The sequence below is a fragment of the Lactuca serriola genome, chromosome 5 (assembly GCF_051521515.1).
Source record: "Lactuca serriola cultivar US96UC23 chromosome 5, Lser_US96UC23_V15, whole genome shotgun sequence".
NCBI lineage: Eukaryota > Viridiplantae > Streptophyta > Magnoliopsida > Asterales > Asteraceae > Lactuca > Lactuca serriola.
In genome coordinates, this window is record NC_136412.1 from 266,986,213 (window position 1) to 267,058,301 (window position 72,089).

Here is a 72,089-nt window from a genome sequence, read left to right on the forward strand (position 1 = left end):
AAACATATAAACTATAATAGGTATAGTTTATGGAACATACATACTATTTTTACTAACTTCATGTTACACTACAGATACAAACATATAACCTATAATAGGTATAGTTTATGAAACATACATACAATTGATCATTACAAAGTGATTTTCATTTATTCTACACGTAACCGTCAGTATAGCTATGTGAGGCACACTTCAAGTACTTACCCTAAGTACCAACCAATCCCTGAAATTATAAGCAGAGTCTCCTGGAGGGAGAGCATGACACTTGTGTATAGATCTATATGGGACTGACAATCCCGCACCTAAACTATTAGCTACAGTTAGGTTGGCAGGCCTAGGGTAACAAATGTCATACCATTTCTGACGCCTGAAGAACATCGTATTTAGGGCATCCTAGGTCATCAAGCATGGTTATAATAACTCAAAATTTGGTATTGAATAATACAATTAGTGTAAGAATACATAAATAACTTCAAGTAGTTTTATTAAATAATATAACTACAATATAGTATTTTACATTACAGTTGGTGAAATCCAGGCACATACATTTACCGAGTTTTCATACCAGTACACTATAGAATACTATTTTCCAGTACATAGAAACTTACATTTTAAAGAAACATTCATTTTTCACATAGTTTTATTTAATAATAAAATTATGATACTCTATTAATGAGTACAACAACACTTGCACATTTTGGTCTTATGGTATTAAGACTACAATTCATTTACAACTGAAAATGTAGGATTTTCTGGAAGAACATACTTACATTTTCAAAGAACAACAGACTGATTTCAAATACAAATATGCTTATGAACTCACCTACTTAAATGTTGATACACTTTCAAAATCACTTGTATTCTCAGGGAACCAGGTACACTTACAGGTTTTGAGAAGATGGAACATTATGCAGTCACGTCTTATAGTTTTCCTATACACTTTTGTTGTCATACAAACAATGTTATGAACAGATGTAAAAACTATACTTTATCAATGTAATGGTTGTTTCTTTGATTACTATTATTCAATTGTTAGGATACTATACATGATGTCATCCGCCTCCGAATATTTCTGCCGTTCCGGTTTGGGGGTGTGATAGATTGGTATCAGAACATTGTTTATAGTGAACTAAGTATATCCAACCACACAAGATATACAACTATAAACACAGTGGGGCTGAAAGGCTCTGATTAAAAGTATACTTCTAAAATACAAGTATTTTTGTAAAAGTATACGAACATGCATACATAACAGAAACAGTATCACAGTAAGAACTAATAAAAGTATTTAGATAAGTTGGACACTACGGTTAAACATAGATAGTTATGTAATCATATCTGGGATAAATAGATCCTGATCAACTATATTTATTTGAGATATGACCAACATGTGTTTGGGAGTGACCATGGTGTTGCAACATGTCTAAAACTTACCAACTCCATATACAAGAGAAACTCTTGAACCAAACATAAATATAAAATATTATAGGAGTATTTTATGGCACTATAACACTAGAACAATAACGTTTAAGTCTCGATAGTTATATAAACTAATAGTCGAGAAGGGCCTTTTTACCATAAACCAACCAAGTGAAAACAAAGGACCCTTACTGGTAGATCTATAATTACTAAGTTTATACGTAAGAGTTATATATAATTAAGACTTTATAGACTTAGAATTTGTGATTTAGCTTTATTTCCTGTTCCTTGTTTGGTTGTGGACTTAGAGTAGGATCACTTATTCGAAAGTTTATTTGGTCTTGGTTATATATAATATGTATACACTATGTGATTATAGGAGGACTCAATATGAGTCAAAGTATACCACTTCGTTACGAGTGTTGCTATAAAATTTCAAAAACTAAAATTTGCGATTGTTTACTTATATTAGTAGACTTCCATTGCAAATCGCTAAACAAAACACTATAAAACTCAGGGTATGATGTGTTTAGGACTAAGATATATCTTGTTCAATATCGCCAGACTCATGACCACTATAAAGGACTTATCATTATTTCCTCTTTAAACTTAATAGAAAAAGATATCGTCATGTAGAACAAATAGGCGTTTCAACAACACTCCACCAACTCCACCACTGCCACCACCTTCACGGTATGACCCTGCTGTTTTCCAAGCAGCAGTATCAGCCGTTGTGGCATCCACCATGATGCAAATCAACACAAGTGGTGCTAGTGGGGTGGGTAGTGGTGCTAACCCTTCTAATCATGGAGAAAGCCATGGGAACCCAAGAGAGTGTTCATACAAAGACTTCACGAATGCCAAACCCAAATCCTTTGATAGCACCAGAGGTCATTTCTTTAATACGCTGGTTCGAGAAGACCAAATCGGTGTTTGAAATCTATGCGTGCCCAGAAGTTAGCAAAGTGAAATTTGCAACATGCACTTTCATGGACAAAGCCCTCTCTTGGTGGAATGGCTATGTCAAGTCATTGTCTCTCCCAGTAGCCAATGCCATGAGCTGGGAAGACTTAAAGGATCTAATGCTAGTAGAATACTACCCAACGGGTGAGGTGCAAAAAATAGAGCAAGACCTCTGGGGTCTAATGATGAAGGACTCTGATATTGCTGCTTACATTTCCAGATTCAGTGACCTGGCTATTCTGTGTCCCGGGATAGTTACCCCGGAAAGTAAGAAAGTGGAAAGGTACATCTGGGGACTATCTCCTCAGATCCAAGGAAACGTAATAGCTACAAATCCAGTTACTTTCGACAGTGCCAAGCATCGGGCACACACACTCATGGATCATGGAGTTCGCCAAGGCTTCACGACAGCCATCCCCGAGAATCCCAAAGAAAGTGGAAACAACAAGAAATTTTGGAACAAAAGAAAGGGGCAATCGTCAAAAGAGTCCTCAAAGAAGCAGCAAACTATGACAGTCCACGCTACTACTATTCCTACCATTATTCCTGTTGCTCTAGCACCTCCCAGTCGATATGCTGGAAACCTCCCAATGTATAACAAGTGCAACTTCCATCACACGAGAGTTTGCATGGAAATGAATTGAAAAAAATTTCAATATAAAGGGGCACACCGTTCATTTCTGTAGGGCACCAGCTCAACCGATTACCCAAGTCCCCGGCGGAGGAGGAAGTCAGGCTTGTTATGGGTGTGGTGAAACAGGACACTTCAAGGGAGATTGTCCTAAGACAAAGAATGTTGGCGGTGTGCAAAGAGTATTGGCAATAGGTCCTGAGGAGGCAGTAGTAGATCCCATTGTGGTCATGGTTATGTTCCTTCTCGATAACTCTTATGCATGCATACTCTTTGATAGTGGTGCGGAGAGGAGTTTCGTAAGCCACAAATTTAAACATCTACTCAAACAAAAACCACAATTACTAAACGAAACATTCATTGTTGAGATGGCAAACGAGAAAACAAAAAGCACTAACGACATATTCATAGGTTGTACCCTCACTCTAAACGACCATTCCTTTCGAATCGACCTCAAGCTGATCTCCATAAAAAGCTTTGACATCATCATCGGCATGGATTGGTTAAGTCCTCATCGTGATGATATTCTATGCTATGAAAAGGCCATTCGCCTTAATCTGCCAAGTGGCGAAAACCTCGTCATTTATGCAGACAAACCTTCGCATCATCTCTTGCGTCAAAGACCAAAAATACCTACGGAAGGAGTACCACGCATTCTTAGCTCATGTAGTGAATGAGAAGCAAGAAGTAAAAGACATCGAGAGCATTCCCGAAGTCTGAAATTTTTCCTGAAGATCTTCTAGGAGTTCCTCCTGAACGCCAAGTTGAATTTCAAATCAACTTGATTCCCAGAGCTACCACCGTAGCCAAATCCCCATATCGTCTAGCACCAGCAGAGATACAATAATTATCCATCCAACTAAACGAACTGCTCAACAAAGGGTTTATCAGACCGAGCTTCTCACCCAGGCGAGCACCGGTCCTGTTCGTGAAGAAGAAGGATGGATCTTTCCAAATGTGCATAGATTACCGCGAACTAAAGAAGCTCACCATTAAGAACCGGTACCCTCTACCATGAAGAGACGATCTGTTTGAACAACTCCACGAAGTACGCTACTTTTCAAAGATTGGCCTAAGATCGGGGTATCACTAATTACGATTCCATGAGAATGATGTTCCCAAAACAGCATTCTGAACTTGTTATGGTCACTACGAGTTTGTAGTGATGCCCTTTGGACTAACAAATGCACCCGCAATGTTCATGGACTTAATGAATCGGGTATGCCGTCCTTTCCTAAACAAATTCGTGATAGTATTCATAGATGATACACTTATCTACTCACGAAGTAAGGAAGAACATAGCCAACACCTAAGACGAGTTCTAGAAACATTAAGGGAGAAGAAGCTATATATGAAATTCTCAAAGTGCGAGTTTTGGATTCGAAATGTGGACTTCCTAGGTCACGTAGTCAATGAAGAAGGGATACACGTGGATCCCTCCAAAATCAAAGCTATCGAAAACTGGGCGACTCCAAGAACACCAACATAGATTTGTCAATTTCTAGGTATTGCTGACTACTATAGGAGGTTCATTCAAACCTTCTTTAGGATCGCTTTACCACTCACCACACTAACTCAGAAGGGTGTAACCTTCAACTGGGAGGAGAAACAAGAAACTGCTTTCCAGACACTAAAGCGAGCCCTCTGCAACGCCCCGGTTTTGTCCCTCCTAGAAGGGATGGAATATTTTCTAGTTTACTGCGATGCGTCCATGCAAGGGCTAGGATGTGTTCTTATGCAAAGAGGAAAGGTTATATCCTATGCCTTGAGATAGCTTAAGAAACACGAGGTCAATTATACCACACACGACCTCGAACTGGGAGCAATGATTTTTGCTCTAAAAATATGGAGGCATTACCTCTATGGTACGAAATGCACAGTCTTTACGGACCACAAAAGCCTCCAGCACATATTCGATTAGAAAGAACTCAACATGAGACATTGACGATGGGTGGAACTACTTAATGATTACGAATATGAGATTCACTATCATCCCGACAAAGCCAATGTAGTAGCAGATGCCTTTAGTCAAAAAGAATACTCGGGTCGCCAAGTAAAGTCTCTAACTATGACCATCCATTCACACCTGTCCACACAGATCAAAGAGGCTTAGCTAGAACCCTTGAAACCTGAGAATGTTGCAGGTGAAGCCTTAAGAGGAATGGATAAAAACCTAGAAGTCAAGGGTGACGGAGTTCGTTATTTCATGAATCGGATTTGTACATCGAAGTTTAGTGGCTACAGAGATGTTGTCATGAACGAAGCCCATAAAACTCGATACTCCGTTCATCCAAGTTTAGACAAGATGTATCTAGACCTCAAGAAACTCTATTGGTGGCCAAACATGAAAGCTGAAATTGCTACCTATGTGGGAAAGTGCATGACTTGCGCCAAAGTCAATGTAGAATACCAGAAGCCTTCGGTTTTACTACAACAACCAGAAATACCCGAATGGAAGTGGGAGCGGATAACTATGGATTTCATAACCAAGTTGTCCAAGACAACGGGTGGTCATGACACCATTTGGGTAATCGTCGACATATTAACCAAGTCCGCGCACTTCCTGCCAATAAAGGAAACTGACAAAATGGAGAGGTTAACAAGGACGTACATTAAAGAGATAGTACGATTGCATGGTGTGGCAATTTCCATTATCTCTGACCGAGATATTAGATTTACCTCGTGGTTTTGGCAATCACTACAAAAGTCCTTGGGAACTAAACTCGACATGAGTAAAACGAACCATCCCCAAACTGATGGGAAAAGCGAGAGAACCATACAAACGTTGGAACACATGTTGAGAGCTTGTGTGATAGATTTTGGTAAATCTTGGGACACCCATTTACCACTCGCCGAATTCTCATACAACAATAGCTATCAAACTAGCATCAAAGTTGCTCCATTTGAAGCCCTCTATGGTCGTAAGTGCAGATCCCCTCTGTGCTGGGCTGAAGTGGGTGATACACAATTGGCAAAGAAACAAGTACCTGACAACACTCTAAACGGTCCCGAGATCATTCGAGAAACAACAAAGAGGATCGTCCAAATCCAGGAATGACTGAAAGCTTCTAGAGACAGACAAAAGAGTTATGCTGACAAACGACGAAAATCCTTGGAGTTCTAGGTTGGTGATCGCGTCCTGTTAAAGTTCTCACCCTGGAAAGGAATAATATGTTTCAGAAAACATGGAAAACTAAATCCAAGGTACATCGGACCATTCGATATTCTTGCTAGAATCGGCCCGGTGGCTTACAAATTCAAATTACTGCATGAACTCAGTAACATACATCCCACTTTTCACGTATCTAATCTAAAGAAGTGTCTGTCTGATGAGACTCTTGTAATCGAACTCGACGAAATCGAGTTAAATAAGAGTCTACACTTCGTAGAAGAACCAGTGGAGATGATAGGCAGGGAAATCAAGAGAAAAAAAAAGTCGTATACTAATAGTGAAGGTTCGCTGGAATGCCAAGCGGGGACCTGAATTCACTTGGGAGCGGGAAGATCAAATGAAACAAAAGTACCCGAATCTTTTCCCTAGTCCATGAGTATTCACTGTAGAAATAATCTCGGCATGAAATCCCCTCTAACGGGGGGATAATGTAACAACCCGTTCTTTCAAGTCAATAAAAGTCAATAAAGGTCACACTAGTTCAAATAAGGGTTACACTTATTCATATCAAGACTTAATAGTTAGCTTAAAATCAAAATATATCTTTTATATATATATATATATATATATATATATATATATATATATATATATATATATATATATATATATATATATATGGTTTTCGGTCTGGGGAATCTAATTCCATTTCAAAACCGGAATCATTTCCTTTATGGAAGTGATGGCAGAAAACACTTTCTTTTGAATAGCCATGACCGAAATCTCCATGGGGAAAGAACTTAGGACCGAAATCAAGGAGATTTCGGCCTTGAAGGACTGAAATCACAACGCCAAGGCCCATTAAGGCCGAGAGCCCCTCTTTTATATATATATATATATATATATATATATATATATATATATATATATATATATATATATATATATATATATATATATATATATATATATATATATATATTTGTGTGTGTGTGTGACCACAAACACTTCTCATTTCTCACTTTTCAAATAGAAATCGCTCCAATTTTGCTCTTAAAACTCATCGGTAAACAACATATCTTTCATAATATTTTACCCAGATTCCTTCAAATAATCATAATTCCCTCAAGAACATTCATACCCATCTTCAAATCTTCAAGTTTTCATCCAAGAACATCAAAAACACCTTCAAATAATTCCAAACACTTTTTGTAAGTATTTCTTAAATAATTCAATGTTGTCTAACACTTTAAATTATTATTTAAATTAATATTTCATTGATTTAAATATGATATCGTGTATAATTATTATTAAGATATGACTACTCACACGGGTTCTAACCCGAGGATCATCGCTACCACTTCATATCTGAACAAGAATGCACATTCGAGGTGAGTTCATACCCCTACGTTTTCACTATTTTTCAATGTTTGGGGTGGGGGGGGGGGGGGATACAAGTAAAACACAAGGAATTTTGTGTTAACATTAAAACGATTTCAAACGTTTCAAACTATTTTAAATTGTTTCAAGCTATTCTAAATTATTTCAACTGTTTTCAACTATTGTTTTCGCCATATATATATATATATATATATATATATATATATATATATGAGATTCAACATACTTAGAGCTAGTGTTTTCGCCTTAACTCATGTTCCTTGTTTGGTTGTGGGCTTAAGGTAAATTCACTTGTTCGATTGTCTTTTTAATTTCAATTATATATATATATATATATATATATATATATATATATATATATATATATATATATATATATATATAAGAGCATAAAGATGAAGATGATACTTGAATACTCTCTTTGAAGATAAATTAGTTTCTTTGTATTAAGAGCTTAAGAGATTCTTTTATTACAAGAAGAAGACTAGCATCTTATCAAGTTGATTTATTGTTGGCGTATATCTCTAGAGAACTTCTACCTTGAAGTTTCAGGCCATACTTCATCAATTTCCAATCTCCCATTAGAATCAAAGTCTTTAAAGGTTGTAACACTTTTATTTGTATGGTTGTTTTTTTATCTTTCTAAGTCTTGCAAAAGATCATTGGTGGGTAAAATAGTTATAGTTTTATTCAACAATTTTAAAGTTTCCATTGCCATTTTTACCGTTTGTGAAACTAGATTTCTGAAGAAAAAAAAAACCCAACACTATTCATATTAATACACACACAAAAGAAATTCTTGGTGTAATATTGGCATTGCTTGATGACTCGGATGAATCAGTTCAATTGATATGTGAAACAAGAAGGTGTCCCTTAATAGCAATGTAGTATCATGTTATATTGTGTATTTTTTTGACCAAAAAGTATGTTTATACAGTATACACATAGTTGATTAACCAACTTATATAAAAGGGAACTTTTTATAACTAAAAATCTTTTATATATATATATATATATATATATATATATATATATATATATATATATATATATTAATACTTTATACATTATATAAAATATTACTTTTTTAACCCAAAAAATATAAAATACAAAGATATAGAGGTGTTTTATACTTATATAAAACATTACTTTTTCTAACCCAAAAAGTATAAAATATAATGCATAAGTACCTACATGACTTATAATTAGTTTTACCGTACTAGTGTATGTGATGGGTATGATTTTTTACTTATAATATAAGTTGTATATAGCGATATAAGTTTATGCACTTCGGGCATAAGTGTTTATGATACTTATATTTAACATGAATACTTGAATATGACATAAGTATGCATGTCTTGGAGTTTAATTGGCGCCACATGAAACTATAGCCATTGTATATGACCGGTACCTTCCTCTGCTACATGTTATAAAGGGGCGCACCAGAAAAATACTCTGCACGCTTCATCAACGTCGGAAACAAGAAAACAACAAAAGAAAAGAAAAGGAAAGTTAATCACCTGGTATAACTCTTCAGACATGGGGCTGTAGATAGCAGCCTCAGATGGGGGTGTCAACCCGTACAGATCTATACACAACTTCCTTGTTCACACAAAATTAACAGTTATAGGTCATAGGACTTTACGAAGCTTTTATTCTTAGTTGATGAATTTCATATATCATATGGACTTTCTGAGTATTAATAGTTTTTAATTTTGAGTGAATGTGTGTTTCTAAAACCTCAAGTTACTAAACCGTACATATAGTTCTAAAGAAAATCAAACAACATAACGGCTATATATAAAGCAAAACCACGATTCAACCAATAGAAAACCAACAATCCTAAATATATGAATAAGCCTAATTAGATGTATAATCATTGTTTTAACAATACGAGAATTATTTAGCATGTAATAAACTATATAATTGCAAATTTATGCATTCATAATCATAGTCAATATAACACTTATTTTACTACTAAATATAAAAAACAGTATGTGATTTGAAAAAAAACTAATGTGTTATATTTTTATTAACTAGTTTTTATCAAGAATATCAATCCACTTTTATAAAAACATTTAGATAATAATTCAAATGTTTATATAAAATCATAACGAGTATTTTGCATGTATTCTCTCTCGAAATCATAAAGAGTTTAAAATGGGGACGTGAACTCACTTTCGTAGCATGCGTTGAATCGTTGGTGTTTTTGTTTCAGAAATCGGATTCGGATTGGACTTGAGATTTCACAAATGAAACTTCTTTTTCACAAAACGACACCCGGAGGTTGTAGATCGGGCAAAAGCAAGTCGGGAAAACTGATTTTCGTGGCTGTAGGCTTGTTGGAAAGTCGTCGGAGCTTCACCAGAAAACTTTTAGTTGAACAAAAAGATGACCAAAAAAGTGGTTTCCCGGTGTTGGATTGAGGTGGGGCGTGCTGTCGTTTGTCAAGGAGGAGGAGGGGGTTTTGTGGGTCTATTTTGGTTGCTTTTGGTGGTGGTCGATGGCGGCCACCGGCTATGACGAGTAGCGGTTTATGGTGCTTGTCAGGGTTTTGAGGTTCTTTCGAGGCTACCAAATCGGAGGGAGGATGTTGGAGGGTGGTCGATAGTAGCTAAGGTAGATGGAGGGTGCTCCGATGGTGTTCTATTGGTGGCTCAAGGTGGCGAAGGGTGGCCAGTAGTGGTTCTAGCGGAGAGAATGAAAGAGATCTAGAGAGAGAAGGGAGAGGTGTGATCTCAAGAGTTGATCCCTCATGCTATATATAGACATATGAAGATGATGTGGACCACCAAGTGAGTAACATGTGTCACCATTCTAATGGTGACATTTGGCGCTTCCTCGATTCGCGTGCAAATGTCTGACAAAAACCGACAAAAACCTACATTTCTCAAATTTTCTGAAAACACTAGTTTGATGTCCCAAAAATGGTGAGTCCAAATATGTAATAAAAAATTTTCTAATGAAAGACAAAACTAGGCAAAAACGGTTTTGAAGTCCTAACTCAATTGTTTTTCTGGTCAACGTTTCATCTAATTTCGCGAAAGTTTTATAACTTTGTGATATGAAACTTTCGAATGTGGAATCAAATATTAGAGTATATTCTGATTCCCAAAACGTATTTAAAAGTACTTAACGAAATGTGTAGTTATCCCTACGAAGTATTTTTAAAGTTCATTTACGGATATTTGGTTATATAACTGATTTGTTTCCTTAAAATGATCGTATCTCTCGCGTATAATCTCCGTTTTTGACGTTCTTTATATTCATGCAATCGTCTTAGCGTGTTCTATCTGTTTAGAGTATTTTTTGTACATGAATATGCTTAATACATAAATCTCATCTTTTAATACACCACGTTGTTACTCATGTATTGTGATTAGTGTTTTATTCATCAACAATCAAGATCGATTGAGTACTTGAGTGATATTTTGTATGCATTTTTAAGTAGGGATGAGCAACGGGCTAAACCGAGACCGGACCGGCCCGAAAACCGAAAATCGTGAATTACCTTACCCGAAAACCGGACCGTGTTTTGGTGTTGCACTCCACGTTTGGTCCGATCCAGCTACAGGTACTAAATCGGGTTTTGGACCGAATTAGACTTTGGTAGTGTTGTTTACGGTATCGGTCCAATCTTGTTCTTGATACCAAATTGGGTTTCATATTTTTGTTGTTTACGGTTTACGGTTTTATTTGTCATGTTACTCTCTAGCATACTATTTCAAATTATAATCTTATTACGTAATATTCATCATTCGTATCTTTGTTGTTTGCACAATTCGACTAAAAAAATACATAAAAGAAGATGAGTACAACGGTACGTTGCAGGACACTAATTAGAACACGTACAAATGATGTGTATACAAACAAATACAAACGTTATTAAAAAAAAACTACACTATTTTAATAAATAAATAAAAAACTGCACTATTTTTATATAAAAAAAAATCTGAACTTAACATCACTATTTTTATAATAAAAAAACTACACTATTTCTAAAAAAACAAAATTGCACTATTTTTATAAAAAATTTGCACTTAACAACATTATTTTTATTAAAAAATATTGCATTATTTTTTTTCTATAAAAAGAACTGGACTATTTTTATTAAAAAAAAATGGTACTAGGAAATAACTTTTGGTTTTTCGAGAAAAAAATCGACACCATAATGTGATCAAGAGAAAAGGACGAAACCAAATAAAATTAACGCGATAATGTGATACACAGGAGAGGCCGAATCAATTCAATCGGACAACATTTTTTTTTTATTTTGGTAATTCTCGCTTACTGTTTGTCGATAAAAAAAATAATAAATAACTTCTGGTTTTCTGATCCGATCCGGGTTAAATCCTTTAATTCGGGTGCGGTCCGGTCCAAACCCAAAACCCGGCCCACTAATATGATAATCCGGTTGGGTCTGGGTCTTGTCCCACGGGTCGTATGCTCATCCATATTTCTAAGTATAAAAACTTCAATTGCATTAAAATGGTGGAATATACTACATATGTCTATTACAAGGGGTGTTCAAGGTGACCTAAACCAATGAACGATGACCTAATTTTACCAGTTGTCACACCATGCCCTTCTTCTTCATCTTCAACATCTGCTTCAGATAGTAAACTACAAAAGTTATTTAGAGAAGCAAACCAATATGGTCCTATAAAATGATTGATTCCAAATATCATAAAAGATAAAGGATGCATTCTAGGATAACACATACTGTAATATGTAATTTTGAGGCCCCAATTTTACTAGCTAGCAGATATGCTTAACATTTTTGGATCTATTCCATAAAGGAAAAGAGTAGCGTATAGGTGTTGGCATAACGAGAATAAGAGAAAGATAGGTGAGTGGTTAACAAAGGAGATGGTGGTAGCCGTGAGTGTTTGAGGTAAGAAGGAGGCGGATAAGGTAGTCGATTTAGATGGTTGAAGACAGGGAGAGATGAATTAGGGAGTGGATTTGGATTGTTGATGAAGGTGAAGCTCGAGATGGTGGTTGTTTGGTGATGGTGAAACTTGTGTTGACAGAGCGAGAGTGGGAAGCAGTGGTGGTGCTTGGTTATTGTTCGTCTTAACGGAGGTCGTGACCGACGGCGTAGAGGTAGGGGCGACGATAAGTGGTAAGCCAAAATGATTACTTCTCTATTTCACATTGTTGTAAGTAAAAACATTCATATAAAAGACAAATGTTAGAATCAAAGATGTTCTTTAGGGTTTACGAGCGAAAGAGATAGACCAACGAGATTGAAAAGAAAAAAAATCTTTTCCCCAATTTAAGAGTGTGTGTTTTTAATGCAAACAAAGGTTAGGCGTATATAAATGAAATAGAAAGGTTGAGATATAGCAACAAGGGCCGGAAAAAAAAAGTTGATTTATAATTTGAATCCTAAAGAATTCAATTTATCATCTGATATATGGCAATGTATGTGGATTCAACAAGACTCGATCAACAATTAAAGAGGTTGAATCAAAATTCTGCTAAAATTAAGGTAAGATATGCATTGGGTGATTGTACGTTCAATTTAAAGTGTAATGTCCCAAAATTCAAGACTAAAAATTTCTTTTATAAAACATTACTTAATCAGAGTATTAATTTCCAAAACATATGTTCATCATCAGTGTAAAACATCCCAGGCTGTCTAATCTATGGTGTGTGCCATGCGATCACCCCGAGCTCTTCCCATCGCTACGAGAAGTACCTGAAACCAAAACTAAAAACCGTAAGCACGAAGCTTAGTGAGTTCCCAACCCTACCACATACCATGCCTAACCACATACTGCATATACTGGGCCACGTCCGCTATTCTGGGCCTCGCCCCCTACTTCGGGCCTCGCCCGTTACAACGGCCCCGCCGCTCCAGGCCTCGCCTGGCTTCGAGCCCCGCTCGGATACAGATCTGTTTCACTTAGGCCTCGCATGTCACTGGGTCTCGCCCGCTAACATACACTAACACATAGGCATATCACAACACATAAGCTAACATATACTAATAAATACTGTCCTGAGGCCTCGCCTATCTTGGGCCTCACCCTTGTCCTGTTACTGATGAGTCATGGAACCCTGTCCACGCTCCTACTGATGATGAGATACGGGCCTAGCACACACTCACTCTTTCCCTAACTTGGGCCTCGCCCCTGTTCTGCTGCTAATGAGCTGTGGAACACCGTCCACACTCTGCTATTGGTGAGATACGGGACCTCGCCCACACTCACCTCCCTACCAAGCACATACATGTATCACACATACAACAAGTATAAACTATAATATAAACCATTCCTCGGGCACCCGCCCATTATCATTGGACCTTGGTCCTGAATATCATTCTAGCATACTGCGCCTAGGGCTAACCCCCGGGTCTTCCTACTCATAACTACATGGGCCGGCATTGTGGCCGTAGACCCATTCACACAAAGGGAAACTCACCTGTACTTGTTGAACTTGCTGATAACCCCTCTGGATGCTGACCGACAATTCCCTGAACCGCTGCCCCACTAGCTCCCCGAGCTACCAATATCAAAACATATATTGCTTAGCTTAACTGATCTCCAAAAGTCAACTCTGGTCAAAGTCAAAGTCCTGGTCAAAGTCAACCATACTCGCCGAGTCTGCCTACTGACTCGCCGAGTTTATACGCTCAGAGTCCTTCCGTTCGCGACTCGACTCGCCGAGTCAGTCAATGACTTGCCGAGTCCACCGATTGCCGAGTCCTGACCTGTCCAACTCACCGAGTCCCCACTCAACTCACTGATCCAAGTCTTAACTCGAAGGGTTTGGGGTTTCGCGACTTGACTCGTCGAGTCCAAGGCAATCTTCAACAGACTCGCCGAGTTGTTCTTCCAACTCGCCGAGTTCCTGCCCAACTTCATCCAACTCGCCGAGTCCACCCATGTGACTCGCCGAGTCGCTCCAGTTCTTAATCCATTCAGTGGCTTTTCAAACCATGCAGGGGCTCCAAATCATAGATCCATACTTCCAAAGCTCAATCCTTACGTAAAGTTGCAAACTTTACGTATAACTAAAGAGATCTAGGCTCAAAACACTCTAGGGCTAGGTTTAAGGACAAAAGGGCTTCACCAACTACTCATTATCTGATGCTTTACGACATATTGGACCATCCCAACACTAGATCTGAAGTAGCAACCACATATCTAAGCCCCAAACTCGAATTGGGTCTCAAACAACCATAAAACCCCCAAATCTCATAACAAAAATAGATCTAGATGCAAAGGAGGGAAGATAGCAGCTTATTACCTCCAAGATGAACACAAACTAAAGTAGATCTCGGATCTACACCTCCCCTTTGAAGCAACCCTCTTGATCTTCAAGTTCCTTTCAAAGGTTCCTTCCTCCAAAGCTATTTCTCTCAAATGATGGAAGCTCACATGAAATCTAGGGTTTACAGGCTCTCTAGGATGATATGGAGGCTGAGGAAGGCACATAACACCCTTTATATAGGATACAACTCCCGGGATTTGGGTTTTCCTTGTTCAGACCAGACTCGCCGAGTCCCCTTAGCCGACTCGCCGAGTCGGTCACTTACTCCTCGACCCGGATCCCGCTCGGACTCGCCGAGTTCCTCCATGGACTCGACGAGTCGACCCTTTAACTTAGGGTTTCCTTTCCTTTCTTGGCCTTCCTGATTTTGGGTGTTACAACTCTCCCCCACTTAAACTAAACTTCATCCTCGAAGTTTGCTATGGCCAACCACCCGCGGTCTGCTTCCAATAATCTACTTATTAATACAACACCAGCTGCCTACCTTCGCTGGCCGTTCGCCCGGTCATTCCGACTAACATTAATCCTTGCGGATAATAATATCGGGTCAACCCTGACCCTGAACATTCGGGAAACACAACTTACTCAATCGACAATCCTTCTGGTACTCTCCGAGTACTGCAACTAAACCCCATAGCCCCTCTTCACTTGTGCGTTTTCTTGCCTTCCCAAGGCGATGCTCCATAACCAACTATTTCCTTTGTCACTGTGAAGGTCCTATCCTTCACCAAATCCGTTACTCCCGTTACCTCCAGTATGGGTCATTACCGGCAGTATCCACCGGGCACTTCTCTCTACTATAATTGGGTATCGAGCACCCCACGATCAACTAATTGAATTCCACCATAGACCGCTTACCAGCACTGCTACCGACCGAAAATTTCCGCTATTCCTTATCTGCCTTCCGGATGAACCGAGACCACCCTGGTCCCTACCAATCTATCAATATTTGGATTACCAACTCCCACCGGTCGCTAGCCCCAACACAATTCCTAGTCGCTCCCAGCGACTTTCGAAGAAACTTCGACTACCTATAGCAGCTCAATCTATTCTGCCAATCTGGCACTACCATCCTGGGATCCTTGATTCCCCTATCCTGACACTAAGGTCATTCCCAGGTCCCACCTGTGCTACTAAAGCTCACAGGCCTCGCCCACGGGTCTCACCCACATCTATCCTTCTAGTCTCACTTGTCTAACTACTCTCGCACGGGCCTCGCCCACGGGTCTCACCCAACCATACTACTGAGCAACCCTGCTCTCAGGTCTCACCTATACTGCTACTCTCGTATGGGCCTCGCCCACGGGTCTCACCCAACTACATCCTGGAGCGGCCTCTCCCAAGGTCTCACCTCTCTAGAGCTATACAGGCAAGCTCCCTACTATTCTCAACCACTACCCATTCCTAATCCCTATCTGATCACTAGGAGATAAGGGCCTCGCCCCAACTCCGCTAATGAAGCTACTATGGAATGCTACAGCTTACCTGTAGTCTTACGACACCTTCCATCTCTGACTACTAGTGAATGCTACGGCTGCTCCGTAGTCTTATAACACCTTCCACCACTGACCGCTACTGGAGGAAGCTGCAGCTCTCCTGCCACTCTACCATGCTCTACTTTCTGCCTCTGCCACTGTCTACTAACACGAAAGCATCCCATGCTATCTGTCCTCAAGATCTCCATTCCGACTCACTTGAGTACTACAGGCGATCCTTCAACCTGAATTCCCAACCACATACTAGCCATCACCATTACATGCACTAGCTGATGGGGAGTTTCTCAAACTCCCAACCCTAAACTCCTCAATCCATCAAACGTTGTACTACTTTTTTTCCTTCTCAGAGATCGCGTACTCATTCTGGATCTGCGTGCTCTTACCCTTGTACACTCGGAGGATTCTCCCCCACTTCGATCCTGCTTACACCTCACTACTCAATGCTCGAAAAGAAATCCCAATCTTTGCTACCATTCCACAATCAATCTGCTGAGGAACCCCAAGCTTACCATAGCTAGGGATCTAACCAGTCCATTTCTAAAACTATACGGATCCGAACTAGCGAGACATACCAAGTCCCTCCCCGGCATGCTACAGTTACTACATCCTAAGTAACCTTCTCCAATAGAGCCCATCCCTTAACTACCCTTCAAATATCCAAGGTATGCAGATGGCATATAACTCGATCTCAAGCAAGCCGCACAAAAATTAAAATACTCATACTGATAATGATGCAGAACCATAACAATATAATCATGCACAAATAAAAGAACTGAAAATGGAAGTCGCATACCTGCAACGTCCGTCGCTGCTTGCGTCTCCAAGGTAGTCATCTAAAAAGCCCTGCCTCCTACCGCAAGCGCCTCTGCACGGCCCTGCCGGCCGTCTGTGATCCTCAAAGTTGCAGGGGCAGGTGTCATCACCCGTCCTGCCGAAAACAAACTGGGGCACTGGGCCTTCTTGTGGCCCCGCTGACCGCAGTGAAAACATATCAAGTCTGATCCCTATGTGGTGGTAACGGTACAATCCCTGCTAAAATGACCAGTCCGACCACACTTGAAGCAGCTAGACTCACCACCGCTACCACTCCTGCACGCGCCCCTGTGCGCCCTGCCACACTTCCCGCACCAGCTGTGGTCCTGATAATCCCTCGATCTCAAATCCGATCCCTTGGGCCTCTTGCCCAAGCCTATGGATGCCTGAACCTCATTCGGCTTCCTTTTCCAATTCTGTTCCAAATCAATTTCTCTTTCTCTAGCTCATGCGATCATATCCTCCAACGTTTTGCAGCTGGATCTGCTCACAAACTGCCTGATGTCATCCCTCAACATCTCATGGTATCAGGACTTCTTCATCTCCTCATCCGCGACATACTGTGATACAAGAAGAGCCCTCTCCCTGAACTAGGCGGTGATCTCCGCCACAGTCTCAGTGGTCTGCGTCAAATTCTGAAACTCCCGTGCCAACTGCTGCACCTCAATAATCGGCGAAAACTCCGCCCTGAACCTGGCTGAGAAATCGCTCCATGTCATCGCGTCCAATGCGGCATCATCACCAATGGCATGACCAACCTCCTCCCACCAATCCCTCGCTCTGTCCTTCAAAAGACAGGAAGCAAGTCTGGCCTTGTCCCCCTCGGGGCACCGGCTCGTACGGAATGCATTGGCAACATCGGCCAACCACCTGCTACTAGCGATGGGGTCCCTAGCCCCATGAAAATCTGGCGCTCCGCAAGCTCTAAACTCTCGAAATATCAAAGTACGCGCTCCCATCAATGCCATCATCTCGGTACGGAAGGCTCCCAGCCTCTCATCCAAGATCTCTAGTATACCCTCCTTGACCGTGCCAAAGATCACAGGAGTCTGGTCTAGTATGTTGCACGTAACCTCAGCTGATATCAACTCCCTCATTCGCTCCTCGAGCTGCTCGGCTCCTGAACCCGAGCCTGATCCCTCTCTGGCGCCTGATCCGCCCACCGGTCTCTCTCGCAATGTCACCATGCTGAAAACATATCGCAATACCATTAGAACACTCATCACTGCTGAGGGATCATACACACACACTACAAGTTCCCCGGTCTCGCCTCGGCCTTTCTCGAATCGGGTACGGATCCTCTACTTTCAGTAGTACGGGCCCATACTACCTTCCACATCTATTCGTACTTTCCTCTAGAACTGCTTTAACTCCACCAGGTCCCTTTTCTACTACTACTGATCCCAACTCTATCTCATCCTAGGCTTACCCTAGGGAAACCTATGACTCTAACCAAAAAATCCTCAACCGCTGAAGGCCTCCTTGCGATGCCAATTAGCCATCACATGTGACGAGGCTCAGATAATCCTTCGAGTAAATGACTCGTCCCTACAGCGGTTGGAATCAGACAAGAGTTGCGTAATAGGGCCAAATCTAGCACTCTAAGATTATTCAACCCTGATCACATGTGACGTGACGTATTCACCTAATGGCTAACTCCCATCACTCAGAATCCCACAATGCACAAAGCAAGTAGCATTTAGACAAGGGTAAATCTAACCATAACATACTCAAGCAATCATAATATCGTATCAAGAATCTGTACTAGCATGCAACACAAACTCATAAACTCAGGCATAACCTAAACAGGCTATCCTACTACTATCTAACTAGCACTATCATGCAGCTCAAAGGCACATATAACAGGCCCATAAGGCATCCTCCCTAGATCCTTAGTCCTAATCTAGCATGCTGTTCTATTAACTGATAATCATAACATAACTTGTATGGGTATTTTGGGGTACTTACTTGAGCTCGACTGATTGCATGCACCACACCCCTTTTCTCTTTTCAAAATTCCTTTCTTTCTGAATTCTTTTTTTTTTTTTGCTTTTCTAAAACTGTTTTCTTTCTCAAACTCTTTATACAAAACTGTCTTTTCATTTTGAAACTTCCGTACCAATTCCTTAGTTTGAGTCAGACACACCCGAGAGTACGTCCGAATCCCTCAAACCAAGGCTCTGATACCAACTTGTAACGTCCCAAAATTCAATACTAAATATTTCTTTTATAAAACATTACTTAATCAGAGTATTAATTTCCAAAACATATGTTCATCATCAGAGTAAAACATCCCAGGCTGTCTAATCTATGGTGTGTGCCATGCGATCACCCCAAGCTCTTCCCACCGCTAGCGGAAGTACCTGAAACCAAAACTGAAAACCGTAAGCACGAAGCTTAGTGAGTTCCCCAACCTACCACATACCATGCATAACCACATACTGCACATACTGGGCCATGCCCGCTATTCTGGGCCTCGCCGCTACAACGGCCCCGCCGCTCCAGGCCCCACTTGGCTTCGAGCCCCGCTCGGATACAGATCTGTTTCACTTAGGCCTCGCCTGGCACTGGGCCTCGCCTGCTAACATATACTAATATATAGGCATATTAAAACACATAAGCTAACATATACTAATAAATCCTATCCTGAGGCCTCGCCTATCTTGGGCCTCGCCCTTGTCCTGCTATTGATGAGTCATGGAACCCCGTCCACGCTCCTACTGATAATGAGATACGGGCCTAGTCCACACTCACTCTTTCCCTAACTTGGGCCTCGCCCCTGTTCTGCTGCTAATAAGATGTGGAACACCATCCACACTCTACTATTGGTGAGATACGGGACCTCGCCCACACTCACCTCCCTACCAAGCACATACATGTATCACACAGACAACAAGTATAAACTATAATATAAACCATTCCTTAGGCACCCGCCCACTATCATTGGACCTTGGTCCTGAATATCATTCTAGCATACTACGCCTAGGGCTAACCCCCGGGTCTTCCTACTCATAACTACATGGGCCGGCATTGTGGCCGTAGACCCATTCACACAAAGGGAAACTCACCTGCACTTGTTGAACTTGCTGATAACCCCTCTGGATGCTGACCGACAATTCCCAGAACCGCTGCCCTGCTAGCTCCCCGAGCTACCAATATCAAAACATATATTGCTTAGCTTAACTGATCTTGAAAAGTCAACTCTGGTCAAAGTCAAAGTCCTGGTCAAATTCAACCTTCCAGGTCAACCCTACTCGCCGAGAGTGCCTACTGACTCGCCGAGTTCATACACTTAGAGTTCTTCCGTTCGCGACTCGACTCGTCGAGTCAGTCAATGACTCGCCAAGTCCACCGATTGCCGAGTCCTGACCTGTCCAACTCACCGAGTCCCCACTCAACTCACTGATCCGAGTCTTAACTCGAAGGGTTTGGGGTTTCGCGACTTGACTCGCCGAGTCCAAGAACAAACTCGACGTGTCCAAGGCAATCTTCAACAGACTCGCCGAGTTGTTCTTCCAACTCGCCGAGTTCCTGCCCAACTTCATCCAACTCGCCGAGTCGACCCATGTGACTTGCCGAGCCGCTCCAGTTCTTAATCCATTCAGTGGCTTTTCGAGCCATGCAGGGGCTCCAAATCATAGATCCATACTTCCAAATCTCAATCCTTACGTAAAGTTGCAAACTTTACGTATAACTAAAGAGATCTATGCTCAAAACACTCTAGGGCTAGGTTTAAGGACAAAAGGGCTTCACCAACTACTCATTATCAGATGCTTTACGACATATTGGACCATCCCAACACTAGATCTGAAGTGGCAACCACATATCTAAGCCCCAAACTCGAATTGGGTCTCAAACAACCATAAAAACCCCAAATCTCATAACAAAAATAGATCTAGATGCAAAGGAGGGAAGATAACAGCTTATTACCTCCAAGATGAACACAAACTAAAGTAGATCTCGGATCTACACCTCCCCTTTGAAGCAACCCTCATGATCTTCAAGTTCCTTTCAAAGGTTCCTTCCTCCAAATCTATTTCTCTCAAATGATGGAAGCTCACATGAAATCTAGGGTTTACAGGCTCTCTAGGATGATATGGAGGCTGAGGAAGGGACATAACACCCTTTATATAGGATACAACTCCCGGGATTTGGGTTTTCCTTATTCAGACCAGACTCGCCGAGTCCCCTTAGCCGACTCGCCGAGTCGGTCACTTACTCCTCGACCCGGATCCCGCTCGGACTCGCCGAGTTCCTCCATGGACTCGACGAGTCGGCCCCTTAACTTAGGGTTTCCTTTCCCTTTCTTGGCCTTCCTGATTTTGGGTGTTACATAAAGGTTTTGACGATTTACAATATAATATTGTTTTATTAATGTTTGATTGTACTTTAAGCTTAAATACTTGCACGTCTTAAACTTATGTTAATATTTTTTATAGATCACTGTCTAGAAATGTAAGATCTTCTTTATATATATATATATATATATATATATATATATATATATATATATATATATATATATATATATATATCTTTTATCACTTTTAGGACAAATCATACTTAATTTTAAATAATAGAAATCATGATGATTTGGGTACAATTATTCAATGCATAAATCAAATTAAATTTAGATATTATTCCATGTATTAAGAAAAATATAAGGTTACAATATTAAATTGAATTTTAAATTTTAAAGAAAAAATAATGTAGAGTCTGATTATTATCCCTTAAATATCTCATCTGAAACTCATTAGAAATGAATTGTTCAAAAGTTGTATGAGTATTCCATCGATTAAGGAAGAGATAAGATTTTTTACTTTTAGGACAAGTCATATTTAATTTTAAGTTGTACAAATTATTAAACCTTTAAGTCAACAATGCATAAATATGAATAATTATATTAGACATTTTACCGAAAATTAAGAAAATGATAGAATTGTTCGTTTGGATTTTAAACCAAATTGGTAAGATTATTAATAAATAACATTAATACATAATATTAGGTATGTCTACATATTATCCACCATAAAGTACAATACCAAAATCCATATATACCCTTAAATTAAGCAATGGATAAGATTTACAATTCAATATTAGATTAATTCTTGTATAATGACGAATTCATAACATATAACATAAATTAATGAGTGTTGATACATTTGACTTTGAATTTGAAAAATCCATTTTATACAGGTGCCCATCTACTTATATAATAACTAATTGATTGTAGAATCCATTCCTCTCGATTCGTCATCACCTTTTCTTCCGTCCCTCCATCTTTCATTTGCTATTATCACTTTCTCCCATCACATCGCAGCTAACGAACGAAAACTCTAGCTCTCACCACCGCTTCTCACTCAAATTTGTTCAAACAAATCTAATTGTCTCATGAAACTAATTTCTAAAAGAAATTATTCACATTAGTAACTTAGCGCGAGTAAGGAGCTAGTGTGTGTGTGTATATATGTGTGTGTGCGCGCACTTTTTTACATAACTTATATTAATATTTGTTACATGGGATCTTAAGAACTTAAAATTTTAATAAACAATAGGAATCATTTGATGTATATATAATCACACACACACACACACACATATATATATATATATATATATATCAAGGTTGTAAAAATCGCTTGACGTTAGCTAGTCGGTGGACTGGGGTTAAGGGATTTATCGGCTAGGCAGAAATTAATCGGGGACCATTAATTGCTAATTTGCTAGATTTTAAAAAAATTAAATATGACTAATATCATATAAAAGTTCGTAAATGCCACTAATATTATAACAAAATAGGTTAATATGATAAATACAACACTAATCATACATCAAATAGTTTTTATTGAGATATAAATTCTTCAAAGTGTAAAAATTTCATCGGGTTCTACTGTTTCAGTCATTGTGTATGCATGGATTAATCATTAGGCACTCTCTAATCGGTCGAGTAGCGCCTAGGGATTAATCGGAGATTAATCGGGACCTAATCGGGATTTTTACAACATTGATATATATATATATATATATATATATATATATAGTGAGAGAGAGAGAGAGAGAGAGAGAGAGAGCGAAATGTGAGTGTTTAATTGAGAAAAATAAAGATTGAGAACAAGAAAATAAATCTGTACCACTCATTTTGAATCTGCCGCTTAAGCGTTCCAGCGTACCAGGCCTACGGAACACGCCATATTCATATATGAATACGTATATTCATGTGTGTGTGTGTGTGTGTATATATATATATATATATATAAATGTATGTATATATAAGTACATATTTTCATATATGAATAAGTATATGAACAAGTTACTATTCATATATGAATATGGCGAATGTAATTGGTAGCGGATGTGGTGGTGGCACTAGTGGGGTTGTGGTGCAGGGATGATGATGACGGAGGTTGTAGTGGTGGTTGGTGGCGGTGGTTAGTGGCGGAAGGGAGGTGGTGGATTCATATATGAATATACGTAAATTTATATTCACATATGAATATTACTTCTCCGTAATTGCCCCGGTATGACGGAGGGTTTGTGGCAAGATATAAATGAGTGGTTGAGATTGATTACTCATACATCTCTCTCTCTCTCTCTCTCGCTCTCTCTCTCTCTCTCTCTCTCTCTATATATATATATATATATATATATATATATATATATATATATATATATCATTATTCTAATAAATGAATAGTTTTAATCTCTTTTTGCCAAGTGTCACTCTAATACAACTCCTCATTAATATTATGTCATGTATCATGTTGATATATTAGGCAACTTATTTCAAATTCGTTATTAATATCATCAATAATATTTTTTCAGAATGAACTCGAATCTATTTTTTAATATATGGGTTCGTATTTTGCTTCATGAGCCACTCACTCAAAATACAACAAAGTTGCTTAGAACATGGAGAACCATAGTGTATTCTAGTAGAATGAAAATTTATTGTAGAAGATTGAGAATATATTCTAACAGAATGAGAGTGTATTCTAGTAGAATACACTTTCGTTCTACATGTTGCATGTAACTTTGTTGTATTTTAAGTGAATGAATGCATAAACAAAACACGAACCCATACATGAAAACGTAGATGCGAATTCATTCTGAAATAATATTTTTATTGATAACATTAATGAAGAATTTAACTAGTTTCCATAAAAAATAACTATAATTTTGAATATCATTTAATATATACATATAATTATTGAAATTATTTAATATCTATCTTTATTTAATTAAATAATTATTTAAATTTACTACATTTCTATTTGTGTATTCTATCACATAATAAATATAAGAAACACATTAACCTAGCCCTATATAAATCATTATATATTATTGATGTCATCTCATTTTTATTTTGATGGTAATATAAATTTGTCTTTTATTTCTTTGGGTGCTTGAGAGTGTTTATTTATAAAGAACATTTTTTAATTTATTAGTTTATTAACTTATAGTGGTAGCACAGTCATGTTTTTTAAAATTGTGTTTGGAGTATTTATTTAAAAAGATAAACACTTTAATAAACTATATATTATTTTTCATTGAATTGAGCACCTTAAACAAAATCGGATTACAAGAATAATTACAACTTTGTAATTTTCGTTTCCAGGTATTCGGTTGATTACACGTTATAAAACTCTTACTTAAAAGTATATACCTTAGTATTATTTCTATTTTTGAAGATTAATTTCGTCACGAGTCAATTATTTTGTAATTTTTTAACAAGAGACATGACAAAGAGACATGTATCACTTTATTCAATTATTTATCTATATTTTCTACTTTTCATTTATCATATTCTTTATTCTTTGCTGCAAGTACCAACATGACGAGTTGGCGACATTGAAGGAAGGAAGAAGAGTTTGAATGGGCCCACATTATACTCAATTTGACCTTTGATGAACACTTGGGCCCATAAGCCCTCATGCTTTGTCATCAATAAGACAGAATAATATAATAACAAGATTATTATTACTTTTACTTTTGATAATAAAATATCAAATTGAGTTTGATGATACTTTCATTATTTATCTACATGCATATTATGTTCCCTTGGCTTTGAGTAGGGGAGAGTCGAGTCGGCATCACCATTGAGCAACACTCGAAAATAATAAAGATAAGTCTGTTAATAGAATTATAGAACATCAGAAAAATAAAAATATACGTAAGAAATATAGTAGATAAATCAATGAATATTTTGTTACTTGTGATCTATATTATTTACCGAGATATCGAAATGATGTTACGTCTACTTATTTGACATGTTCAGTCGTTTAAACATGTCACAAAATTTGAAAGTACAATAATTAAAATATGTGCAAAAACAATTGTTCAAAAGTGACAAATTGAAAGATAGTATTATATTATACCATTACCCGTTTTTAACTTTCTTTTATTTTCAATTTATTGATCGGAAAAAATAGGAATAAGCTTTTGGACCGGATCGGACCAGCTTTTGGTCCGAACTGGTTTCAAAAATTATTGTGAACCGTGGATCAGACCGGACGAAACTTACCGGCTCCAGGTCAAGCTTCGGTTTTTTTGGTTTTTGGATTGGTTGGACCGGTACAATTTTACATACATGTGTATAATACAACTCGTTAAAAAGAGTTTTTTAGGTTTGATAATTGATACAAGTCATTAAAATGAATATGTTATTGAGTTTTATACGCTACACCTCGTTAAAATGAATACGTTTTGGGTTTGATAAGTTACAACTCATAAAAATAAATACGTTCCCGTTTTTTGTATCCGTTGGACCGGCCAAACTTAGATTGTTTATACCGTTTATTTTGAACTTTAAATCAAATAAGTTAATGACTATCATATTTCATGCAAAATTAATTTTCCAAATAAAAACAACTAACATATAAAAGCAACTGACATATAAATCAAGTTTACCAACAAAAGTTAGCAATTTTAACACAAACATACAAAAGTAATTACCGTAACACCAAAAATATATTTTCCCAAGATCCCTTTCATATTATATCCTAACTTTGAAAGATTGTAATTCATTTAATATAACGCCAAAAATGATAAAATTATAGTCAAAATTCATCTACAAACTCTAAATTACGCGTTAGAAAAAACCACATGTCAATCTAACTTAAAACGAATGCGGTATGTTTGTTTAAAGATTTTCACAGAATATAAAAGTTTAAAATAATAGCTAAAGAACTGAAATATTTCAGCTTTGATATCCCAACTTTGAAAAAATTTAATTCATTGAATATAACACCAAAAACGACAAAATTATAGTCTAAACTCATCAATTTATATCGATAAAATCATCAAGGCAGGTGATCATTATCACCTCCCAATGTTTTGTGCTGGAGATCCTAGCAAGGATCAAGGGCTTTCCTTGTAAACAATTGTGTCATTCTCTTTACCCTTCTCTATTGCATAGTTCGAACATCACAACCTCTCATTCAATTTGGCTGATTTGTACTTGTGTAATTTTTGACCAAAACAATTTGGTGCCCACCGTGGGTTCGTGGTGTTGAAAATCCTCGAAAGATCATGTCTACACAACCGATCCTTTCTTCATCCTCCGCTCCTTCCATTCCAACCAAAAACCTACCACCTCCTCCAAGTGGACCCCCTGGTCAGAGGAAAGCGTCATATACTTCCAAGAGAAACACCCCTTCGGGCACTAACCAATGAAGTTTGGGATCCTCATGACTCCAGGATCCGACTACTCCGGTCACTAATGATGAACTCTGATAAGGAAAATAGCGCAACAGATGACTTAGCAACAAGAAGAAAATAGTACACTACTTAGAGAAGTGGACAGGATGAAGACGGAACTTCAAAGATCCCGGGAAACGATGATCATAGTTGTACAACCAAGGATCCTAAACTTCGACAATGTGGGATCCTTAAGAAATCAATAGGGGAACACAACTCCTGCTACTACTGCGTCACCCTGGGGGACGACTATGAGCAATCGAGCATCTATGATCAATGATCTCGATGAGCCTTTCAATACTCCTAGAAACCTTGATTCTAGTAACTTCTTAAACAACAACATTATCAATACTAACTCTATGAATGTTGATGCAGGAATAAGTCCAAACATGGCTAGGGAACTTCAGCAGTTGAGACAGATGATCTCAAGCGTACCCGGTGTAGTTCAACCCATACCAGAAGCATATCCAACAAGTCACAGGATCTTGAGATTTGCTCCTGCGATAGCCGATACCGAAGTTCCAAAGTGCTTCCAGACTCCTAGCATGAAGCCATACGATGGGACTACGGATCCTGAAGAGGACGTAGCACAATACCGAGAAAGGATGGAGGTCATTCCCATCCCAGTGCACTTGAAGGAAGCTTTCCAATGCAAGGGATTTGGTTCAACCCTCACGGGATCAGCTCTTAAATGGCTGCTAAACGTTCCTACCTATTCTATTACTTCATTTGCACACTTAGTCAATTTTTTCAATAACCAGTTGTTTTTGTAGCAGAACCTTCGAGAAGATCACTAGTGATCTCTATCGGGTGGTTTAGGATCCTAAGGAACAACTTATGGATTTTGTTAACAGGTTTGGCAGGGTAGCTCTGACCATCCCCAACATTGATATGGCGACTGATGTCGAGGCCTTCAAGATGGGTCTAAGGAAGGATTCACCTTTCTATGAAGATATTGTGATGGCTACATGCAAGAGATAAAACGAAGTTAGGTGCCGAGCATTGAGGTACATAAGGCTTGAAGAGGATAAAAATTCTAGAAGATGTGCAACCCTTCAAGTCAATACGAGAATCCCAATAGGAAGGCCAAATCCTCGGCTCCAAAATCCTACAAATTGAAGCCCTATTCCAAACCAGATCATTACATGGTTAATGCCTTCGAAGATAAATGAGAAGAAAGGGAACCCCCTAATATCACTGACTATTGTTTTTCTGTGGATGTGTCAGGTTTAATCCATGCTATGCAGTATCTCGGAGACAAAGCATGGTGGACAAACAAGGATAACAAATCTACGAGTTGGAAAGACAAGTCCAAATGCTTTGATTACAACGAAGATTTCGGTCACATAACATAGCATTGCATAGCCCTAAGAAAGAAGATCAACTACCTCCAGTTGGATAAGGTGTCTAAGTCCATAACTATTTCTGGTATGTACTTGACCCGGTTGGCATGTTCCATTTGGGTTGCATAATATTGCAACACTTGGATAGACTAAATGAGAGAAAGGACACTTATGGTTTATTAATATATTATAAGTTCTAATATATTAATAATATTATTTAATTAGTATTGATCAAGAATTAATTTGGGGATCAAAAAGAGACTAATTAAATATATGGGGTTGATTGTGTAAATCATCCATTCTTTTATAGTTGGCTAATGATCCATGGTTTATTAAGTTGGGCTAAAACCCATAAGGTGCTCCATGGATAGTCCATGGAGGTTATAAACTCACGGATCATTGAATATGAAAAGCCATGCACATTAGGGTTTACATGGAGTAACCCTACATGTGGCACACTATATAAGAAGCTCCATGGCTAGCAAAATCGGCCACTAGAGAAAGAACAAGAGGGCTAGCCGATTTTGAGTGTATGTGAACTTCTCTCAAAGTTATTCCAAGAGTTTTGGTGTTGTGTGAGACATTTGAGGCATCACACTTGAGGTGCTAGGCTTACAAGGTTCTCAAGGAATCCAAGCAAAAAGAAAGGTATGTTCTCCTACTAGCTTTTATGTTTTAAAGTTCCCCATGCCATGCTAGTTAGGTTAAGAACCTTGGAAAATCAAATTTGCATGTATCTTAGTAAAACATAGATCGAGGGTTTCTAGGGTTGCATGTACACCTTAGGAGTATTAGAATGCTCAAAACTCTTTAGTGGTATTAGAGCCTAGGCTTGTTTTCTTGATACTTGATGCAAATTGTTGAAAAAACTCAAGATTTATGCATTCTGCTGAGTGAACTCACCGAGTCCATGTGTTATTTCATCCTACTCGTCGAGTAGGTTCTTGCACTCGACGAGTAGGAGGCCCTAAATGCATATTTTCGAGTTTTGCTGCTGGAAATGAACTAGAAACATTACCCTAAATTGCTTTAGTCTTATAAAACTTGTTTTAGATGGTGTAATGGTTATGCTAACCCATTTACAATGGCTATTATCAAAATTTCAAGTTTTATATGTGTTTATATGATTATTGAAATTGTTGATATGAATGTTCATAAACTTATGATTTTTAGTAGATCATATGAATTATTTGAAATTGTTTGTTAGTTAATTCTTGATCATTATGTGTTTTAATGGAATCCATAATTTGTCCCCAAGTTATGGATTACCCAAAGTCACACCTTTTAAAATGCATTAATGAACACATAGGTTACATAAAATGAAGAGTCTTCATTTTAATAAACTAATAATGTAGCACCTGGTTCCTGGTACATAAAATCTATCTAAGTATTTTACATTTTTTGCCTTGGACTCGGCGAGTTGTAGGCCCGACTCGCCGAGTGGAGACGGGTTTGTGAGCGCGTTTAAGTTGGCGACTCGGCAAGTCCACATTCTGGACTCGGCGAGTCCCAGGTGTCTGATGAAACCCTAAATTCCAAGGGTTTGCACCCTATTTAAACCCTCTTATCCGCCCCTAAGCTCGCCCCCTTCACCCTTAGAGCTCTTTACTCCGTTCAAGCCTTGTTCCTTGTGAGATTGAAGCATTTTGGTGTGTTTTCTTGAAGATTTGGAGAGGGAAGGAGAGCAGATCAAGAAGAGAAGAAGGAGGCCAGGCATCGTTGTGTTATCTCAGTGATTTCCTTGAGGTATAACTCAGTTTCCCTATGTTTTCATGCTTATTGTCCCTTGTAGCTCCATGAAAGTCCTTCTTGAGCCTTTCCCCAAGCTTGTTTGTGTATTAAGGTTTGTAATAAGTTGTTTAGCCTCTAGATCTAGGCATGATTGAGCTCCAGGAGCTTGGATCTACTGCCTTTGTGGAGCCATATTGCATGAAAGCCCTAGATCTACTCTTTTAGTGCATTTTGAGCCCTAAAACCTTTATTGGTGTTTATTTACACGTAAAGTTGGAAACTTTACGTGTTAATCAGGCCCTAGAAACCCATATCTATCTATGGTATGAGTTGGATTCAAGCAGAATCGAGGATATAGTATTTGCATGTGGCAGACTCGGTGAGTCGTTCATCTTACTCGGCGAGTCGAGTCGCGAGTCCCCGAGTTTTTCCTTTTTCGTGTTTGCGGAGTGTAGTAGTGAGTCATGGGGTGTGACTCAGTGAGTCGGAATCCGGACTCACCCATGAAGAAACTCGGCGAGTCAATGCCCTGAATCGGCGAGTCCAAGGCAATCTTCTTGCCTCAAGAACAGACTCGGCGAGTTGTTCATACAACTCGGCGAGCCTCAGCATAGAGTGTTCTTCGGATGAAGACGAACTCGACGAGTTGTTCATACAACTCGGTGAGTAGGATGAAGGTTGTTGGGAAACCAATTTAGAAGGAAAACTCGTCGAGTCGATGCCAAACTCGACGAGTTGAGCCGGGACAATGATCAGGCAAAGGGATAGGGACTCGGCGAGTTGGCAAGCCAACTCGACGAGTCGGGTCAACTGGAAGTTGACTTTGACTTTGACTCTTGGCATAGTTAGGGGTAAATGGTCATTTTACCTTGCGGTCGATTAGCAGCATTTGACTGAGTGTTTTATGGGGATTATAGCCAGAGGATTTCCGGGGCAGCAGCAGCAGGAGACAGTCAGTTCCCACGCGGATCAGCAACTACTTTGAGGTGAGTTACCTTACAGTAGCGGTGGGTCTACGGCCACAATGCCGGCCCACCAGTAGGATTGTATGATAGATGTTTGTCTCTGTGATATTCGTCTAGGTTGCTACTACCTGTGATATGTTATTGTGCTTGTATGATATGATGCTATGTGCTAGTGACAGTAGGGGGAGATAGTCCCCTAGAACACCGGTCGATGGGGCCGAAGGGGCGGTTATGCCCAGCCATGCTAGATAGTTTGAGATATATGTGTTATGTGGTAGTGGTAGGGGGTGAAATAGTCCCCAGTATCCGGTCGAGAGGACCGAAGGGGAGGCAAGCTCCCAGATATACTGGTCAGTATCCGGTCGAGAGGACCGAAGGGCAGACCAGCACCCATATATGCTAGTCATTGTCCGGTCGAGAGGACCGAAGGGGAGGCCAGCTCCCGGATATACTGGTCAGTATCCGGTCGAGAGGACCAAAGGGGTAGGTCGGGCACCCAGATATGCCTGACAATATTTGTATGTTATATGATTGTATGGTATGTGGTATGTTGGGGGAACTCACTAAGCTTCGTGCTTACAGTTTTCAGTTTTGATTTCAGGTACCTCTTCTTCGAAGGGGAAGGAGCTGGCGCGGTAGCGTCCCATCACACACACGCCTTGTATTCCGCACTATGAGAACCTCCTGGGAATTTGTACTCTGACTTTATTATGTTTTTATGAAATGATTTTCAAGACATGCGATAACTTTTATGAAATGATATGATCAGTGAAGATTTTATTTTTTAAGGTTCGCTAAGAACATGTTTTTAAAAATGAAATTTTTGGCTCGTATTTTTGGGATGTTACAAGTTGGTATCAGAGCCCTGGTTTAAGGGATTCAGACACACCTTCGGGGGTGTTTGAACTCAAATCGAGGGATTAAAATATTTTGAAAAAGAAAATGTTTTCTAAATGGCTAAGTAAAGGGTTTTAAGAAAGAACAAAGTGTGTGATGTGCACGACCGGCCAAGCTCAAGTAAGTATTCCCCAAAGTACCCATACAAGCTTATGTCATGTTTATCAGTTTCAGTAGAACAACATGCTAGAATAGGACTAAGGATCTAGGAGTGATGCCTTATGTGCCTGCTTTATGTGCTTCAGTGTATAAAAAAACTGTATGCTAGAATTGAGTAGACTATAGGATAGCCTGTTTAGGTTATGTCTGATAGTATGAGTTTAGCATTGTATGCTAGTTCAGCTTTTCTCTATGAGGATGGATTTGCTTGATATTGTTCCCTTTTGTCTGAATGCTGCTTTCTTTGTGCTTCGTGGGGCTCTGAGTGATGGGAGTTAGGCATTAGGTGAATACGTCACGTCACATGTGATCAGGGTTGAATAATCTTAGAGTGCTGGATTTGGCCCTATCGCGCAGCTCTTGTCTGAGTCTAACCGTTGTAGAGCCAAGTCTGTTACTCGAAGGATTATCTAACCCTCACCACATGTGATGGTATTCAGGTAATGACTAATTGGCATTACGAGGAGACCTCCAGCAGCTGAGGACCGAGTAGGGTGGAGTTAGAGATTTTCCTGGGGCAAGACTAGGATGAGTATAGCAGTGATCAGCAGTAGTGAAAGGGACCTGGTGGAGTCAAGGCAGTCCTTGGAGAAGGTACGGATAGATGTGGAAGGTAGTATGGGCGCGTACTACTGAAAGCAGAGGATCCGTACCCGAACCGAGGAAGGCCAAGATAAGACCAGGGAACTTGTAGTAGGTGTGATCTCTCCAGAGGTATCAGTATCGCTAACAGTTATTATTTGTGTATTTCGCAATGGTGGTACTACGCTCGAGGCCAGCAGTTGGCAGTGCAGGAGAGGGATCAGGTTCGGGATTAGGTTTCGAGCCAGTAGATGAGGGGCTGCGCGAGTTCATCGCGTCAGAGATCACCAGAGGCATCCTTGAGTCGACCCCCATTATCTTCGGGTCGATGAAGGAAGGGATATTGGAGTTGATGGAGGATCGCCTCAGGGCATTCAGGAGCGACATGGCATCCGGTCAGTCGGGATCTCGCACACTATCCTTCAAGGACTTCCGGGGCAGTGGTGCGCCGGATTTTCACGGGGCGAAGGACCCCATAGCTGCCAGGCGATGGATTGCAAACATTGAGTCTGCACAGTTGACTAGCTTCTGCCCTAAGGGGTCGGAGGTGAGATATGCAGCAGGATGTTTGAGAGATCAAGCTAGGGATTGGTGGGAGTCCATTGGTGACTCGGTGGGAGACTCTGCTGTCAAGGCTATGACCTGGTCGGACTTCGTGACCAGGTTCAGGGCAGAGTTAGCGCCGGCTGTCGAGCTTCAGCAGCTGGCCAGAGAGTTCCTAGATATGAGACAGACGACGGAGACTGTGGCGGAGATCACCGCCAAGTTCCGGGAGAGGACGTTGCTGGTGCCCCGGTACGCGGGTGACGAGGATATGAGGAGGACCCGCTATCAAGACATGCTACGAGCTGCTATTCGGGAGCATGTCAGTTTTTCAGCTTGCCCTACCCTGGACTCTATGATTGCCAGGGAAAGGGAGAGGGAGATAGATCTGGAGCACATTCGGAAGAGGAAGGCGGAGGAGGTGCATGTTATGGGGGCTTCGGGGAAGAAGCCCAAGGGATCAAATGCGGGGCCGAAAGGCCAACATGGGCAGGGTCACTACAGGAAATGCGGCAAGACGCACGAGGGAGCGTGCAAGTTGGGATCGTCAGGCTGCTACAAGTGCGGCACGTTAGGGCACTTCAGTAGGGATTGTACTGCCCCTGCACCTGTGATTCAGACATCGGAGTTGCTGTGTTTCCACTGCAACCAGAGGGGCCACAAGAAGGCCAATTGCCCCCAGTTGACAGCATCAGAGCCAGTTAAGGCGCCAGCTCCAGCTACCCTGCGGATTACAGATGGCCGGCAGGGCAAGGCAGAGGCTCCAGTGGTGAGGAGTCGGGCGTTTCAGCTAACTACAGAGGAGGCTCGCACCGCACTCGATGTGGTGACGGGTATGATTCTTTCCCTCTATCTTATTTTTATGATGTTATGATATTAATATGTGCTCTGTGTATATGCGTTAGGATCGTTCCATGTGAACGGTATTCCTGTTCAGGTGTTGTTTGACTCGAGTGCCACCCGATCATTTGATTCCCTTGCGCTTAGAAAGAGGTTTATGGAGTCTTCGGGCATGTTGGATTGCCCTTTAGAGGTGGAGATTGCCGATGATTGATCGGTGTGAGCGTCGGCAGCATTCAGGGATTGTGTCCTAAGGTTATTTGAGGAGCGCTATTTGATGGATTTGGTTCACATCCCTTTGCGGGGGAACAAGGTGATTATAGGCATGGATTGGTTGAGCCCTAATGGGGCGCTGATAGATTGCGCACAACAGTTAGTGCGGATCAGGACCCCAAGTGGGGGATAGTTGGTGATCCACGGTGAGAGGCCACAACATGGACCCACAGTATGTTCAGCAGGGAGAGCTAGGCGCTACCTTCAGCAGGGTTGCGCGGGATATGTCGCTAACGTTATGGATACCCGGGATGCGGGTAAGGCGATGGTGAGCGAGGTTCCAGTGGTGCGAGACTATACTGATGTGTTCCCGGAGAAGCTTCCTGGAATACCTCCGGAGCGTCAGGTAGAGTTCCGGATCGACCTAGTTCCTGGTGCGGCTCCAATAGCCAAGGCACCCTATCAGTTGGCTCCTCCCGAGATGCAGGAGTTGTCTACGCAGCTGCAGGAGCTACTAGACAAGGGATTTATTTGACCGAGCAGTTCACCCTGGGGAGCCCCGATCCTATTTGTGAAGAAGAAGGACGGGTCGCATCGGATGTGTATAGATTACAAGGAGCTGAATAAGGTGACGGTGAAGAACCGTTACCCACTCCCGAGGATTGATGACCTCTTTGATCAGTTGCAGGGAGCATCTTGGTTCTCCAAGATCGATTTGCGTTCAGGATATCATCAGATGAGGGTCAGAGAGGAGGATGTGCAGAAGACCGTGTTTCGGACGCGTTATGGCCATTATGAGTTCGTGGTGATGCCGTTTGGGCTCACCAATGCTCCTGCCGCGTTCATGGACCTCATGAACCGCGTCAATAGACCGATGTTGGATCGGTCTGTGATAGTTTCCATTGATGGCATCTTGGTTTATTCCAAGACACAGGAGGAGCACGAGGAGAATCTGAGAGAGGTTTTGGAGACCTTAAGGAGGGAGAGCTTGTACGCCAAGTTCTCCAAATGTAAGTTTTGGTTGCGCGAGGTGCAGTTTCTTGGGCACCTTGTCAACCAGAATGGGATTTCTGTAGACCCGGCCAAGGTGGAGGTCGTGATGAGATGGGAGGTTCTGAAGTCTCCATCTGAGATTCGGAGTTTCCTAGGATTAGCAGGCTACTATCGAAGATTCATTCAGGATTTCTCCAAGATAGTCGTACCCCTGACACGGTTGACTAGGAAAGTCGTGGTCTTTCGATGGGGGCCTGAGCAGCAGGCAGCGTTCGAGATTCTGAGACAGAGATTGGGCGAGGCGCCAATCTTAGCCCTGCCCGAGGGCATAGAGGATTTTTTGGTATATTGTGATGCGTCCATCTCGGGTTTAGGCGCTGTTTTGATGCAGAGGGGTCATGTCATTGCTTATGCCTTGAGGCAGCTGAAGCCTCACAAGGCGAACTACCCGACACATGATTTAGAGTTGGGGGCAGTGGTCTTCGCCCTCAAGATTTGGCGGCATTACCTCTACGGGGTTCGATGTATCATTTACACGGACCACAAGAGTTTGAGGTACCTCATGGATCAGCTGAATCTGAACATGAGGCAACGTCGGTGGTTGGACGTGGTGAAGGATTATGATTGCGAGATCCTTTACCACCCGGGGAAGGCCAACGTGGTGGCCGATGTGCTTAGCCGTAAGGCGGCACCGATCAGGGATGTGTGTATGAGGATGACGGTGGTGACTCCACTATTAGAGCAGATTCGGGAAGCTCAGCAGGAGGCTATAAAGGAGGAACATCGGAAGAGCAAGCGAATAGTGGGTCAAGTCACCTCCTTTGATTATGATAGCCGAGGATTATTGACACTACACCGTAGGATGTGGGTGCCGTATCTCGGAGGCGTGCGCCATATCTTGATGGAGGAGGCGCACAAATCCCGATTCTCTATTCATCCAGGGGCGACGAAGATGTATAGGGATCTTCGTCTAGACTATTGGTGGCCCTACATGAAGCGGGATGTGGCATGGTACGTCGAGCGGTGTTTAACCTGCAGGAAGGTCAAGGCCGAGCATCAGAGACCGCACGGCAAGATGCAGCCGTTGGACATCCCGTTGTGGAAATGGGAAGATATTACGATGGATTTTATCACAAAGCTTCCCATGACTGCGCGAGGAGTAGATTCGATTTGGGTAATCGTGGATCGATTGACCAAGAGCGCCGATTTTATTCCAATCTAGGAGAGTATCTCGGCCGAAAAGTTGGTCGATATCTATACTAGGGAGATAGTGGCGCGGCACGGGGTGCCAGTGTCAGTGATATCAGACCGAGATGTGCGGTTCACCTCCAGGTTTTGGAAGAAGTTTCAAGATGAGTTGGGCACTCGTCTGCATTTTAGCACCGCCTTTCACCCGCAGACGGATGGTCAGAACGAGCGGACCATCCAGACTTTGGAGGATATGTTGCGGGCATGCGTGCTAGATTTCGGTGGTAGCTGGGATACCTATCTTCCCTTGGCTGAGTTCTCGTACAACAACAGCTATCACGCGAGTATTGACCGTCCCCCATTCGAGATGTTGTACGGACGGAGGTGTAGGACCCCGATATGTTGGGGTGAAGTTGGCCAGAGGGCCCTGGGGAGCACCAAGGTGGTGCTCAAGACGACCGAGAGGATCCAACAGGTTTGAAGCAGGCTTCAGACTGCGCAGAATCGACGGAAAAGTTACGCCGACAAGCGTCGATCAGACCTGGAGTTCCAGGTCGGGGATATGGTTCTCCTGAAAGTGTCGCCTTGGAAAGGCGTCATTCGATTCAGGAAGCGGGGCAAGTCGGGCCCAAGATTCATTGGTCCGTTCAGGGTTGTAGCCCGGGTGGGCAAGGTGGCATATAGACTGGATCTGCCAGCCGAGCTCAGTCAGATCCACAACACTTTCCATGTCTCCCAGCTGCGGAAGTGCCTAGTGGATGATTCAGCGGTGGTGCCGCTAGAGGATATACAGGTTGATGACAGTCTGAATTACATTGAGCGCCCAGTCGCAATCCTCGACCGGAAGTCGAAGGATCTGAGGAACAAGAGAGTGGAATTAGTAAGGTGCAATGGCAGCACCGAAAGGGTTCGGAATGGACTTGGGAGCCGGTGGAAGAAATGATGGAGCATTACCATGAGCTGTTTCAGGATCGAGTAGCAGACTTCGAGGTCGAAGTCTAAGATAAGTGGGGGAGATTTGTAGCACCTGGTTCCTGGTACGTAAAATCTATCTAAGTATTTTACATTTTTAGCCTTGGACTCGGCGAGTTGTAGGCCCGACTCGCCGAGTAGAGACTGGTTTGGGAGCGCGTTTAAGTTGGCGACTCGGCGAGTCTCAACTGTCTGATGAAACCCTAAATACCAAGGGTTTGCACCCTATTTAAACCCTCTTATCCGCCCCCAAGCTCGCCCCCCTTCACCCGTAGAGCTCTCTACTTCGTTCAAGCCTTGTTCCTTGTGAGATTGAAGCATTTTGGTGTGTTTTCTTGAAGATTTGGAGAGAGAAGGAGAGTAGATCAAGAAGAGAAGAAGGAGGCCAGGCATCGTTGTGTTATCTCAGTGATTTCCTTAAGGTATAACTCAGTTTCCCTCTATTTTCATGCTTATTGTCCCTTGTAGCTCCATGAAAGTCCTTCTTGAGCCTTTCCCCAAGCTTGTTTGTGTATTAGGGTTTGTAATAAGCTGTTTAGCCTCTAGATCTAGGCATGATTGAGCTCCAGGAGCTTGGATCTACTGCCTTTATGGAGCCATATTACATGAAAGCCCTAGATCTACTCTTTTAGTGCATTTGAGCCCTAAAACCTTTATTGGTGTTTATTTACACGTGAAGTTGGAAACTTTACGTGTTAATCATGCCCTAGAAACCCAGATCTATGTATGGTATGAGCTAGATTCAAGCAGAATCGAGGATATAGTATTTGCATGTGGCAGACTCGACGAGTCGTTCATCTGACTCGGCGAGTCGAGTCGCGAGTCCCCGATTTTTTCCCTTTTCGTGTTTGAAGAGTGCAGTAATGAGTCATGGGGTGTGACTCAGTGAGTCAGAAGCCGGACTCACCCATGAAGAAACTCGGCGAGTCAATGCCCTGACTCGGCGAGTCCAAGGCAATCTTCTTGCCTCAAGAACAGACTCGGCGAGTTGTTCATACAACTCGGCGAGCCTCAACATAGAGTGTTCTTCGGATGAAGAAGAACTCGACGAGTTGTTCATACAACTCGGCGAGTAGGATGAGGGTTGTTGGGACACTAGTTTATAAGGAAAACTCGTCGAGTCGATGCCAAAATCGATGAGTAGAGCAGGGACAATGGTCAGGCAAAGGGATAGGGACTCGGCGAGTTGGTAGGCCAACTCGACGAGTCAGGTCAACTGGAAGTTGACTTTGACTTTGACTCTTGGCTTAGTTAGGGGTAAATGGTCATTTTACCCTAAGGTCGATTAGCAGCATTTGACTGAGTGTTTTGTGGGGATTATAGCCGGAGGATTTCCGGGGCAGCAGCAGCAGGAGACAGTCAGTTCCCACGCGGATCAGCAGCTACTTTGAGGTGAGTTACCTTCCAGTAGCGGTGGGTCTACGGCCACAATGCCGGCCCACCAGTAGGATTGTATGATAGATGTTTGTCTCTGTGATATTCGTCTAGGTTGCTACTACCTGTGATATGTTATTGTGCTAGTATGATATGATGCTATGTGCTAGTGATAGTAGGGGGAGATAGTCCCCTAGAACACCGGTCGATGGGGCAGAAGGGGCGGTTATGCCCAGCCATGCTAGATAGTTTGAGATATATGTGTTATGTGGTAGTGGTAGGGGGTGAAATAGTCCCCAGTATCCGGTCGAGAGGACCGAAGGGGAGGAAAGCTCCCAGATATACTGGTCAGTATCCGGTCGAGAGGACCGAAGGGCAGACCAGCACCCATATATGCTAGTCATTGTCCGGTCGAGAGGACCGAAGGGGAGGCCAGCTCCCGGATATACTGGTCAGTATCCGGTCGAGAGGACCAAAGGGGTAGGTCGAGCACCCAGATATGCCTGACAATATTTGTATGTTATGTGATTGTATGGTATGTGGTATGTTGGGTGAACTCACTAAGCTTCGTGCTTACAGTTTTCAATTTTGATTTCAGGTACCTCTTCTTTGAAGGGGAAGGAGCTGGCGCGGTAGCGGCCCATCACACACACGCCTTGTATTCCGCACTATGAAACCCTCCTGGGAATTTGTACTCTAACTTTATTATGTTTTTATGAAATGATTTTCAAGACATGCGATAACTTTGATGAAATGATATGATCAGTGAACATTTTATTTTTTAAGGTTCGCTAAGAACATGTTTTTAAAAATGAAATTTTTGGCTCGTATTTTTGGGATGTTACAAATAACTGATAAGTTATGTAGTTGAAAAGTTTTGAGTAGTTACAAAATTTTCCCTCAAGTTTTGGAACATGTAAAGGCACTTAAGAAAACTTTAGTTCCAACCCCTAGAATTTTAAAGTTAAAATTCAACCCTTATACTTTATAATATTATAAGTTATATATATATATATATATATATATATATATATATATATATATATATATATATATATATATATATATATATGTATGTATATGTATGTATAAGAACAAGTCGTTTTACCGTTAGTAGGCCTCATTCATGAAGTCGGTCTATAAGGGGGTATAAGGTTGTCACCTATAAAATGGCAGCTTAATGGGTGTCCACTCTCACCCTTCACTTCCCTGATTGGTGGAGGGTCGTTAGCCGAACGGGTAGGACAATGACTTTAAATCCTCATTAAAAGTATGATGGTTATAAATTAACTAAATGGTTTTATAAAATCCCAATCTTAGTTACTTTAGGAAAATGTGAATACGGTGCTAACCCATGAAATTACACTTTGCACTTTGCTTAAGTCGTTAGTGGAGCGTGTGTGGTTAACCGGCACACTAACCTGGACTTAACAAGGTAGCAAATGGTGGCTTAAGGTTTATCATAGATCGGTGGAGCGCGTGTGGTTAACCGACAGATCGATTAGGTGATAAACATTAAGAGTACCAAGTAATTTGCATGGTTAATTCACACCTTGTTTTGTGATCCTCGACATCGCAGTCACAAAACTTGAAGGGCACATTCGAGATTGAAACATGTCATTGAAAAGTTCAATGAATCTCAAAAGAATCTAGGAGTTTCAAAACCAATTACAAACTAATAATTTATTTCGTTTTTCATGGTGGAAATTGGTGAATCGTCATTCACCTACCTTCAAATATTTTATAGTTTGGATTACGGCATCCCTCTTCTAAGTTATAAAATATTGTGTTGGTTCCTAGCCTTAATATTGCATTTGGGTGTCTTATTAAGTACTATCTTTATATCTAATCTAAACTTGTCATTCTTTCCTTTTAGATGTCTTCCAACAATGTTGCTTCTGGCTCAAACCCTATCGACTCCTTCTCTCTCATGAACCTTTGTGGGAGAGTCATCTTCGATGGTTCCAACTTTATGGATTGGATCCGGAACATCAGGATGGTCACTCGTTACAAGGACAAGGAATATGTCTTCGACAAGAAGCTTAAGGAACTTGATGAGTCGTCTGCTACTCCTGAGGAGATTGCTGAATACCATAATCATGAGAGATATGCCACCAAAGTGGAATGTATCATGTTGGCCACGATGACAGCCGAGCTCCAAAAGTCCTATGAGGACTATTACCCTTTTGAGATGCACCAGGACTTTATGGACCACTACCATCAAAGTGCTCATCAAGAGAGGTATGACATCATCTCCTCCATGATAACAACTCGGATGAAGGATGGTGAACCCATCACGGGCCACATGCAGAAAATGCAAAGGTATGTGGACCGTTTGCTGAAATTGAATGTGAACTTCCCCAAGGAGTTGGCAAATGACATCATTTTGCACTCCTAACCTTCATGTTATGATCAATTTCGGATGACATATCACATGAACAAGGAGGAAGTTACACTTAGCAAACTTCAAGGACTTTTAAAGACCGCGGAAAGTGGTCTTAAAGGTAAGTCGGTTGTTACTACTCCTACTCCTACCGCGGCCCCTGTCTTGGTAATCAGGCAAGGTAAAGGGAAGAAGAGGATGAGCCCTTCGAATGGTACCAAGGGAAAGTCCCTTGATGGCTCCTCTTCAAGTGGAATCAAAAGAGGTTCAATCACTCCTTCTGCCAACCCCAAAGAGGATGAATGCTTCTATTGCCATGAAAAGTCGCACTGGAAGCGAAACTACCCAAACTATCTGCAAGATGTTAAGGATGGAAAAGTGAAACCCAACCATGCAGGTATTTACACTATATTGTCTAATAACTCACCCTATTCTAACTCTTGGGTCCTTGATACAGGTTGTGTATTCACATATGTTCTGATTTGCTGGGACTATGAAGAAGTGAGAATGTGGAGCATGGGAAGCTAAACTTAATCATGGGGAATAGGAAAGCTTCACCTGTCACCAAGATTGAAGTTTATTCTTTGTTGCTAAGTAGTGGGTTAACATTAGATTTGAATAAATGTTGTTACTCATCTGAAATGGCGAGAAATATTATTTCCTTTCATGGTTTGTACAAACAAGGTTTTACATTTTCATTTGATAATGAATGTGGTGGTATTAATGATTTCTTTAATAATGTTCTTTATTTTAAAGCATTACCTTGTGATGGTGTATATGAAACTGTTTCGGTTGTAGATAACCTAGGAAATAATGTGTTGTGTATTGATTCTTCCACTAGCTTAGATAAAGCATCATTTTGGCATTTTCGTATTGGACATGTAAGCAAGAAATGCATAGGCCAACTCCAAAAGGATGGAGTCTTGGAGTCATTTGACCTAAAGTTGGATGATAGTTGTAAATCTTGTTTTCTTGGGAAAATGACAAAGTCACCCTTCACTGGTACTTGTGCTAGGGTTGAAGGTGTGTTGGATCTTGTACACACAGATGTGTGTGGACCTTTCGGAACAACCACAAGGGATGCTAACCACTTCTATGTGACTTTTACTGATGATTATCGTAGATATGGATATGTTTACTTAATCAAGCATAAGTCATAAACCGTTGAAAAGTCCAAAGAATTTAAACATGATGTAGAGAATCAGTTGGGCAAGAACATTAAGATGCTTCGATTCGATCGAGGTGGTGAGTATCTTAGTACAGAGTCCATTGACTATCTTAAGGAATATGGGATTGTCTCACAATTGACACCTCCCAGGACACCGCAATTGAATGGTGTGGCTGAGAGGCGTAATCGGGCCTTGTTGGACATGGTTCGTTCCATGAAGAGTCGAGCTTCGCTACAAATCTCATTTTGGGGGTATGCCTTAGAGACTGTCTCCCATATCCTTAATCTAGTCCCTACAAAGAAGGTTGCCAAAACACCTCACGAGATGTGGAGTGGAAAAGTTCCCAATCTAGATCATATCAAGATTTGGGGTTGCGAGGCTTTCATAAGGTGCAAGAATCACGATAAGATCGAACCTCGAAGTGAGAGGTGTATTTTCATCGGATACCCACAGAAATCCTTTGGTTACCTCTTCTACAGACCTAATAATAATGTGGTCTTTGTAGCAAGGAGAGGAGTCTTTCGCGAGAGAGAGTTCATAAGCCAAGGAAACAGTGGGAGGCAGATTGACCTTGAAGAAATTCAAGATTCAAATGGTGAAGGAACCTCAAACCCTAGCAATCAACCTTAGGAGGAAACTCCTGTTGATCCGACAGACGAGTCTGTACCTCTGAGGCGTTCCATGAGACTTAGGAATTCACCTGAGCATTACTATTGTTTCCATATTACTGTGGAAGGTGATACACTTATCAGTGATAGCACACTGGTAAGTCTGGATGAACCTAACAGTTACACGGAAGCCATGGCAGGCCCTGAGGCTGCTAAATGGAAAGAGGCTATGGACAACGGGATACAGTCCATGTATGACCATCAAGTTTGGACTTGGTTGACAATGTACCAGGTCGTAAGACAGTCGGGTGCAAATGGATCTTCAAGAAGAAGAACGACATGGATGGTAATGTACACACTTATAAGGTGCGACTTTTGCAAAGGGCTTTTCTCAAACTCCGGGAGTTGATATGATGAGACCTTTTTACCAGTAGCAAAGATTAAGTCTATTAGGGTTATGTTAGCCATTGCTGCATTTCATGATTACGAAATATGGAAAATGGATGTCAAAACCACTTTCCTTAATGGAAAGTTGGCTGAGGATGTTTACATGAGTCAGTCAGAGGGTTTTGTCAGTACAAAGTATCCTAATAGAGTGTGTAAGCTTGAGAAATCCATCTATGGATTGAAACAAGCACCTCGCAGATGGAATCTTTGTTTCGATTATAAAGTCAAAGAGTTTGGATTTTCGAGGAGCGAAAATGAAGCATGTGTATATGTCAAGGCTAGTGGGAGTATAGTTAGATTTTTGGTATTGTATGTGGATGACATACTACTCATAGGAAATGACATCCCAACTCTGCAGGAGGTGAAGTCCTGGCTTGGGAAGTGTTTTTCTATGAAGGACCTTAGAGAAGCTGCCTATATCCTAGGGATAAGGATTTTGAAAGATAGGAGTAAGAGACTAATTGGACTTAGTTAGAGTACCTACTTGGATAAGGTGTTGAATAGGTTCAACATGTAGAATTCCAAGATAGAAGAGTTACCGATCCAGTGTAACACCAGATTGAGTAAGACTCAGAGCCTGAGTACAGAGGCTGAGATAACTGAGATGAGTCGAGTACCATATGTTTCCGTTGCAGGCTCTGATGTGGCCTTTTCTTTCAGCATGGTCCGCAGATATAAGGGGAACCCTGGCAAGGCTCATTGGACTTCGGTAAAGAACATTCTCAAGTACCTGCGGAGGACTAAGGACTTGGTCCTTACCCTCAGTGGAGTGATGACTTGAGAGTAGTGGGGTATAGTGATGCTAGCTCCCAGACTGATAGGGATAATTTACGCTCTCAGTCAGGCTGGGTCTTTACCTTAACCGGAGGAGCAATTACATGGAAAAGTTCCAAGCAGGAGATAGTGGTTGATTCAACTTGCGAATCAGAGTATATAGCTGCAAGCGAGGAAGCAAAGGAGGCTATATGGCTAAAGAACTTCAGTGGAGACCTTGGAGTAGTACCAACTATAAAGGAGCCTATGGAGATTTTTTGTGATAGTGAAAGTGCAGTTCCCTTAGCCAAGGAACCAAGGGATCACGGAAGATCCAGGCACATCGACAGAAAATACCATTTCATCAGACATCGAATAGAAGAAGGACTCCTTGTGGCAAAGAGGGTATATTGGATGAGAACCCAGTAGATCCCCTCATGAAGGGACTGGGTAAGGTTAAGCATCTTCAGCATGCGAGGCGCATAGGGCTAAAGGATGATATTAGTTTTGGAAATTAGATAGCTTTGAAATTTGTAAAGTGTAATTGGCATTTGATGATAAATAAAAGTTGTTGTTTATTTATAGGTAAAGTGTTGCTATCTTCTGTCAGTCGTTTACTATCATTTCATTTTGCATGTTTTGACTTCCAGAATAATTATGTTATGGTATATCATATTATTCAAATTCTACACAGTTGGTCATATGTTGGAAGTAGATATGAATCAAGACTGTCATAAAGTAGGCTTGTAGATGTCTAAATTGTTGGACATAGCAAGAGTTGCTACAACATTCATGAGTGCTCATAAGTTCTGAGTATTGGATTCAACCCACACTCACTTGTATCACTTCACGGAATTTATCTCGAGTGATCGTGAGACGGTAATATCATATAAGTCTTCTAACCTAAAGATATGTGTTGTTGACTATGAGTTGGTTATACATTGATTGTACGAAAACGCATTGGTAACTCGATGTTATAAAACATGTATTTGTGTATGATTCAACAAGTAGTAGAACAAGCATATGTGTCGAAGTTTGTCTGTTCCTTCTAGGATTAGAAGCGATATATGGGCGCCTCGATGATTTTGTTGTGACCTATGTACCGGGCTCGGTCAGAACTAAATTAATGTGTTCAATTAAGTTCTATGTCAAACAAATCGGAAATCGGGAAACAAACTGCTGGACAATAAGTACGACATTGTTCCATGTATTTGTCCGGCTGATATCTAGAACAGAGGATTATATGATCAATTATCTTAAACGTCGTATCATCATCATCTCAGTTCCACGAGACTTTGAAAGAGCTACGATTGCTTATCGGTTCTGAAGTCATACTTGCAGTTATAGTTATTAGACTTATCCAAGTGGGATACTGTTGGATAAGGTGTCTAAGTCCATAACTATTACTGGTTTGTACTTGACCCGGTTGGCATGGTCCATTTGGGTTGCATGGCATTGCAACACTTGAATAGACTAAATAAGAGAAAGGACACTTATGGTTTATTAATATATAATAAGTTCTAATATATTAATAATATTATTTAATTAGTATTGATCAAGAATTAATTTGGTGATCAAAAAGAGACTAATTAAATATATGGGCTTGATTGTGTAAATCATCCATTCTTTTATAGTGGGCTAATGATCCATGGTTTATTAAGTTGGGCTAAAACCCATAAGGTGCTCTATAGATGTAACACCCAGGATTTTGAAAGCCAAGAAAGTAAAGGAAACCCTAAATTTAAGAGGGACTCGACGAGTCCAAGGAAGGACTCGGCGAGTCGGAGCGGGATCCGGGTCGATAAGTAAGTGACCAACTCGACGAGTCGGCCAAGTGGACTCGGCGAGTTTGGTATGTGCGAGGAAAACCCTAATTCCGGGAGTTGTGTCCTATATAAAGGGTGTTATGTCCCTCCCTCAGCCCCCATATCACTCCAGAAGACCTGTAAACCTTATAATCCATGTGAGCTTCCATTATTGAGAGAATAGCTTTGGGAGGAAGGAAAATTTGGAGAGAAACTTGAAGATCAAGAAGGATGCTTCAAGGGAGAAGTGTGTGCTCGAGATCTACCTCAGTTATGTTCATCTTGGAGGTATTAAGCTGTCATTTTCCCTTCTTTGCATCTAGATCTATTTTGTCATAAGATTTGGGGGTTTTATGGTTGTTTGAGACCCAAATCGGGTTAGGGGCTTAGATATGTTGTTGCCACTTCAGATCCATTGTTGGGATGGTCTATTATGTCATAAAGCATCAGGAGATGAGTAGTTGGTGAAGCCCTTGTGTCCTTAAACCAAACCCTAATGTGTTTTGAGCCTGGATCTCTTTAGTTATACGTAAAGTTTGCAACTTTATGTAGGGATTGAGCTTTGGAAGTATGGATCTATGGATTGGAGTCCCTGCATGACTCAAAAGCCCTCTGCATGTTGGGAGATCTGAATGGACTCGGCGAGTCCTTTGAGTGGACTCGGCGAGTACCATGAAGATGAGGAGGAACTCGACGAGTGGGATGAACAGCTCGTCGAGTCGGATGAAGATAGGCATGAACTCGGCGAGTTGGATGAACAACTCGGCGAGTTGGATGAAGTTTGTCGTGTGCTCGGCGAGTCTCTTCTTAGACTCGGCGAGTCAAGTCGAGTGGTCCCAAACCCTTCGAGTTAAGACTCGAGTCAGCGAGTCGAGCCAGGACTCAGTGAGTTGGACAGGATAGGAATCGGGAATCAGTAGACTCGGCGAGTCAGGGGCTGACTCGGCGAGTAGAGTCGCGAGTGGAAGGACTCTGGACTTATGAACTCGGCGAGTCAGTAGGGTGACTCGGCGAGTAGGGTTGACCTGGAAGGTTGACTTTGACCAGGACATTGACTTTGACCAGAGTTGACTTGGTTGACCTTTGGAGGTCAGTTAGACTAAGTGTGAGGTTGTGATTGGTAGCTCGGGGAGCTAGCGGAGCAGCAGTTCGGAGTTAGTGGTCAGGTAGCGGTCAAAGGGGTTAGCAGCAGCAGTTCAGCAGTATCAGGTGAGTTTCCCTTTGTATGAATGGGTCTACGGCCACAATGCCGGCCCATGTAGTTATGAGTAGAAGACCCGGGGGTTAACCCTAGGCACAGTATGCTAGTATGATATTTGGACGAGGTCCAATGACAGAGGGCGGGTGCCCAAGGAGCGGTTATGTGATAGTTTATACTTGTTGTCTGTGTGATACTTGTATGTCCTGGTAGGGAGGTGAGCGAGGGCGAGGTCCCGTATCTCACCAATAGCAGAGAGTGGATGGTGTTCCATATCTCAGTAGCAGCAGCGCAGGGGCGAGGCCCAAGTTAGGAAAGGAGTGAGGGTGGACTGGGCCCGTACCTCACTATCAGCAGGAGTATGGACGAGGTTCCATGACTCATCAGTAGCAGGACTCGGGCGGGGCCCAGAGATAGGCGAGGCCTTAGAGCAAGAGTTGTTAGTATATGTTTACCTTATGTAATGTTATGTGATATGTTTATGTGCTATTACATGTTAGTGGGCGAGGCCCTGTGACAGGCGAGGCCTAAGTGAAACAGATCTGTATCCGAGCGGGGCTCGAAGCCAGGCGGGGTCTGGAGCGGCGGGGCCGTTATTGCGGGCGAGGCCCGAAGTAGAGGGCGAGGCCCAGGATAGCGGGCGTGGCCCAGTATGTGAAGTATGTGATTTTGCATGGTATGTGGTAAGGTGGGGAACTCACTAAGCTTTGTGCTTACTGTTTTCAGTTTTGCTTTCAGGTACTTCCGGTAGCGGAGGGAGGAGCTCGGGGTGATCGCATGGCGCACACCATAGAGTAGTCAGCCTGGGAATGTTTACTCTGATAATAAACATGTGTTTTTGAAAACTTATACTCGGATTATGTTTTGGAATGATGCTTTGTTTAAAGTAATGTTTATTAAAAAGAAATTTTTGGTCTTAAATGATGGGATGTTACAAGTTGGTATCAGAGCCTTGGTTTGAGGGATTCGGGCATTCTCTCGGGTGTGCCTGAACTCAAACTGAGGGGTCGGATAAAAAGTTTTCAAAAGTGAAAAGACAGTTTTGTAAAAAGAATTTTGAGAACGAAAAAAAAACAGTTTTAGAAAAGCAAAAAGAATTCAGAAAGAAAAGAACTTTGAAAATAGAAAAGAGGTGCGGTGCATGCAATCAACCGAGCTCGAGTAAGTACCCCAAAATACCCATACAAGTTTATGCTATGATTATCAGTTGATAGAACAGCATGCTAGAATAGGACTAAGGATCTAGGGATGATGCCTTATGTGCCTGTTATTTGTGCTTTTAAGCTGCATGATAGTGCTGATTAGACAGTAGTAGGATAGCATGTTTAGGTTATGCCTGAGTTTATGAGTTGGTGTTGCATGTTAGTTCAGGTTCTTGCTATGTGGATATGATTGCTTGAGTATGTTATGGTTAGATTTTCCCTTGACCGAATGCTGCTTGCTTTGTGCATTGTGAGATTCTGAGTGATGGGAGTTAGCCATTAGGTGGATACGTTACGTCACATGTGATCAGGGTTGAATAATCTCAGAGTACTGGAATTGATCCTATTGCGCAGCTCTCGTTTGAGTCTAACCGTTGTAGGGACGAGTCCTTTACTTGAAGGATTATCTAAGCCTCGTCGCATGTGATGGTATCCAGGTGATGGCTAATTGGCATCACGAGGAGACCTTCAGCAGCTGAGGACTGGTTTGAGTTGAGTCAGAGGTTTCCCTAGGGTAAGCCTAGGATGAGATAGAGTTAGGAGTAGTATTAGTGGATAAGGGACCTGGTGGAGTCAAAGCAATTCCTGAGGAAAGTACGGATAGATGTGGAAGGTAGTATGGGCCCGTACTACTTAAAGCAGAGGATCCGTACTCGATTCGGGAAGGGCAGAGACAAGACCGGGAACCTGGTAGGGCATGTTTGGTCTCGTATCAGTGATGAGTATTCTAATAGTGGTTGTGGTATATTTTCAGCATGGTGACATTGCGAGAGAGACCAGCGGGCGGATCAGGCACCGGAGAGGGATCAGGCTCGGGTTCAGGGACTGAGCAGCTCGAGGAGCGGATGAGGGAGTTGATATCAGCTGAGGTTACGCGCAGTATTCTAGATCAGACTCCTGTGATCTTTGGCACGGTCAAGGAGGGCATACTGGAGATCTTGGAGGAGAGGCTGGGAGCCTTCCGTACTGAGATGATGGCATTGATGGGAGCGCGTACCTTGACGTTTCGAGAGTTTAGAGCCTGCGGGGCACCAGATTATCATGGAGCTAGGGACCCCATTGCTAGCAGCAGATGGTTGGCTGATGTTGCCAACGCTTTTCGTACGAGCAAGTGTCCCGAGGGGGACAAGGTTAGACTCGCCTCCTGTCTTCTGAAGGACAGAGCGAGGGATTGGTGGGAGGAGATTGGTCATGCTTTGGGGGATGATGCCGCGTTGGACGCGATGACTTGGAGCGATTTCTCAGCCAGGTTCAGGGCGGAGTTTTCGCCGATTATTGAGGTGCAGCAGCTGGCACGAGAGTTTCAGGATTTGACGCAGACTACTGAGACTGTGGCGGAGATCACCGCCAAGTTCAGGGAGAGGGCTCTTCTTGTACCGCAGTATGTAGCGGATGAGGAGATGAAGAAGGCTCGGTACCATGAGATGTTGAGGGACGACATCAAGGAGTTCGTGAGCAGGTCCAGCTGTAAGACGCTGGAGGATATGATTTCTCGGGCTAGGGAAAGGGAAATTGATTTGGAGCAGATCCGGAAGAGGAAGCCGGATGAGATTCAGGTATCAGCGGGTTCGGGCAAAAGGCCCAAGGGATCGGATTCGAGATCGAGGGATCATCAGGACCGCAGTCGGTGCGGAAAGTGTGGCAGGGCGCACGGGGGCGCGTGCAGGAGTAGTGGCGGTGGTGAGTCTGGCTGCTTCAAGTGCGGTCGGACTGGTCATTTTAGCAGGGATTGTACTGTTACCGCCGCACAGGGATCAGGAATGATATGTTTTCACTGCAACCAGCGGGGCCACAAGAAGGCCCAGTGCCCCAGTTTGTCTTCAGCAGGACGGGTGATGGCACCCGCCCCTGCAACTTTGAGGATCGCAGATGGCCGTCAGGGCCGGGTAGAGGCACCTGCGGTAGGGAGCAGGGCTTTTCAGATGACGACCTTGGAGACGCGAGCATCGCCGGACGTTGCAGGTATACAATTTCCATTCTCAGTTCTTTATTTTGTGCATGATTTCATTGTTATGATTCTGCATCATTAGCGGTAAAAGTATTTTATTTTGATTGGTTGTTTGTGATCGAGTTATATGCCATCTGCATACCTTGGATATTTGTATGGTAGTTAGGGGATGTACTCTATTGAAGAAGGTTTCGAAGGATGCAGTAACTGTAGCATGCTTGGGAGGGATTTGGTACGTTTCACTAGTTCAGAGTGGTGCAGTGATTGTGATGGATTGGCTAAATCCCTAGCTATGGCGGGCTTGGGTTCCTCAGTAGATGGGTTATGGAATGTTAGCAAAGATCGGGATCTCTTTGAGTATTGAGCAGCAAGGGGTAAGCAGGATCGAAGTGGGGGAGAATCCTCCGGGTGTTCCCAGAGAGGAGCACGCAGACCCAGAACGAGTACGTGACCTCCGAGAGGGAAGAGAAGTAGTTCAACGTTTGATGGATTGAGAATTTCAGGGTTGGGAGTTTGAGAAACTCCATATCAGCTAGCGTGTGGGATGGTAATGGTTGGTTATGGTTGAGAATTCAGGTTGTGGATCGCCTGAAGGACTCTCGGGAGTCGGAATAAGGATCTTGAGAAGCTGATGGCACGTGGGTGCTTTCGTTTTAGCAGTCAGTGGTAGGAAGTGTTGTAAGACTACGTGTAAGCCGTAGCATTCCTTAGTAGTTTCGTTAGCGGAGTTGGGGCGAGGCCCTTATCTCCTAGTGATCAGGTAGAGATCAGGAATGGGTAGTGGATGAGAGTAGTAGGGAGTTGCCTGTATAGCTCTAGAGAGGTGAGACCTCGGGAGAGGCCGCTCCAGGATATAGTTGGGTGAGACCCGTGGGCGAGGCCCGTATGAGATTGGCAGTGTAGATGAGACCTGGGAGCCGGGTTGCTCAGTAGTAAGGTTGGGTGAGACCCGTGGGCGAGGCCCGAGCGAGAGTGACTAGACTAGTGCGACTAGAAGGATAGAGGCGGGTGGGACCCGTGGGGGAGGCCCGTGAGTTTTAGCAGCGCAGGTGGGACCTGGTCGGGACCTTAGTGTCAAGTTAGGGGATCGGGGATCCCAAGTTTGTAGTGCCTGGATGGCAGGATTGATTGAGCAGTTATAGATGGTCGATGTTCTTTGGAAGTCGCTGAGAGTGACCAGTGATGGTGTTGGGACTAACTACCGGTGGGAACCGGTAATCTAGTCATTGATAGGTTGGTAGGGACCAGGGCGGTCCCAGTTTATCAGGAAGTCAGTCGGGGAATAGCTGAATTGCCAGTCGGTGGCAGTGCGAGTATGTAGCGTATGGTGGAATTCAGTTAGTTGAGTCGAGGGGTGCTCGACACCAAGTGTTGGCAGGAAGGAGTGTCAGTGAGTGCTGACGGTGATGACCCGTTCTGGGAATAGCAGGGAGGTGATGGAGTTAGTGAAGGATAGGACCTTCACAGTGTCAGAGGAAAAGTCGATTATGAGGTTTTGCCTTGGGAAGGCAAGGGATGTGCACAAGGAAAGAAGTGGAGAACCTCTACGGGTTTAGTGCAGTACTCGGTGGAAGACCAGTGCAGGTAGACGGCTGGTGTTGGGTGTTGGAGGCAGATCGCAGGCGTTGGGCCATGGTAAACTTCGAGGACGAAGTTCAGTTTAAGTGGGGGAGAGTTGTAACACCCAGGATTTTGAAAGCCAAGAAAGTAAAGGAAACCCTAAATTTAAGAGGGACTCGACGAGTCCAAGGAAGGACTCGGCGAGTCAGAGCGGGATCCGGGTCGATAAGTAAGTGACCAACTCGACGAGTCGGCCAAGTGGACTCGGCGAGTTTGGTATGTGCGAGGAAAACCCTAATTCCGGGAGTTGTGTCCTATATAAAGGGTGTTATGTCCCTCCCTCAGCCCCCATATCACTCCAGAAGACCTGTAAACCTTATAATCCATGTGAGCTTCCATTATTGAGAGAATAGCTTTGGGAGGAAGGAAAATTTGGAGAGAAACTTGAAGATCAAGAAGGATGCTTCAAGGGAGAAGTGTGTGCTCGAGATCTACCTCAGTTGTGTTCATCTTGGAGGTATTAAGCTGTCATTTTCCCTTCTTTGCATCTAGATCTATTTTGTCATAAGATTTGGGGGTTTTATGGTTGTTTGAGACCCAAATCGGGTTAGGGGCTTAGATATGTTGTTGCCACTTCAGATCCATTGTTGGGATGGTCTATTATGTCATAAAGCATCAAGAGATGAGTAGTTGGTGAAGCCCTTGTGTCCTTAAACCAAACCCTAATGTGTTTTGAGCCTGGATCTCTTTAGTTATACGTAAAGTTTGCAACTTTATGTAGGGATTGAGCTTTGGAAGTATGGATCTATGGATTGGAGTCCCTGCATGATTCAAAAGCCCTCTGCATGTTGGGAGATCTGAATGGACTCGGCGAGTCCTTTGAGTGGACTCGGCGAGTACCATGAAGATGAGGAGGAACTCGACGAGTGGGATGAACAGCTCGTCGAGTCGGATGAAGATAGGCATGAACTCGGCGAGTTGGATGAACAACTCGGCGAGTTGGATGAAGTTTGTCGTGTGCTCGGCGAGTCTCTTCTTAGACTCGGCGAGTCAAGTCGAGTGGTCCCAAACCCTTCGAGTTAAGACTCGAGTCAGCGAGTCGAGCCAGGACTCAGTGAGTTGGACAGGATAAGAATCGGGAATCAGTAGACTCGGCGAGTCAGGGGCTGACTCGGCGAGTAGAGTCGCGAGTGGAAGGACTCTGGACTTATGAACTCGGCGAGTCAGTAGGGTGACTCGGCGAGTAGGGTTGACCTGGAAGGTTGACTTTGACCAGGACATTGACTTTGACCAGAGTTGACTTGGTTGACCTTTGGAGGTCAGTTAGACTAAGTGTGAGGTTGTGATTGGTAGCTCGGGGAGCTAGCGGAGCAGCAGTTCGGAGTTAGTGGTCAGGTAGCGGTCAAAGGGGTTAGCAGCAGCAGTTCAGCAGTATCAGGTGAGTTTCCCTTTGTATGAATGGGTCTACGGCCACAATGCCGGCCCATGTAGTTATGAGTAGAAGACCCGGGGGTTAACCCTAGGCACAGTATGCTAGTATGATATTTGGACGAGGTCCAATGACAGAGGGCGGGTGCCCAAGGAGCGGTTATGTGATAGTTTATACTTGTTGTCTGTGTGATACTTGTATGTCCTGGTAGGGAGGTGAGCGAGGGCGAGGTCCCATATCTCACCAATAGCAAAGAGTGGATGGTGTTCCATATCTCAGTAGCAGCAGCGCATGGGCGAGGCCCAAGTTAGGAAAGGAGTGAGGGTGGACTGGGCCCGTACCTCACTATCAGCAGGAGTATGGACGAGGTTCCATGACTCATCAGTAGCAGGACTCGGGCGGGGCCCAGAGATAGGCGAGGCCTTAGAGCAAGAGTTGTTAGTATATGTTTACCTTATGTAATGTTATGTGATATGTTTATGTGCTATTACATGTTAGTGGGCGAGGCCCTGTGACAGGCGAGGCCTAAGTGAAACAGATCTGTATCCGAGCGGGGCTCGAAGCCAGGCGGGGTCTGGAGCGGCGGGGCCGTTATTGCGGGCGAGGCCCGAAGTAGAGGGCGAGGCCCAGGATAGCGGGCGTGGCCCAGTATGTGTAGTATGTGATTTTGCATGGTATGTGGTAAGGTGGGGAACTCACTAAGCTTTGTGCTTACGGTTTTCAGTTTTGCTTTCAGGTACTTCCGGTAGCGGAGGGAGGAGCTCGGGGTGATCGCATGGCGCACACCATAGAGTAGTCAGCCTGGGAATGTTTACTCTGATAATAAACATGTGTTTTTGAAAACTTATACTCGGATTATGTTTTGGAATGATGCTTTGTTTAAAGTAATGTTTATTAAAAAGAAATTTTTGGTCTTAAATGATGGGATGTTACAATAGATAGTCCATGGAGGTTATAAACCCATGGATCATGGAATATGAAAAGACGTGCACATTAGGTTTTACATGGAGTAACCCTACATGTGGCACAATATATAAGAAGCTCCATGGCTAGCAAAATCGGCCACTAAAGAAAGAACAAGAGGGCTAGCCAATTTTGAGTGTGTGTGAACTTCTCTCAAAGTTATTCCAAGAGTTGTGGTGTTGTGTGAGACATTTGAGGCATCACACTTGAGGTGCTAGGCTCACAAGGTTCCCAAGGAATCCAAGCAACAAGAAAGGTATGTTCTCCTACTAGCTTTTATGTTTTAAAGTTCCCTATGTCATGCTAGTTAGGTTAAGAACCTTGGAAAATCAAATTTGCATGTATCTTAGTAAAACATAGATCCAAGGTTTCTAGGGTTGCATGTACACCTTAGGAGTGTTAGATTGCTCAAAACCCTTCACCTCCTTATCAAAGGGCATCTTAAAGAGATCATCGGAAGAAAGAAAGATCTCTTAGCTTCAGACAAGACCAAGAATTTCTCGATCTTCTCTTCAGATTCCTCAGCAACAGGGACAAGCTCTTCGAATTTGGAAGCTACAAAAAAGAAAACAAAATACGAAGATGTGAATTCCAAGATCCTTATATTAATATAAAAGAATCCTACCCTTCTTGAACCAGGCATCCGGTAGGAGATCCCCACTAGGAACAGAGTCACGTCTCACAAAAATGTATTTTTCTTTCCAAGCTCTGTCATTATGTTTCGTTTTCAGGACTAGAGGAGATCTGTGGGTTTTGACATTGAGGAGAAAGCGACAATTCCCGAAGGTTTTGAGATCATACATGCAGGTCAGTTCAGGAAGGCCCATATCAAGGCCTTTTAACTAATTTACTTGGTCAATATAGTATAGGATCCTCCAAAAAATCAGCATGGCCTGAATATATGAGACCCTAGTCACCCTGAAGAATTCAGAGACAATCCCAAGGAAAGGGTATTTCAAACCCAGGGAGAAGGGGTATTCGGAAAAGCACACCCAAGTAGGAGAAACAAAGGTAGGAGAAACAAAGTCAGGTTGGATTAGAGGGTCGAAGGGCCTAAAACAGATTTAGGAGGGAAGGATCTATTGAGTCTCAAAGACTCAATATCATCGTCGTCGAAGGAACACGTCTCCTCGTAGGAGAGAATCCCTTGGTCGATGAAGTCGTCTTTAGCGAGGGCTAAGATGTTTTTGCAAGAAACGACCATTTTTCTAACCATGATAGAAGAAGTAAAAATTTAGAAGAAAAAGAGATAATTACCTTCTAATAAATTGCTGGTAATCGAAAGGTAGCAAGCGAGAGTAAACAAAATCACAAGACAAACCATCTCTATTTATATTGAACCAACATATATTTGACCGCTTGATAACGACTAGTAATCCATCTGTTAGAATTTGAATTATTTTAGCCGTTAAAGGTTAAAATTTAAAAATTACTATTATCTCTTTTCATTTATTTACTTTAAGTTATTCCTTCAATATTATCGAAACTAACTCACTTATTTTCAGGAATAACTCGAGGGCAATAGTCAGGGCTAGGATCCTCAAAGAATTTAGGATCTTCAAACCTCATCAGATATTGAGGATCCTCAACTATCTCAGAATCCCGAGTATTATCGTTATTATTATTTACTGACTTTTATAACGGTTATTGTGACATCCCCATTTTCACGGCCAGAAAAGACCGATTTGTTTATGCTTATTTAAATAAGAGTATTTTTTTCAAAAGAGTAATAATGTGGAATTTGTTCCCAAAAACATGACAATATCATTATCAAAGCATTTTCGAGGAAATGTATTTCATTTATATTTAAAAACCTTGGGATATCATGGTCAATACAACAACATAAGCATAACCGTAATATTAACGATAGACATTGTTGCTTCGTGGATTCCTTAAGAATATATGTCAATAAGGCAACCATGAGGGAGGATAAAGTACACCGAATGAACATACCGTTCATTAACACCTACAAGTTGCGAACCTGCTGTTCCCACTGGACTGTCTAGCATAATCTGTGGTCGTCATCTATACTCTACTAGATGACAATTCACCATCAGTACAATAGTATCTGAACGCCCTCACCTGTTTATTATTTCACCTTTTACAACCCATCACTACCAAATATGTTTAAGATACGATTAATTAAAAAAATTAATATTTTATCAAAAATCGGGTTCAACCAAATAAACCAAGTAAAACACAAGTACTGTAAATACAAGTAATAAACACATATAACAGATAAGCAGATAAATACTTGTATCTATGTGTAAGTTGAAAGTAATTATACAATCACTTGACTTTGTCAGTGGAAACTAACTTCTATCATGGCTTCAAACTCGACACTGATTGCCAACTTATTATCTTGCTGAAACTTTATCCCGTTATGTGAGCATTTTCTCGTAATCGGCGTTGTAACACACTTCTTTTATCTACGATTCATCACTTGAGCGTTGAGAATTTCAGTCGAATAAATATAACGCTTTTAGGCTATTTATACTGGACTATAAAACGCGCCGACGTGCCAACCAATGTTATTTCTCACACTTAAAAACTTATATAAATTCTATAAGTGAAAATCACTTATTCTAAAAACTCCTCTATTTGTTTCCGAAATTTGATTGAGCTCTATGATTTGAAAAGAATGAATACACCTTCTATTTATGCTTAAAGGTTTGGATTAGGAATAAAATTCATTCGTTCAAAAAATTGCTTAGTCATTGCAAATAAAACTAACACTTGCACCCTTTAATTAAATGAAAGTGTACAATTACTTTTAAAGAATCAACACGTATTCCCTCAAAATGCTACCATCGAACTTATTTACCATTTTTTTTACGTGAGTCATCTCATTTATGGATTGGTTTTTCTAGAACTTCCTCTATATGCATGTAACTAAATAAGTAATTCAATATATATATATATATATATATATATATATATATATATATATATATATATATATATATATATATATATATATATATATACGGGGTTAGAGAATATACATAACAGCCCCATCTAAGCATAGATACTAAACCTCTAAAATATTTCGTTTTAACTTAGTAATTAAACTCGATTTGATTTTCATTTTCTAAATATATCATCCCCAATAACATTTCTTCCATCCATTATCATTTTATCATCCTTGTTTTCATTCTTCCGTTATCGTATATTACTTCACCCTACTAGACATTATTGTTTTCCACCGTCACGAAGGTCGAAGATAATCGTTGTTCTTGCTTCCTTATCAAAACTATTGTGTACATCATGAATCTACATCTTCAAGTATTAATCGTGAATCCCCTAATCGCAATCTTTATATAATAAAACAACTTATTTTCATGAGGTTTAGTACCTAAGTTTAGGTGGGGCTGTAATATATATTTACTTTTCCATATATATATATATATATATATATATATATATATATATATATATATATATATATATATATATATATATATATATATATATATATATATATATAATCACTATTTCTTAAACTTTAAATGACACAAGTATACGTTTGTTCTTTTCCTTTTTTCCTTTTGTATGAAGATTTTTCCACTTAAATATAAGATCATGTTTCTTATACATATAAGATTTAACTTATATAAATATGTTAATATCTTTCGAATTTGTAAAAATGAGCCCATATTACAAAATATATAATAAATATTATTTTACGATCTATCTAAACTAACTAAAATATATTTGGTCTTTTATTTCAAAAAAAAATAATGTAAAATAATTATCATTTCATTGTCTGACTTTACACTTGAATGTATTTAGAACAAATATATCATATATTTTGAGATTTTAGGTTCGTTACAACTTTCGTTAAGGTTATTTATCATAAATAATTAATCTTCTATTTAAAAAATGTTATTTTATTGCTCTTTGATAATTTTATATAAAGATTTATACAAATATTATATACACATAATTTATGTCCAGATTTATGCACATAATATATATAAATCACTTTTATTTAAACACATATTACGCTTGAAGAATTTTTATTCATTTATTAATAAGTTTACATTAGACATAAATGTCTAGCGAGAAACAGGTCGTGAACTTATCCCATGACATGGTCTCTACCTCAGTAATCATAATAGACTGCACAATCAAATCCCAACAACTCTTTGTTGCATGACGCAAAAGATCTAAAGCAAACCGAACCTTGGTTTCTATGGGGTAGGTACTAGCGCGGAAAGCACCCTCCATCTCCTTAATCCAACATGAAATGAGAAACTTGACATTCCTATCACTAACTGTAGGAGGCTGATACATGGCTATGTCGGTTGGTGGCGTGATGAACTCACACATCCTCTCAATAATCGGATCAACACCAGAGTCTGTACCTGATCCAGAACCAGAACATCATCCTTGAGTCCTCACCACCATACCGAAAGGCAACCAAACAAGGATCAAAACATACCCGAAGATGTTGCGCTACAATGGTTGGACTTAGACATGAGCTGCGCCATAAGGTCAAATCAATTATTCTAAAACTATTTAACCTTTGCAACATGTAACTTAATGTATTCATTTAATAGTTAACTAACATCAATATAAGCCCTACAGAGCACAAAACAAGTAACATTTGAGCAGTAGAACTCTATAGGCAACAGATCCTCAAAATATATCTTTCCTAATAGACATCTCTCCTAATAAGCATTCTAGCATGCAAAACTGAACAGATCCTTATGTTAACTTCAAGCATGTAACATATTCTATAACACATATAACATATCAACATGTACGAGTTTTCTGGGAATTACTTACTTGAGCTCGATTAATCGCACGCATCGCCGGGTTTTCTGGGAATTACTTACTTGAGCTCGATTAATCGCACGCATCGCACCCCTTTCTTTGTAAAAATTTTTAGAAATTCTATTTTTTTTTTCAAAAAGAGTATCAATTCTTCAGTTCGAGTTCAGACACACCTGAGAGTGAACCCAAATTCCTCAAACAAGATTCTGATACAAACTTGTAACGTCCCAAAGAGACCGGTAAAAATTTATTTTCAAAACTCATAAAAAGATACAACTAGTTGTTCCAACACCAACCATAGTAAAAATATTCACAACATCAGAGTAAATCCAAATAACATTGTGGAATAAAATCAAGGGGATGCTGTGCGATCACATCGGACCCTTCCCTTTGGAACTAGAAGTACCTGAAATGTTTAAACCACAAAACTGGAAGCACAAAGGTCAGTGAGTGCCCCAAAATACCGCATATCATACATAACATTGAGCCTCACCCACATATCGGGCCCTACCCAACATACATAACGGACCCTGACCAACATACAAACGGGCCCCGAGCAACATACAATGTAAGATTCATAAATAAAATTAGTGTTGGATTAGTTGTCTAAGCCCATAACTATAATTGGTATGTACTTGACCCGATAGTAGCATGGTCCATTTCGGGTTGCCTTCATCAGAACAGTTTGATAGGATGGATATTTGAGTAAGAGGATATTTGTGATTTATTAATATATTTAAAGTGTAATATATTAATTGAGAAATCATATTAATTAATTAGTATTGATCAAGAATTAATTCGGAATTAATTTAGTGATCAAAAGAGACTAAGTAAATTAACGGGGACTGATTATGTAAATCAGTGAGACTTATGGTTTGGGCTAATGATCTATGATTAATTTATAATGGGCTAAGTTTATGTGAAATTCCATAAATTATTATTCCAAATAAGTTATGGATCATAAGCATAAGTGTAAGAATTAGGGTTACACATAACTCGTGGAATTCTACATTATATATGTAACCTATTGAAACCAAAAATCTTACCAAGGGTGGATTATTCTAAGAGATGGATGATTTTGTGTGATCCATAACCTCTCTCATTATTCTACAATTCTTCATGGTGTTTGTGACTTGTTTGAGGCACAACGCTTGGGGTGCTAAGCTCTTAAAGGCCAAATTCAACAAGCTACAACAAGTGGTAATCTTCAAACTTATTTTTATGATTCATATGTCAAATTGTATGCTAGTTATAGGCTTTATGCTTTGGATAATTTTTGTTGTATGTATAACTAGAGATAACTTAGATCCAAAGCTATTAGTGTTGTATGTGCACCATATGAGTGTTATAGTACCTAAAACCCAACAGTGGTATCAGAGCCATAGGTGTTTTCTGTTATATAGATGCATAGATTAATTGTTTAAAGTTGAAAAAGTTGAAAATTTGCACTCTGACAGAAGGAACCAACGACACCATACATGAACTCGACGAGTCCATGTTCATCAGTGATGAACTCGACGAGTCCATAATCCGACTCGACGAGTTGGATCACCTGTTCGCAGTTTTTTGGGTTTTTTTCCACAATTGGATTAGGATCATTACCACAAACTGTTTTGTATCATAAAATCTATTTTTATGATATGGTAGTGATTAGTCTCATCCAATTAAAAGATAAATTGTCAAATTTAAGATAATTACAAGTTTATATGATAAAGCTAATTATTTGAAAATTTTGATTTGAAATTATCTTACTACTAGAGTTGTATTATGATTAAATTGATAAAAGACAAGATGGTTATTTTATAAGTTTTAAATTTGATCTAAATGTTTTTTGGAGAGTTACAAAACTTGTTTTTAAGTTTTGGAATTCTAAAAGTTTTTTTGAGTTACAACTTGTTTTGGAGATCAAAGTTTTTTTTGAAGAGTTTCATAACTTGTCCTCAAGTTATGGAACATGAAAAATCTCATTCATTAAACATTAACTCCATGAGTTATGGAATCCAAAAGTTTTCAAAAGTTACAAAACTTGACCTCAGGTTTTGGTATTTGAAAAGTCTCAAATTATGAAGCATTGAATTCTAAGACTTAAGTAACTTGAAAAGTTTTTTTTAAAAGGTGTAACTCTTGGGTTCATAACTTAAAAAATTAATTAAATAGTTTTAATTTTGAATTTTATATTTAGAACCATAATGTGTTTTGAATAGTTCAATTACACCATTATGGACTTTATTAATAGTTAATTAAATGTTTAATTAAAAGAGTATTATTAAATCCATAATTATATGGTTTAAGTTTAATTCAATTAGGAGTATAATTTATTAATAGATTAAACCACCAAGTATTTTAAATAGTTAAAATACACCCTTATACTATATAAAATTAAAAGTTTAATATATTATATATGTGTAAGTAAAATGTCAGTCTTACTATTAGTAGACCTCATTCACGAAGCCAATTTATAGGGGGTGGGGGGAGGGGATAAGGAAACTGCCTATAAAATGGCACTTGAATGAGTTTCCACTCTCACCCACTGCTTCCTTGATTGGTGGAGGGTCGTTAGCCGAACGGGTAGGATATGACACAAACTCCCACTAAAAGTATAATTAAAATAAAAAGTAACTAAAAATTTATAAATTCTCAATCTTAGTTACTTAGGAAAAATGTGAATTTGATGCTAACCCATGAAATTGCGCATTACACCTTATTAGTCGTTAGTGGAGCATGTGTGGTTAACCGTCACACTAATATGGGACTAATGAAGGATGGTAATAGGTAGCTCGTAGTTTATCATAATTCAATGGAGCGTGTGCAACATCCTGAGTTCGGGTATGTTAATTTAATTATTTATTTATTGTTTTATTGAGAAACTCGACGAGTTGATGCCTCAACTCGTCGAGTAGAGTCTTATCTATTGACGCGGTTTCACGAGCGGACTCGACGAGTCGGGGATCTGACTTGCCGAGTCGGTGCTGATTAGGAAAACCCTAATCCCCAGGTTTGGGGCCTATTTAAAAGCCCTTATCGCCTTTATTTGTGGCCACCTTGTTCCAGAGAAACCCTAGAGAGAGTGAGGAAGGCTTGAGTGCAAGAGAGGGCTTATAATCTTCATTTTTGGGGTGATTTTGCTAAAGGAAGAAGATAGGATCCATCTAGAACGTGAAGGGAGCTTGGATTGGAGCTAATCATCTTGAGATATTGTCTTTGGAGGTATAATTCTTTCCATTTCACGTTCATATGGTGGATTTCATAGTTTTAGGGTTTTTCCCTCATAAATTTATGAGATCTAGTGAGTATGAGGTGCCCTTGGTATGAATAACATCAGATCTGGACCATGAAGGTCCCTAGAGCCATTATCTTCCAGCTTTTTTCAAGCAAATAAGGAATTGGAGACTAGGTTGCCATTTCTAGTGTTATTTCTCCATTTGAGGCTTGATATGGGTTGCATGTACGTAAAGGTTGCACCTTTACGTGACTTTTGAGTGTTTAATGGTTAGATCTATGATTTGGCTAAGAAGATCTGACCTCAGGAGGTTGTTTAAGCAAGTCCATGGAGGAAACTCGCTGAGTCCATATGTAGACTCGACGAGTCTGACCGGGTTGCCCCGGAGTCTGACTCCAGTGGTGACTCGGTGAGTTGAGGGGTGACTCAGTGAGTCGAGTGAGGCTTAGAAGGGGAAGAGTCTGTGGGGACGATGGGACTCTTCGAGTCGTCGTATGCACTCGGCGAGTCTGGTCAAAATGGACAGTTGACTTTTGGTTGACTTTTAGGGTTTGTCAACAAATGGGCCTTTGGGCCTGTAGAGGGGTAGAATGGTCTTTTACCCTTCTAGGGATTTGCATGAGAGAACATCTAATTTGTGAAGAGACATTATTTAGTGTAATTTATTGTGACTAGGCGGAGGCTAGGGCAGTATTCTGATATCGAGATTTTACCGAGATTCCCGAGGTGAGTCTTCTCACTATACTTTACCTAGAGTGGTAATCAGAGCTATGTGATAATGTATCTTGTATGCTATTTATGTGTTGTGATTTCCATGTGATATGCGTATGCATGATTCAGAGTTTACAGAGTTAGGACCAGTGGGTCCACAGAGTTATGGGACCAAGAGGGTCCCACAAAGATATTCGACCAAAGGGTCATCAGAGTTACAGCCTTGAGTGGCTGATATGTGTTCATGTGGTATTTTGGGGAACTCACTAAGCATTTATGCTTACAGAGTTTTGTGTATGTGTTTCAGGTACCAGTGATGATCGCGGGAAGGCGCTGGCATGATCTGTACACACTCATGGAGCTTTTGTTTATAGGATTATGGGATATGTTTTACTCTGATGACAGTGGATATATTATGTTTAATATTATTTTATGAATCAAAGTATGTTTTAAATTATGAAAAAATATTTGAAAATTTTGGGTGTTACAGCGTGTGTGGTTAACCGGCACATTGATTAGGTGATAAATGTCGTTGAGAGTACCAAGCTAATTTGCATGGTTATTCACACCTTGTTTGTGATCCACGGTATCCCAGTCCCAAGCTTAAAGGGCATAATCGAGATTAAACATGCCATTAAAAAGTTCAACGAATCTCAAAGAATCTAGGAATTTCAATTCATTTAAAACTTAAAGGTCATTTTTGTTTTTCATGATGGAAATTGGTAAATTGTCATTTACTTACCTTCAAATATTTTACAATTGGATTACGACATCCCTCTTTCAAATTGTAAATTATTGTGTTGAGTCCTAGCCTTAATATTTCATTTGGGTGTTATATTAAGGACTAAAATCAACTAACTTGAATTTCTCCCTTTTAGATGTCTAGTTCCGACAACTATGGTCTTCCCGAATCTTTTGGAAATAGCTTTCCTCACAAAGATGATATTCCACATTTCGATCATGAAAATGGAAATCATACTTCACTTCCTCCAGCTCCTCCAATAATTCTCCCTCACCCACAAGTTCAAAGACTTGAGAAGTTCAAAGTCACTCAAGCCCTTTCGGCAAGCAAACATGAAGATGGAAAGTCTGTGTGTGCACATGTCTTGGAGATGAAGTCACACATTGACAGGCTGGGAATGTTAGGTGTCGTTGCCTCGAGGAAGTTGGATGTTGACTTGGTTCTTCAATTAATTCCTAAGTCATATAGTGAGCTCATTAGAGATTACTATATGACAGGCCGCGACGTGACCCTTATTGATCTTACCTATTTGTTAATTGTTGTTGAATCAAAAATGACTTTGCGCACTGGTAATGCAAATTTGATTGGAAGATCTACTTCCCAAACTTCAATGGACATTGACAATGGAAACATTGGAAGTCCAGAAAAGATTTCTCTTCCCAAATGGTAAAGAGAAAGGTTAAGTCTGAGATTGTCCCATGTGCCATTCCAAAAAATTCTATTTGTTTCTATTGCAAGGAGATGGAGCATTGGATGCGAAGCTGCCGTATCTACCTGAAGGATTATAAGGATGGTAAAGTTAGAGTGCATGACTTTGCTTCAGGTAAGTCCACTATCTAAATCTTTTAAGTTCTTATTTGGAGATTCTTAATACATGATGTAATGGAATTACATTTTGATGGTTTGAAGAATCGAAGAAAAGAAAGGAAGCTTAAAGGAAAAGTAAGCTAAGTTTGATCGCGAAGAGATGGATTTCGATCGTAAGGTTTGATAGTCGGATTTTTGAGCTGTTGCTTAGAAGTTATGATAGATTGCCTAGGGATATTTAGTAGTATAGTTTTCATTTGTACTTGCATTGTAAGGAAAAGTTTTTCCGCATTTTATAAGTAAAGAAAAATTTGATTCTAACTTATTTTATATTTCCTTGCAATGAAATTTGTGAAAATCGATGTTTGTATGTTTCTATTGTTAGCAATATTGAAAATGGATTTGATTCTTAGTAACATCATTTGTGGTAGTGTCATAATTTACCAAAAAAGGAAAGATTCTCATCACCCAAGTTTCAATTGGACAGAAACTTGGAATCATGCAACTTGTATTGTATGATGGATGAGAACTTTTGTCTTTGTGAAATTAAGACTAATTCCTTGTTCACATGTATATGTGAGTCAAGTGAAGGACTAAAGGATCTGTTACACATTGTTGTGCATTGGTCAGGTCCACCACAAAGAACGATAAGACTATTCGTCATGATTTACTAAAGGTTTACTAAATATGGTTATGCTTACAAGATTAAGTATAATTTTGATACCTTGAAAAGTTTCAAAGTATAGCAGAACGAGTAAGAAGAATCAATCAGGCATAAAGATAAAAGTTTATCCAATCTAAAAGGAAAGGAGAGTACTTTAGTATCGTGTTTTATGATCATCCTAATGATTATAGGACCATGTCACAATTGATCCTCTAAAGACACCTTAGTGTGTTTATATGACTAAGAAGAGGAATAAGGAATTGTCGCAGTGGATGAATCAATTAAGGTGAGCCATACTTCGTTCCACAACCAAGTCTTAGAGTCATGCTCCAAGATTGTGACTGGAGTGAAATATCTTAAGTAGGTTTATAACACATTATATGAAGTGATCGTCTTGATAAGAATACGCACTAACTCTTGAATATTTGTTCGTCAAGGAAGGTTTCTTCATAAGAGAATCTTATATATCAAGAGGTCAATGGGAGTCTTAAAGATCTTGAAAGGTTTCAATAACTAATCATGAATAAACCTATTGTTTATCACTAGTACACGAATTGCACTTTGTAACCTATCGTGTTGACATATTCTTGTTTCTGTGCCCATTCCAGTTAAATTTGACTATGTATGTGAGTTCTATGAGTTCTCAATTGTTTGCATAAGCACCTTAACCAGTGAAATTTCATTGATCAGTGAAGGTGATCTGCTCAACAACTTGGAAGACATGGTAGGCCCTTGTGCTGCCAAGTGGCAAGAAATTAAGATTGAACAAGTTCAGTCCATATGAGTTTGAATTTGTCGTAGACCATGTTTTATGATAACGACAGATTCACATGGATAGGAACACATACACCACAAAATCTAAGTGACACAAGGTTTCTCTCCATTTCATGAAAATGATTGTGAGGAAACCTTTTCATTAAGTAGAATTTAAGGAGATAGCAGTTGTGCAGATTGCATTCTCAAATTCGAGTATGATTACGACATCCCTCTTCATAGTTAGAATTATGAGAAATGGCAAAAGGTTTAAACATTTGGGACTTATTGCTATAAGTTCTGAAATAGTTTAGGCACACATATAAGGTTTCTAACAAAAGGTGTATGAGCTTTGATAAACCTTATCAAAGCATCTTGTGTCAGAAATCTAAACTTTGGTAAGGAAGTCAATAGGTATTGATTTCTAGAAGTCCAGTTAATTTCTGGGTACATGTCAAAGCTAGTGGGAGCATAAGTGTTATGATAATAAGAATGTAATTTTTATGCTGGTGGGAGCACAATTATTATGTTAAGTGTGGCAAGTTAACCATGTTAATTATAGAAAAACAGACGTTTCAATTCTCAAAGTTGCAGAGTTTGAAAAGTTTGTTTTGCTATAATTAATGGAGAGGAACTTATAATTTTATCAAATCTAAAAGCTTAGATTGAAGTATTAATCAAGCTTAGTCATGAGTATTCTGTATATGGAAGTATTATAGCAAAAGACTCACGTCTTTATGTAAGACATTATGAATCGCGTCCATATACTTCGGGTATAGGATCGAGTGCATATGCTATAATATTCGCATGTTCTAATTTTCCAAATGCCTAGGGCATTAAGGGGGAAAAAGGACTAGAATCGGATATGACTAAAGTAGTTAAACAATTGTCAAGGACGATCTAAAAGTTTGTTGAGGATTGGTTGCTTAAGGACAGTTGGAAGTGTAGTAATAGATGGACCGTACTGATATTATTATGAATAGACAAGATTCTACTAATAATGAGTTGTCATATGGCAAATATGGAAATGTTTCCATAATGGGAGTTGGATATTAAAAATCTATATGTAGGTTAGAAACTTTTATGCAAGAATGATGTTCAAAGGAAGGTGCTTTGAATGTGAGACTTCATATCTATGGAATTGTCTTGTAACAATCTCTAGTGGAGTACTTTGTAATATCATTGTTTAAGTCATTGTGACTTTGGTGCAGTGAGATTACAAAAGGATCATTACATGATAGTTCAGAATCTAACATATTCTAATAATGGCAAGAATTTCGTATTCTTACACTTGTGATAACGATTTGGAATTGTGAAATGAACATCATTGGAAATTTTCTCAATTGATCTATTTCACAAGGAAAGGACCATAGGTAAACATAGTGTGCATGCTTGGAGCATGGGATAACGATTGTTTTAATTCAAGTATTAAGTTGATTTAATTGTAAACATTATGCAATGAATAATGTGTAATCAATATGGTGATTAAATAAAAGGTGTTTTATTTATATTCAAAAGTTCTGAGACCGTATTGAATTCAATTATTCTTGTGTTTCACTTTGCATGTTTTGATTTCCCGAATAACAAGATTATTCAAACTATCCACAATCGATCATACTTTAGAAGTAGGTTATGGAAGTAGACTGTCATGAATGGGTTTTTGTAAGATTGTCTAAGGTGTTAGACTTAGCAAAAGTTTTCTACAAACATTCATGAGTGCTCTTGAAATAAGATTTGAGTATTGGACTAAACCCACGCTCACTTAATCACTTAATGGATTTTATCACGAGTGATTATGAGACAATAATATCTTATATTCTTGAAACGGAGACATATAGTTGTAGTTTACAAGTCGGTTACACACTGATGATATGAAAACGCACCAGTAACTTGGTGTTATAAAACATATTGTTGTGTGTGATTTGATGCGTAAATAGAGCAAACATATGAGTCAAATTTTATCCATTCCTTTTACCCAATGTAGGAAAAAAGCGATATATGTGGGCCCCTCGATGATGATGACAACCCTAAGCGCTTGGCCAAGCCTTGACTGATTTGATTTTTTCAATTAGTCGGTCGTCATAAATCCGAAATCGGGAAACAACACATGAAAAGAGAGAATGATTATAATCCATGTCTCAGTTCATACGATATCTAGAATGAAGGAATATATGATCCCTTATCTAAGGGACGCACCAGAGTTCGATAGAGGCTTTTAAGAGCTACGATTGCTAATCGGATTTTGGAGTCATACTTGCAATAATAGTTATTAGACTTATCCAAGTGGGATACTTTTGAATTAGGTGTCTAAGCCCATAACTATAATTGGTATGTACTTGATCCGATAGTAGCATGGTCTATTTCGGGTTGCCTTCATCAGAACAATTTGATAGGATGGATATTTGAGTAAGAGGTTATTTGTGATTTATTAATATATTATAAGTATAATATATTAATTGAGAAATCATATTATTTAATTACTATTGATCAAGAATTAATTTGGAATTAATTTAGTGATCAAAAGAGACTAATAAAATTAATGGGGACTGATTTTGTAAATCAGTGAGACATATGGTTTGGGCTAATGATCCATGATTAATTTATAATGGGATAAGCTTATGTGAAAGTCCATAAATTATTAGTCCAAATAAGTTATGGATCATAATCCTAAGTGTAAGAATTAGGGTTACATATAACTCTTGGAATTCTACACTATATATGTAACCCACTAAAGCCAAAATCCTACCAAGGGTGGATGATTCAAAGAGATGGATGATTTTGTGTGCTCGATAAACTCTCTCATTATTCTTAAATTGTTCATGGTGTTTGTGACTTGTTTGAGGCACAACACTTGGGGTGCTAAGCTCTTAAAGGCCAAATTCAAAAAGCTACAAGAATATGTAATCTTCTAACTTATTTTTATGATTCATATGTCAAATTGTATGCTAGTTGTAGGCTTCATTATTTGGATAATTTTTGTTGCATGTATAACTAGATATAACTTAGATCCAAAGCTATTAGAGTTGTATGTGCACCACAGGAGTGTTATAGTACCTAACACCCAATAGTTAGCATCCTACGTAGTATACAGAGAAGACTTACCTCGCAGAGGTTGTCAACAACTAACAGCTCTCACTGCCAATGAACGGGTGCTAAACACCTCCTAATAAACCACACAAGGTAAAAACTTTGTCTACCATGTAAATCAAGCCAATTGATCGAGTGTCAACCCAGGTCAAAAATGCAACGATCAAATTCAATCTCAGCTGACTCCCACGTCGTGGCCGATCCTTGGTCACGTCGTGGATAACAAACTCAGTCTCGATCCTCAACTCAGTCACGGTCAACTCAATCAACAGTCACCATAACGTAAGACCTCCTTGCCCATGTCGTGGATATATTTGGACAAAATATCCGAGGAGTCCTCCATCATGACGTCGTGACTACTAGCTGGAAACATGTATACATGCATGAACCATGTATTTCCTTTACCCAATCTAGGTGAAAAAGCAAGAATATGACCTAAAACTAATGCAAAGCTCCTAAATGACAACCACGTACTAGATTTAAAAGATATAAGGCTTAAGGGACCTTGATGAGCCATAAAGTTGAAAATTTTATCTTATTCCAACATACAAACTCCTCTTATGGACTAAAACATACAAGGAAAGCTAGATCTACAAGGAAGGAATCATAAAGGTAAGAGCTTTAAGCCTTACAAATGGTCCAAAGAATGATTCCAAGGGTAGAGTAGAGTGGCGTGCATGATCCATGCTCCAAAACCTTCTTCTTCTCCTTCAAAGTGTACCAAGAGCACAAAAATGAGCCATTACTTTCAAAGGGGGATAGGGTTTCATGATCGAGGGTTGGAGGTTGAAGAGGATCCCCCAATCCTTGGGGTTTGGTGCTTATATGAGATAAACGCTAAAACTAAAGGCTTGGGCCAGAACAGTTGCCACATCATGGTCAACCTACTGCCACATTATGGAACTCATCAAATGGATATGTTCCATGCCACATCGTGGGCATCCATGCACCACGTCGTGGTATGGAGTTTTTCTCCAAAAAAAATACATCTTTTGATTCCGTTAAGACTTAAGCTAAACCATTCTGGAAAACAGGTGTTACAACTGACCACCTCCGACAAGCTCTGTAGACGACCTATCGACATCACCACCAAAAGAAATACCTATGACATGGGTGTGAGGTTCGACAAGTTCTGCAATGTAGCCCTCAATTTTTTCAGTTTTAAGTATCTCATTCCTTTATTTGATGTTTATTTTTTCTTAAATATATCTTCCCGATTTCTGAATTAAAATCAAATTGGATTTTAGGTTAGTATTTAAATTTCACTATTTGTTATTTTAGGTTAAGGATGGAAACCAAATTGTAGGAAACAAAATCAAAATTTAAAATCACATGTGTTTCATTTTTAGATATTGATATCACCTTTATTTTGGAAGCCTAATTAATTGAATATGAATAAGAGTCGGTCTTTTAGTAAACACACACACACACACATATATATATATATATATATATATATATATATATATAATAAATTTTTTTATTGTATAAACATTTATTTAGTGGACGCACTGGTACGATGGAGATTGGTTCAAGATGATGTTATGTGATGTTCAAAATCGATTGATGTCCTTTGCGAGAGGCAATAGAATTGAAATCCAAAATGGAAGCAAGATTTACAGAATCTTACTACATTTCAAACTGCGTGGAACAGTGTTTGGTGGGTGGTCACAGTCTTGTAGAAACTACAAAGTATGACCAAAATATTTGGTGTATTTTCAGTATCCGCTGGAAGAAATTTCGTTCCCACTATATGTAACGTCTCAAAAACAATGGTAAAATTTTCAATTTTTCAAAAGAATGTAAAATTCATTTTCATAGATTCGAACACCATCAAAATAATTATTTCATAATACAGAATAAAAAATCAGAGTATCATAACATAGCATCTCTCAAATCATGAAGACTATTGGATAGTGTGTATAGTGATGTACAGAAATATACATATCAGTCTTAAATTCATAACCAACCAAAACTTTACTAACCATGTGCTTATAAAAAGTGCACCTAGTCAGACTATAGAATAACTCAGGTAAGTCGAGTGTCGAACACAGGGAACGAAATTCAATTAAATAAATTAACTACTTCTAATTAAACAAATGAACAAACTTTAATTGGGGGTGTTTTACTGATTTTTCAAGATCAGAAGAACTTAAACTATCAACTAGAAACTAGTCAAACAAAGAAAACAAATTAACTTCAAGAATTAAAAGAATACTTCTACATATATCTGATTTCACCTTCTCATATAGTTTATTTCTAATGGATGGATTATATTGATTACCAATTTGTTAAGTAGCTATTATGATCAAATATCTAGGCCTACCAATTTATGGATTACCAAGCAATGATCATGCACAAGTTAAACACCAAATTGATATTAAGCATAACTTGGAGTATGAATGATAGTAGTTACTTTCCTATGATCAAGTTAAGCAACTAAACACAAATTAAGATTAATTATGCTCTATAACACAGTTAAAGTTATTAACATTAATTACTTAATCTAAGATATGATTATTCCTAACTTTAACTATTTAATGATCATAAACAATTAGGAGACAAATTCATGTAATTAGAATGGTCACGTAACACACATAATCTGATTTATAAGCAATATAAACTAGAAGTAAAACATGCTAGGGTTTAAATTATCAAACACAAGTAAATTCAAATATAAAGCATCCAATATTCGAAATCACATATTACGTTCATCTTGACCAAACAAAAGTAAAATGTATTTAGTGAAACATCCCAAAAATTATGGTCCGAAAATTTCATTTTTAAATCATTAGTGCAAGCCATCATAATCAACCATTTCATATATAAACAAGACTGTTATATCAAATCAGAGTATAATCTCAAAACATATTCTTTTTATCAGAGTAAAACATCCCTAGCTAAACAACAATGGTGTGTGCCATGCGATCACCCCGAGTTCCTTCCTCCGCTACCGGAAGTACCTAAAACCAAAACTAAAAACCGTAAGCACGAAGTTAGTCAGTTCCCCAACCTACCACATACATAACTACATAATGGGCCCCCGCCCACTGCATTGTGACTTGCCCGAAATTGGACTAGCTCCGACATCAGGCCCCGCATGGCATCGAGACCCGCTCGGTATACAGATTTGTCTTTCTTAGTCCCCGCCTGTCTCCGGGCCCCGCCCGCTAAACATATACAACAAATAATCATAGCGCATAACACGTAAGCTAAACCTACTCTACTGTAGTCCGGTACTAAGGCCTC